Source organism: Cannabis sativa, chromosome X (genome assembly GCF_029168945.1).
Source record: "Cannabis sativa cultivar Pink pepper isolate KNU-18-1 chromosome X, ASM2916894v1, whole genome shotgun sequence".
Lineage (NCBI taxonomy): Eukaryota > Viridiplantae > Streptophyta > Magnoliopsida > Rosales > Cannabaceae > Cannabis > Cannabis sativa.
In genome coordinates, this window is record NC_083610.1 from 70,177,593 (window position 1) to 70,248,794 (window position 71,202).

At 33.0% G+C, this 71,202-nt stretch overlaps 7 protein-coding genes, 1 long non-coding RNA gene and 1 other non-coding gene across 15 annotated transcripts; 7 read left to right on the top strand and 2 right to left on the bottom strand.

Annotated features, from left to right (window-relative positions):
• Positions 1–4,678: 4,678 nt before the first annotated feature.
• Positions 4,679–8,790, top strand: LOC115725735 (uncharacterized). The gene is made up of 4 exons (XR_004013447.2): positions 4,679–5,564; positions 5,657–5,739; positions 7,340–7,432; positions 7,523–8,790. It is a non-coding gene; the product is annotated as an uncharacterized LOC115725735 (long non-coding RNA).
• A 1,603-nt stretch (positions 8,791–10,393) lies between these two features.
• LOC133032335 (uncharacterized) lies at positions 10,394–13,984 on the top strand. Its single transcript, XM_061106248.1, has 6 exons — positions 10,394–11,387; positions 11,472–11,851; positions 11,934–12,359; positions 12,440–13,312; positions 13,396–13,452; positions 13,811–13,984. Exons 1-6 carry the CDS (start codon positions 11,366–11,368, stop codon positions 13,982–13,984), a joined length of 1,932 nt encoding a protein of 643 aa, XP_060962231.1. The 5' UTR covers positions 10,394–11,365.
• Positions 13,801–15,177, top strand: LOC115722839 (uncharacterized). The gene is made up of 3 exons (XM_061105312.1): positions 13,801–14,168; positions 14,585–14,756; positions 14,933–15,177. The coding sequence occupies exons 1-3, from the start codon at positions 14,062–14,064 to the stop codon at positions 15,032–15,034; spliced, it is 381 nt and encodes a 126-aa protein (XP_060961295.1). The 5' UTR covers positions 13,801–14,061; the 3' UTR covers positions 15,035–15,177.
• A 220-nt stretch (positions 15,178–15,397) lies between these two features.
• Positions 15,398–15,533, top strand: LOC115703425 (small nucleolar RNA ACA64). The gene has a single exon (XR_004009190.1). It is a non-coding gene; the product is annotated as a small nucleolar RNA ACA64 (small nucleolar RNA).
• Positions 15,534–16,813: 1,280 nt separating this feature from the next.
• On the top strand, positions 16,814–21,479 carry LOC115722818 (calcium-dependent protein kinase 29). The gene is made up of 8 exons (XM_030652152.2): positions 16,814–17,558; positions 18,132–18,275; positions 19,193–19,345; positions 19,545–19,660; positions 20,480–20,647; positions 20,808–20,935; positions 21,030–21,129; positions 21,240–21,479. Exons 1-8 carry the CDS (start codon positions 16,910–16,912, stop codon positions 21,291–21,293), a joined length of 1,512 nt encoding a protein of 503 aa, XP_030508012.1. The 5' UTR covers positions 16,814–16,909; the 3' UTR covers positions 21,294–21,479.
• A 15,503-nt stretch (positions 21,480–36,982) lies between these two features.
• LOC115722758 (RNA pseudouridine synthase 2, chloroplastic) lies at positions 36,983–47,718 on the top strand. 7 transcript variants are annotated; one of them, XR_004012848.2, is made up of 9 exons: positions 36,987–37,482; positions 37,561–37,704; positions 38,225–38,449; positions 38,558–38,760; positions 39,008–39,086; positions 45,247–45,422; positions 45,529–45,631; positions 45,770–45,837; positions 46,446–46,974. XR_004012848.2 is itself a non-coding variant. In XM_030652070.2 (8 exons), the coding sequence occupies exons 1-8, from the start codon at positions 37,111–37,113 to the stop codon at positions 45,779–45,781; spliced, it is 1,314 nt and encodes a 437-aa protein (XP_030507930.1). In that variant the 5' UTR covers positions 36,988–37,110; the 3' UTR covers positions 45,782–46,009. The 7 variants fall into 7 exon arrangements, 4 of the variants coding, with proteins under 4 accessions (XP_030507940.1, XP_030507946.1, XP_060963181.1 ...); XR_004012844.2 differs by lacking the exon at positions 46,446–46,974 and adding an exon at positions 47,224–47,718 and having other exon boundaries at positions 36,988–37,482; XM_030652070.2 differs by lacking the exon at positions 46,446–46,974 and having other exon boundaries at positions 36,988–37,482; positions 45,770–46,009.
• On the bottom strand, positions 44,319–44,723 carry LOC133032776 (NAC domain-containing protein 17-like). The gene is made up of 2 exons (XM_061107200.1): positions 44,594–44,723; positions 44,319–44,501 (listed from the first exon to the last, which is right to left on the bottom strand). Exons 1-2 carry the CDS (start codon positions 44,645–44,647, stop codon positions 44,319–44,321), a joined length of 237 nt encoding a protein of 78 aa, XP_060963183.1. The 5' UTR covers positions 44,648–44,723.
• LOC115722782 (probable prolyl 4-hydroxylase 3) lies at positions 47,339–51,543 on the bottom strand. Its single transcript, XM_030652100.2, has 8 exons — positions 51,063–51,543; positions 50,870–50,954; positions 50,085–50,182; positions 49,886–49,983; positions 48,870–48,999; positions 48,582–48,769; positions 48,381–48,478; positions 47,339–47,594 (listed from the first exon to the last, which is right to left on the bottom strand). The coding sequence occupies exons 1-7, from the start codon at positions 51,251–51,253 to the stop codon at positions 48,405–48,407; spliced, it is 864 nt and encodes a 287-aa protein (XP_030507960.1). The 5' UTR covers positions 51,254–51,543; the 3' UTR covers positions 47,339–47,594; positions 48,381–48,404.
• A 14,338-nt stretch (positions 51,544–65,881) lies between these two features.
• Positions 65,882–67,017, top strand: LOC115722736 (uncharacterized protein At1g76070). Its single transcript, XM_030652030.2, has one exon. The coding sequence runs from the start codon at positions 66,041–66,043 to the stop codon at positions 66,848–66,850; it is 810 nt and encodes a 269-aa protein (XP_030507890.1). The 5' UTR covers positions 65,882–66,040; the 3' UTR covers positions 66,851–67,017.
• Positions 67,018–71,202: the final 4,185 nt, after the last annotated feature.

A 71,202-nucleotide genomic window follows, 5' to 3' on the forward strand; every position in this document is an offset into this window, starting at 1 on the left:
CAGAATCCATGGCAAACAGGTGTGCATCAAAGAGCAAAAAATAATGTAAATGATGGCCAACCAGAACTTTAAAGATCAACACGAGCGCGAAAGTCAAATCCTAAATATGCCAATGCAGCTGTAGCCAAAGAAGAGAAGTTTAGAGAGTCGAAGTCATATGAAGAGGCATACTAGAACTCGAAGTGGCTAGAAGCTATGAAAGAAGAAATAAGCGCGCTAGAAAAGAATCAGACTTAGGAGTTGGTTCCAAAGCCGAAGGAAGTGAAACCCATTTTGTGAAAATAGGTCTACAAGGTAAAAACTCATCCTGACGGTTCAATTGAGAGATACAAGGCTCGATTAGTAGCTTGAGGATTCTCTCAACAGTATGGACGAGATTATGACGAGGCATTTAGCCCAGTCATTAAGATTACAATAGTACGGGTTTTGTTAGCACTTGCAACTCAGTAAAGACTGAAGGCTATGGAAGATGGATGTGAAGAACGCATTTCTACATGGAGAACTAGATTGATAGATATACATGGTACAACCAAGAGGATTTGAGGATAGAGCTCATCCAAACTATATTTATAAACTGAAAAAGACACTCTATGATTTGAAGCAGGCTCCGAGAGCATGGTACGGTAAGATTGCTGAGTTCTTAGTAGACAGTGGTTACGTCATGACACACGCAGATTCAAGTTTATTCCTCAAAGTAATGGAAGAAAAGATTGTAGTTGTTCTAGTATATGTCGATGACCTAATCATTACTGGCGATGATGAAGCAGAGATTCGTCAAACAAATGAGAACTTATCAGTTTGCTTCCAAATGAAAGAGCTTGGAGAATTAAACACTTACTTGAATTAGAAGTTGATCGAGCTGAGGAAGGTTTATTTCTCTGCTAGCAAAAGTACGCTAAAGATTTGGAATGCTCGAGTGCAAACCCACATCAACACCTATGGAAGCTAATGCTAAGCTATGTGCTCATGTTGGGCAAGACTTGCAAGATGGAGCAATGTATCGACAACTAGTAGGTAGTTTAATCTACCTTACATTAACAAGATGAAGCATCTCCTAAGTCGATATATGCAGCAACCAAAAAAATCGCATTTAGAAGTAGTAAGATGAATATTGAGGTACGTGAAAGATACCATTAACTATGGTCTCTTTTGTAAGAAAAGTGATGAGGTTAAGATCATTGGCTACTGCGATGTTGATTATGCTAGAAATCATGACACACGACGATCAACAACTAGATATGTCTTCATGCTTGGATCTGAAATAGTATTTTGGTGTAGTAAAAGGCAACCAAAAGTATCATTATCAACCACAAAAGTCGAATATAGAGTAGTAGCAATAGTAACTCAAGAAAGTACGTTGTTGATGGAGTTGATGAAGGATCTGTTGGGTTATGTGCCCTAAATAAAACCTCTTTCAATATAATCAGATTTACTTATTAATAAAGATCAGAAATAACATTTTATGTTGCATGGTTCACATGATTTATTTCATGATTATATACATATAATGTATGGATTCTATTTAAGTCCAGAACATATGAATTTGTTAATGATTATAGTGTTGTCAGCACAATGGAATATAATCTTAATAATATGTTCGAAAGTTTATTCCCTGATTTGTCAGAACACTGGATTTAGACTGACATGGTATAATCAGCGATAGGTATTCTTACACCTTGGAAAAGTGTTAAGTCCTTTCCAGGACATTGGCAAAGTTTACCAGTATCGGATGTATGGAGTATACATCGGAAGGGACCGATATTGAACTTTGATTAGATATGTTAGAATTTACCGTAATAGCTATTCAATATCACATGTTGATCCTAGATCAAATGATCTTAATCCTGATATGATTAGGTTCAATCTCAAGAATGTTATTCGTGTTCTTTGATTTGTTAGTTAAGCCTACTTTTGGGTCAGGGTGATACGTACATTTTGGGAACACGGTAGTGCAATTGAGTGGGAGCGCTAACATAAATATGGAATCTATAGCTTCTATCTGGCGAATAGAAAGTAAAGGATGATTTCCTTCGAGCTTAACCAAACGAAAATAAATGGTGGAGTACTCATTTCACTTAGTTGAAATATCATTTATATAGGGTTAAGTGTTTTAAGGATAAAATACATTGTAGGGTGTTACGGTAATTTAATCCCTTTACAGTGTAAATCATCTATATAGAGGATCATTGATCACATTAGGATTATAACAATGGATAACTAATGACGTATCTATATCGTGGAACATATAGAGCATTCTATATGACTGAGAGTACAATTCCAAGTTCTAAGTGTGGATTCAACAAGAAATTAATAAGTTAGGGAATTTACTTGGTAAATTCAGTTCGACTTATTGGAAGCTCGGTTATATAGACCCATGGTCCCCATACTAGTTGAGACCATACTGCTTGTAAGACTCATTAAATTGATTTTAATTAATCAATTATAATTCTCAAATTAGACTATGTCAAGGGTATATTTATTAATTGGGAAACTTTGATTAGTTTTTATTAATAAATAAAATAAATGACAATATATTATTTAATAATTAATTATAGTTATTAAATAATTAGATTTGACATTTATGTGGTTGAATGAGAAAATTGGCAATTTTGGAGAATGGGAAACTAGGAATGATAAAATAGGAAAGTTGCAAAAGTGAGAGGCTTGTTTCCATTTTTCTATGGCCTGCCACTTTGCTTCCCTTTTATCATTTTATTTTTTATTTTTAAATGCCAAGTAATTCAACCTTAACCCTATGAGGTATTCTATAAATAGAAGGTAAAGGCTTCAGGTTTGACAGAGAATTGCATCTCATTCTTTTTTGAGTGAATTCCTGAGCCACCACTTTCCTCTCTCTTTCTTCTCTGTTTTTGAAAATCCCTTGAGTGAATGAGTAGTGCCCACACACATCAAGTGGTACCTCAATCATAGTATGTAAGACTATGGAAAATCAGCATCAAAGAAGGAGAGAAAGAGATCCAGATTCAGATCCTGATTATGCTCTGCTACAGAAAGGAATCAAGGGCTAGAGATCTGAATGGAAGGAGTCATAATATTCCGTTGCACCCACTGTAAGGTTTCTTAAACTCTTATGTGTTTATTTCATTGTTTTAGAATTCATATTAGGATGTTAATAAAACATACTTGGTAGTAAATCTAGATCCTGGTAAAATATTTCCAACAGGATCTACACCAGCCTACAGATTATGCAGTGTCGCTTTATTGTGATAATTAGTCTACTATTCGTCTAGCTAAAAATCTAATCTTTCATGCATGAACAAAGCATGTGGAGATACATTAATTATCACTTTATTAGAGAGAAAGTACTCCGAGAAGAGCTAGTGATGCACCAAATAAAGAGCAAAGACCAAGTAGAAGACATATTCACTAAAGGACTCAACACTGTAAGATTTCAGTTTCTCAGAGAACAACTCAGTATGATGAGCCGATGTTGAGGAGGAATGTTAAAAGTTCAACACCTCTCCTCTACAATAAGTATCCAGAATTTTCTATCATTTTAGTAATATTATAAAATCATCTAGAATCATAGAAGTTATAAGAAGTTTTAAGAAAGTTTTAGGCTATAAAATAATGACAATTTGCTAGAATATTCTAGCATAAATAATGCACCATCACTACTACAAAAGGCCAAATTCGCGACGGTCCCAAAAACGCTTTTTTTGGGGATCCGTCGCTAAAAAAATTATCTGAGTGTTTAAAACCGTCGCCTATATTGTACTATAGGCGACAGTTTTGAACACTCGTAAACAATAGGCGACAGTTAATAAATGTAGAGAAAAAATTAAAAAAAAAAAATTGATGCACTATTCGCCACGGTTTAGAACCGTCGGGGAAAGTATTCGCCACAGTTTTAAAACGTGGCTTATTCTTTGCCCGACGGTTCAAAACCGTCGGGTATAAGGTTAAAAGTAAAAATTTTCCCCCCATTTTGCCTTATTATTCCCTCCATTTATTTCCATCTCTCACCCACTCACTCACTCCATCTCACTCTCTCGATCTCACTCACTCTATCTCCCTCTCTTGATCTCACGCACTCTATCTCCCTCTCTTGATCTCACTCACTGTATCTCCCTCTCTCGATAATCTCCCTCTCTCGATCTCACTCATCTATCTCCCTCTCTCTCTCTCTAACGGTGACGGAAATCACACCACCGGCGACGCAGCTCCGCCACCCCTCCACTGCCGAGAGCCCCTCCTTCAACCTCAGATCCGGTCATCGATTAGCCGGCTCTTGATACTGCGGTATGCTCTCTCTCTCTCTCTCTCTCTCTCTCTCTCTCTCTCTCTCTCTCTCTCTCTCTCTCTCTCTCTCTCTCTCTCTCTCTCTCTCTCTCTCTCTCTCTCTCTCTCTTTCCTTTTTCAAATTTTTACAGAATTAGTTTTCTATTTTTTGGCTAAGTTTTCTATTCATGGTTCTTTAAACTAATGACTTCATTGTTCTTGTATGTTTGGTGATTTAAAAATAGAAATTTATTATATGTGGAAATATAATAATCTGAACTTACATTAGGTACTAGAAAATGTATATATGTTGTTTTCTATTTTCTTCTCTACTATGATTCTAGATGTACTGGTGCCAAGAAATCTACTCATAATACCCCCATATGATATCGAATTGATTCGTACATTAATTTTTCCTTTGTCTTTTTTTTTTTTTTTTTTTTTTTTTTTGTTGTTGGGAGTAATTTTCTGATGCCTAACACGATAGTGTATGTTGTAGAGAACATGAGTTTCCAATATTTTTGCCTTTAATTGACTATATAATGTGCTATTTATTAAAATAGTTTGGCCATAATAAAATCAAAGTTAATACCTTCTTCTTAATGACTATTTAAAAGAGAAATATAATTTTTTTTTTTTTGCAGCAGAAAGAGGAATTATTTTAAATTTACTTACAACTTTTAACTTTTACCATAAAATTACTTCATAAGCAAATCTATTTGTTTATCATACAAAAATTGAAACACCAGTAAGTAATGGAGAAAATAATTAATTACAAAAACCAAAATCTGGTTTGCGAACCAAGATTTATCTATATTCTATTACAACACCATGACTTGGGGATGGGCTTTCAGATGACTAAAGTCTTAAAAAATTAACTGAAAAAAAAAGTTCTACACTAAATAGTATCATAGAAATGCAAGTTAAAATTATAATATTTATAGAACCATCTCATTCATTGAAAAAAGTTGTATTGATTGGATAATGTTGAACACATTTTCAAAACAATTTTAACATAAAAAGAAAAAAAAAATTCAACAACCAAAAGAAGCAACTCACAATAAGTTGCTAAAGTGAAAACAAAAAATGTTCCAGAATAAGAAAAATACAAACCATATAACTTAAAGTGGAATGAGAATGGTAATGATTAATCTATTATCTTTTTTTTAATATATAAGTGCCAATTAACATTTGACTGCTATATAAACTTATCTTCTTGTTCTTCAGGTACAAAGGATACTATGAATATGCCAAATCAAAAGGTATAAAAGTTGATGAGCCAGTCGGGCTTGATATTCTGGTCGACGGAACTGTTCCCACAGGTGCTTTCAAAATGAATTTTATGTCCTGTAGTTGGTTTTTGTGTAGGGGATAAAAACAAATTCTTAATATTATGAGTTTATGTTTCATATAGGATCTGGGTTATCAAGCTCTGCAGCATTTGTTTGCTCTTCCACTATTGCTATTATGGCTGCTTTTGATGTGAACTTTCCAAAGGTATGGTCTTTCCACTATTTTTTCTATGGGTAGATACTGATTTCTCATTCTTCTTACAGAAGTCTTTTAAGCTGAATCACATTTACTTGAGTCTTTTCATGACTGGTTCTATTGCTAACATAATTTCATTATTAAAAAAAATCTGTAACTTGTGTATCATTCAAATTCACTTAGACAGTAATTTATCAATTTATTGATTCTTCCTTCAGAACATCTTGTTGTATAATTGATGGAAACTTTCATGAAAAAATAGCTGATTCTTTTTTTCTTTTCCCACAATTTAATGACAAATTCTATCTTCATTCTTAGTCACTCTGTATCTCTCATTACACATCCTGCTTGATAGTTTCCAAGACAAAGAAGAACGAAGAAACTCAGGCCTTCATAATTTTAGTGCTCTCAACTTTCATTCTCGTCCTCTTCATTTAGTCATGTTAATTATATAGTCATTGACATTATGATTTGGGTATCTGTTTTCTTACTCTAAGGACAATTAGAAGTTCACGTGGGTGTTTTGTGCTGTGAGCTTGTGGGTAAAATTCTGTTATAGGAATTAGATTATGCTTTAGAATTGCTGAGTATTTTTAGTGAGTGAGAATGTGTGAGCTGAGTATGAGAATTACTTTGTAATTGCACCTAGCTTTTTGTGCTGAGAACCAAGCCTCATTTCCTCACAGTTATAAAGAATTCTCAGCCCAGATTTGTACCTCTTATCAATTTGATACATGTTTGATTCCTGTATACTCGTACTATCATCTGCTTACTACTGTTGTCTTACTATTGTCTTTTTTTCCTGTATACATGTTTGTAATTGGTCTTGTTTTTTTCTTTTTTGTAATATTCCAATGTAAAAATACTAACATATATATATTACTATGGAATTGGTTTTAGTAAGAAGTTTGACAAAAGGTGAAGCTGATGAGCTGCTATATATTTAAATATATAAATTTGTTATAAATGTGTGCTGTCACATTTTTTTGAAGGGTACTTTTCTTTTATTTGTTCCATTTATTAGTTTTGTTTTTGTCTTCCTAAATTATTGTTTTTATGGGAGATTGGTCAACTTAAGACCAATGCTAACTGACCCATTTCAATAAAAGAATTAATCAAAAGTCAACCACTAAACAATCGATTAAAATAAAATTATTTTGGTACCTTTTGAATACTTTCAATGAGTTAGCTTCATTAATTAATAACAAAAATCTTTTTAGGCAGTTGAAGCTAGCCTTTCATTATTGGATGATAAGCATAGTAATATATGAGTCACAATTTGGTAGGTTAGGAAAATCAAAAATGATATCTTGTATTACTATTTCACATTAATACAAGAAAGATAATGATATCTTGTCTACGTTTTCCCCCAGAATTTGTACTCTTTTTTTAAAAATATTTTTATTTTTTATTTTTCAATTTTGAACAGGTGATGTGAGTTGAGGCAAAATGTTTGATCTGTTGTTTAGTAGAATACAAAATCAATGCTTGTTTCAATTGTGGCTAAAGTTCTTGAAATTTTAATGGATGAATGACTTATTATTATTATTATTATTATTAATTTTTATTGGCAACAAAGATAAATCAAAATTACATTGTGTTGTAGCAGAACCTCCATCAGAAGGATTAAGATGAGCAACACGATCAACTAAGATTCTTTCTGCTTCTACTGTATATGAAAGAGGTCCAACAAAAAAAAAGTGTAAGTAACTCTGATCAATAATAGCTAAAAGAGTTAATAGCCCATGAAAAAGTAAATATTATTGATGCATATTTTAAATTTAATTTTTAGGTATCGAGTGGTTTGTATTGATTGAAGAGTACACAAGTAGCTAACTTTATCGGAGAAAGGTATAATCACTAAAACTTTAAATTCTTAATTTAGTGGAGTTTGAATATCTTAGATATTCATCCGTAGTGAAGTAGGTTCTGTGAATATACATGTACTGCGGTCGGATGGGTGGATAGTTTTAATATTGTTTTGTATTATTTTGTGTGTTTGTTTTTTGTTTTTTGCATGTTTAAAATTTTTGGGAACGTCCAATTACAGTTGTTATGCTGTCGAAATTTCGGTCGAATTAGGATAAATTTCATTAAAAATACATAAATTTTAGATAAAAAATGTAAGAACTTAGTGAAAATTTATATGTGTGGTGATTAATAAATACACATTCAAACAAATAATTTAATAAAGTTTTTTTTTTCTTTTTTAGAAGTTGCAAAATGGATAGAAATTGGATGAGTGCGAATAGATTATCAGCAGAGTATAAGGAAGGTGTTGACTTTTTTTGGATTTTTGTCATAAGCACGCAAAAAATCCAAAGTTGATTCTTTGTCCTTGTCTTAAATGTGGTAACATGGAGCGTATGAATACTAGTAAAATAAAGGAGCATTTATTTAGGAACGGAATAGACAAGAGTTATAAGGTTTGGTGTTACCACGGGGAAAATATTAGAGTTCATGGCGAGGAAACATCTAAGTCTAAGAAGGTTAAGAATGTTAACTTGGATTATCAGGATGATCACATTCCAGAAATGATAGGAGATGCACAATTTCAATCAAATGTCGATCCATTGGAATTTCAAAATTTTGTAGAGGATGCTGAGAAACCTATTTACCCTAATTGTAATAGGTTTACTAAATTGTCTACGCTTGTTAGATTATACAATATAAAAGCGAAACATGGGTGGAGTGATAAAAGTTTTACGGATTTACTAGCTTTTCTAGTAGAGTTATTACCTGAAGGTAATGAGATGCCTTTGTCTTTCTACGAGGCAAAGAAGACACTGTCTTCCTTAGGTATGCAATATGAAAAGATACATGCATGTCCTAATGATTGCATTCTATATCGTAAGAGTTTTGTGGATGCAATATCGTGTCCCACGTGCGGTGAGTCTAGGTGGCAAAAGAAAAAGAATTCTGATGAGGTAAAGATTGGTGTCCCTGCAAAGGTATTATGGTACTTACCCCCAATACCTCGTTTGGTTCGATTCTTTCGAAATGTCAATCATGCAAAAAATTTGACCTGGCATGCCACCGATAGAAAACTAGATGGTAAGATGAGACATCCAGTCGACTCCCCGCTTGGAAAACAATCGATGCTAGGTGGCTTTGAATTTGCAAATGAACCTAGGAATATCTGTCTTGGTCTTTCTGCAGATGGAATTAATCCACATACCACCCTTAGTAGTAAGTATAGTTGTTGGCCAGTTTTGCTTGTGATGTATAATTTACCGCCTTGGTTGGTAATGAAGAGAAAGTTCACTATGCTCACATTGTTGATATCTGGCCCTTCACGGCTCGGTAATAACATTGATGTGTATTTAGCTCCTCTAGTTGATGATTTGAGTCAATTATGGTATGAGGGTGTTCCTGCATACGATGCCCTTAGGAATGAAGACTTTAATCTTAAGGCTATATTACTGTGGACCATAAATGATTTTCCAGCGTTTGGAAATCTTTCTGGATACAGTGTGAAAGGGTACAATGCATGCCCGATTTGTGAGGAGAGAACATGTTCTATGTGGTTAAAACACTCGAAGAAAATGAGTTATATGGGACACCGAAAGTTTTTGCCTACAGGACATGTATTTAGGACTTGGAAAAAAGCATTCGATGGTAAGCAAGAATTAGAAATGCCGCCGTCACCTTTGCAAGGAGAAGAATTGTTAGAAAAGTTGAATAAAGTTCAATTCCACCTTGGAAAGCGAAAATTGACTTCGAAGAAAAGAAAAGGTCAGCGTGAGAAAAGTGACGTTGCTGCAAGTGAACATCAGGGGCCATGGAAAAAGAAGTCAATATTTTTTGAGCTCGAATATTGGAAGCATTTGGCGTTGCGTCATAATCTAGACGTGATGCATATTGAGAAGAATGTGTCAGACAGCTTGCTTAATACCTTGTTCAATATTCCCGGGCGGAGTAAAGATGGAATTAAATCTCGCCTAGATTTGAAAGAATTAGGAATACGGGCCAATTTACACCCACAAGTTGTTGGTGGACGTACATTTTTACCACCGGCTTGTCATGCTCGACTAAAGTAGAAAAACAATCTTTGTGTAGTTCTATCTCCAATGTGAAGGTACCGAAGGGTACTCCTCAAATGTCTCTGACTGGGTAGATATGAGTAAGTTAATTTTGAGTGGTCTGAAATCTCATGATCATCATATATTAATTCAACACATTCTACCAGTGAGTATCCGTTCTGTGTTGCCTAAAAAAGTTCGATATGCAATCACAAGGTTGTGTTTGTTCTTCAAATCTCTTTGTTGTAAAGTGATTGATGTCACAAAGTTAGAGAACCTCGGGTTAGAAATCGTAGAAGTGTTGTGTTATTTGGAGCAATTTTTTCCGCCTTCTTTTTTTGACATAATGGTTCACCTAACAGTGCATTTGGTGAGAGAGGTAAAGTTGTGTGGACCAGTGTACATGAGGTGGATGTACCCATTTGAACGATACATGAAAATCTTAAAGGGTTATGTGAGAAATAGAAGTAGGCCCGAGGGTTGTATTGTTGAATCATACATTGTTGAAGAGACGATTGAATTCTGTTCAGACTACTTGTCGAGAGGTTACAACTATTGGCGCTTGTCCTACTCGGGTCAATAGTGAAATAAGTAAAGGGAGTAGGGGTGTTTACTTGTTTGCGGTGTAAGTCGAGCTGATCGTGAAGAAGCGCATCGTCTCGTCTTGCAAAATATTGACGAGGTCCAACCATACATTGAGTAAGATTAAATCAACTATTCATACTTAAAACAAATTAATAATATTCAATTGAAACTAAAATCAATCGAATGCTTTATTATGTTGAAGGGAACATTTTAATTGGATTAAGAGTAATAATCCGACTAAGGCAAGGAATCAAAAATGGGTACAAGATGAACATTATCGAAATTTCAGTACATGGTTAAAAAAAAAGGTATTATATATTAACATTATTGTTTTGTTTCATATCTTATATATACACATGTGCTCACTATTTCATTGGTGCATATTAGGTATATGCTGAAAATTGTGAATCCCCAAGCAATGTATCCAACACATCGCTTTGCATATCACGAGGTCCTTCGTGTGATGTACTCAAGTACCAATCGTACTATATAAATAGTACTAAATTTTGTACCAAAGATCGTGATAAATCTAGAAAAACACAAAATAGCGGTGTCATGATAGTTGCTAGAGCTTTCCAAATATCTAGTTCAAAAGATAAAAACCCAATTGAATGTAATATGTCTTTTTACGGTGTAATTCAAGAAATTTGGGAATTAGATTACAGTAGTTTTCAAATTCCTGTTTTTCTTTGTGATTGGGTTAGGAGTGATAATGGGGTTAAAGACGATGAACTTGGATTCAAATTAGTGGACTTGAATCGAATAGGCCACAAGTCTGATAGGTTTGTAATGGCGTCTCAAGCCACTCAGGTGTTTTACATGAGTGACCCATTAGATGCACGCTGGTCAGTTGTCATGACAACGCAAGCAAAAGACTATGCTAACCAAGAGCATAATGGCGATGATCTTATGATAAGTGAGAAAATTCATCAAATCACTCCACCACCTATTGATGTCACCGTTGGGGACGATGTCGTATCATCTCGTGATGATGGGGAGGGGTTATGGGTGAATGAAACTATCAAGCCATGAGTTTTTCAACATGTGTTGGTATTCTTTTTAACATGTATTCTTTTGTGGCTATCAATTTGTATATTATTGTATATTCTAATGTAGATTTTTAAATTTGTGTAGGACTATTTATTATGGAACCAGCACCAAATGACGATGATGAGTGGGCTCAATATGAAGAATCATTCATGCCTGAAGAACATAATAATGAAGTTGAAGAACCTAATATTGAAGTTGAAGAACCTAATATTGAAGTTGAAGAACCCCCACCAAAGCAGAAAAATACTAGGGGTAGAACCAAAAGACTAGATATAACGAGGCTGGCAAGCGAGGGCAAAAAATTAGAAATTGAGTACAACAACCTCGGACAACAATGGGGAAAAGCAGCAACTGATTTAGTTTCCCGGATTGGGGTGTGGGTTCGAATTAACATACCACTTGTGAATAAAAAGTGGCCACAAATTGATAAGGAGCTAAAGAACAGATTATGGAATGATGTTAAGGTAATACTTATACTACTATTCTTGTTTTTTTTTACTATTGATTATGATTTGTATCTATAACTATAATTTCCAAATTTTGCAGGGTAAGTTCGAGCTGAAAGAGGAGGCAAAGAGACGAACAATTCAAAAAGCTGGGGAGAGATGGCGGGATTGGAAAAACACCTTAACAAAAGGTATTTACAAGGTTAAAGATGTGGCTCCACAACTTCTTGAGAAGCCACCGAGATTGTACGAAGACATAATCGATGAGACCGAGTGGACAGAGTTTGTGGCTTCAAGATTAACTAAAGAATGGGGGGTGACGAGAAAGAATGCCCAAGCTAGCAGGGCAAAAAATATTTACCCCCACCGCTCTGGACGAGGTGGTGCGAGGATGGTGGAGTTACAGATGGAGAAAGAGTTAGGCCACCAATTGGTCAAAATTGATAGAGCCGATTTATGGAAGAGACTTCGCACAAACAGTAAAGGCGAGTTGGAAGGCCCAGCTGTGGAAGTTGCCCAACGCATTGTAAGTTTAAAGTCTAATTGCATTTATATTTTTATGTTTCATAATTTAATTCTAACTCTATTTATTTATTATGTTTGTAGGATGACTTGCGAAAGCAACTCGAAGAGGGAACAATAAGTGTGGAAGGGAAGAATGACATCTTGACCATGGCCCTTGGGACAGATGAACATGGTGGTCGAGTCCGGGGCTTGGGTTATGGTGTCACTCAAACCCAATTTTTCCACACTCCACGCCCTACAAAGAGGAAGAATAAAGATGAGGATAATGAAGCATTGTCAGATATGGATAAGCGACTCCGTGAGACAGAGGAGAGTAATAGACAGCTTAAAGAACAAATGGCTGAACTCCTGCGTATAGTTCGTTCCCAGCATAGTGGTGTTGCGGGTACATCACATGCGTCTGGTTCGGGTGTTGGAGGAGAATCAAACAAACTAGCCCGTGATGATGACATTGTTTCTGCTCCTGAAGCACAACCACAAAGTCCTGTCCATGTCTCTGCTCCACGACAACCGAGTACACTGCATGCTGAGAAGGTAACCGCTCCACCAGCTCCACCGCCACATACCGATGGCATTTCAGAAAAGGTAATCTCAATATTACTTTTTAATTTGTATTGTCAATTTACAAATTGTATTGATTCCTTTTTTTTTAATTTTGAAATACAGAAATATCCATGTTGGATGCATGTTCGGTTGGAGCCTAGTGGATTGTCATTGAAAGTTGCTAAGGGATTCATGGTGAAGGAGCAATATTTGAAGAATGGCAAGTTCTCAGTCCAGGGTTCTGATTTCCTCTACAAGGATTATCGTCGGGTTTTCATCGATGAAGTCTATGTAGAAAATGCCCGTCTTCCATGTCCCGTCGTTCAAAATGGATACACCACTGTAGGTCATGCTGTAGGACTTTATGTAGCATGGCTAAAGGACTACATTACGCCAGTTGGAGTAGAGTTGGTATGTTTTAATTAATTCCCTTAACTTAATATGTATATTGATTAGTTAAAAACTCTAACTTAATTGTTTTGTCTTCCATATAGACGCAACGCCCCAATAACCAAATGCAGAAGAAGCCACCTGTGAGTGGAAAAGGACAAGTATCCGAAGAATTACTTGGTCCTCGAACACGGCCTCAAAAATACCAGAGAGGCCAAGTAAAAAGGGTCGCTACGTTGCACCAAAAAGGACTTCAATAATCAACAACTTTTTTAAGTTACTCAACATGTGGCCAAAAACAACAACAATCCACTTTGAGGCCAGCAAGGATTTATTTGGGGTTGAAAACGACTCGATATGGCTTCCAACAATTGACATCAAGGAATTGTGCCAAATGGGATTTTTAGGAGCCCAACCTATTGCAATCTGGTGCAAGTATGATATCCAATTCTTATTAAACTTGAAAATTTGTTTTGAGAGCTTGTTATTAATTGTGTGTTTTTAACGGAGTTTTTGAAGGAACGGTTGCTAGATGTTAATGGATTAAGCAGACTATATGCATTTTTAAATCCTGGGGCCATTGCCTCTGATGCTGGGGATTATAATGCCCGTTCTCGAGCACTGCGCAAACGTATTCTTGAAATTGATAATCCGGCTAAATGGATTATTGCCCCTATAACAATTAGTAAGTAAATTTAAAATTTATAGTTTCATAATTTATAACTCTACATAATTTATGGTTAATCTAACATGTTTGTTTGTGTAGTAATATGTATCATTGGATGGTTGTACTTATCCAACCAAGTACACATACGATAGCGTACTTGGATTCCAACAATGGATATGTACCAGAAGATTTAAAATACATTGTTAACACGTAAGTTCTATACATGCCTAAAATCTTAAGCAATCTGCTAACTTTATCCTTTTCTTTTGTTGTTGATTAGGACATAGTAACTGCATGTAGACATAGTAAATTTATCAACCAAGTGTTAAGAACCAATGCATATTTATTGTACTTAATATATGTGAAGATTGAATATGAAAAGTTTTGGAAAGAGAGAGTAAGAATGTTTGATTTCTTTTGTGGATGTTTAATTATATATTGATTCCTCTAGTTATGAATGTGAGACTCATACAATACTCTATTTTTAAATTTGTAAGTAAAGACACATTAAATACCACCAAATTTGTTTTTTTTTCTTTCTTTTCCTTATATACATATTAAATACAATTATAGGTGTTACGAATAAGTGTGTGATATTTTATATGCTAATTTCACTTTTTGTGTAGGTCGCTCAACATAGTTAATAAAAGCTTAACTAACCGCAATGATCGTCCCATTGAGTGGATAACTCCGATATGTCCACAACAACCAGACGGGAAGCAATGTGGATATTATGTCATGAAATTTATTGAGAGTTTCATGAACGAAGAAGATCCAATACGCCGAGTGAGAGAAATGGTAAAATTTATCTTCTCGTAGTCATTATATATTACACAATAATACGTAAACATAGTAATTATAGTCTATTGTAAGCTTCTCTTTCACTAATTTCGTGGTAGTTAGCTAGGACTTAGTATAATGTATAAGGTCTTTTACTAATTAATATGTAATTTCTTTCATTTTTTTTTTTGCAGGGTAAGAGCGATCCGTACTCAAATGACGAGATGAATATTTTGCGTGATCAGTGGATTGAATATGTTCGAGCACAAGCAGTGCGACAAGGGCTTTTACAATGATCAATTTCTATTTTTGTTTATACTTTATCCTAACTAATTAGTGACAATATACAGTAAAAATTAATTAATGTAGGGAAAATTTTACTATGTAAAACAGGATCTGTTTAACTTTCACTAATGACAATATATATACTTTATCCTAATTATTTTTTTATTTTTTTTTTACAATCCAATGACTGGCAAAACCCGTCGTTGAAAAATACGAAATTTATAATAGATTGAAAACATTATATGCCACGGTTTAAATCTGTGCTTAAAACATTATATGCCATGGTTAAAAACAGTGGCCTATAGTATAGGCTATGATTTAAAACTGTGGCTTATACTAAAGGCCACGGTTTTTACCTGTGCCTACAACATTATAGACCACGGTTTTAAACTGTGGCCTATACTATAGGCCACGGTTAAAAACCGTGGCCTATAGTATAGGCCACAGCTTAAAACCGTCGCCTATAGTGTTTACTATAGGCGACGGTTTTAAACCGTGGCCCATACTATTTTCCCGACAGTTTTCAACCGTCGTTAATTTTACTCAGTTTTCGCGACGCTCGTATAGGCGACGGTTTTATGAACTGTCGGGAATTCTTTGGCCGACAGTGTAAAACCGACGGGAATTTGGGATTTTTTAGTAGTGCATCCTTTGAGTAGTATAAATAGGGAAGTTGGTCCTTTGGTGGTGCATGGTGATGAGTTGAGTGATAACTTGAGTGTACAAGTAAAGTGTGTCTTAGTATCAACTAAGTCCCAACTAGGGGTGTGCAGAAAGTCATCCAATCCAATCCCAACCGACCGATCCAATCCCAACCGATCCAATAGAATCGGATATCCAATCATAATTGGATCGGATCGGATGCAAATTTTAAAAATCCAATTGGATCCGATCGGATGTTGAGACATCCGATCCAATCCAATATCATCCAATGTCCATCCAATCATATTTAATATTTATAATTTTATATATTTAATTATTTTATTTAATATTATATATATTATTTTATTATCTATGTTAGATTATTAGGTTTTAAATTATATTTTTTCATATATATTTTTTTTAATGAAATTAGCCTAAATAGTGGCTAAAATGGATTGGATTCATCCATGAGATCTATTGGATGGATCCAATCCAATCCAATAAAAAACCAGTTAAAGCATCCAATGGATGGAACCGATCCAATCTAATACATCCATTGGATCGGATCGGATTGGATGACTCAATTCAATTGAATTGAATCGGATGGAAAAATCCAATATCCAACAAATAATTGGATTGGATTGTGATCCAATTAACACCCCTAGTCCCAACAACACTCTAAAAGAGTGTCCCATCAAATAGTGTGCAAGTAAACTTTTAAGTATGAGTGTCTAGTAAATAAAAAGAGTAAGTGTTTGGTGTGTATTGTGATCAAGATAAAGTGTTCAAGTCTTGGTGTAATTATTCTTACAATAATAAATTAATTACGTTTTTAGTGTTGTGAGGTTTTACATGTTTAACAGGATTGCTGTAGTAGAAATTTCGACAGTCAAAAGACTGGTCACTATTATTTTGAGTGAGAGTTGAATCTGAAGTTTTAATATTCCATGTTGATACTTACGTGACAAAAACCACGTACGGCCTCCTACCCTTTTTCCATTTGTAGAAGCTTCACAGATAAAAAAGAGAGAAGGAATGGTATGCTCAAACCATTTAATAGGGAAATGCCATGACCAAGTAAAGTATTATCTTTTTCACAAGTTATTATAATCATATATATTTATATATATATATATATATATATATATACAAATTCTTCGTAGAGTCCAAAAGCCACCTGAAAAACTGATACACTTACTTCCTTTCTTTCTCTTCACCTTTTATTTTTCTTCCTTGGATACCAAATGGGCAATTGCTTATTTCGGTGGTTTAAACGTATAGTTAGTTGCTTCTACCGACGTCCTATAACCTATGGTAATACTAATAACCCCCATAACTCGTCATCATCATCATCATCACCAACACCTCCTTCTTCTCCTCAAAAAGGAACCATTTTAGAAAGACCTTATGATGACATAAAATCGATTTACAAGCTCAAAAAGGAGCTTGGAAGGGGTCAGTTTGGGGTGACCTATCTTTGCAAGGAGAAATCCACTGGGAGAAAGTACGCTTGTAAGTCAATTTCTAGGGGAAAACTTATCAATGAAAAGGAGATCCAAGATGTTAGAAGGGAAGTCAACATTTTGTTGCATCTTAATGGTCAACCAAATATTGTTGAATTTAAAGGAGTTTACGAAGACAGGGAAAATCTTTATTTGGTTATGGAGTTGTGCTCCGGGGGAGAGCTTTTCGATCGGATGATATCCAAAGGGAGCTATTCTGAGCGTGAAGCAGCCAAAATTTTCAAGCAAATTGTGAATGTTGTTCATGTTTGTCATTTCATGGGAGTAATGCATAGGGACTTGAAGCCTGAGAATTTCTTACTTGCCAGTAAAGATGACAACGCACCTATTAAGGCCACTGATTTCGGACTCTCTGTCTTTATCGAACAAGGTTACTCTCCTTTTACAAATGACTTGTTTTTTTTTTTTTAATTATTATTATTATTATTATTTGTTTGAAATTCTTGGTTTTACAACTTTTGCATAAAAATAATAACAACAATTTTTTTAATTGAACAAAAATTCTTAAAATGGTTTTGTTTTGTTTCAATTTTTAGTTTCAAGATAGTATTATTTTATTAAAAAAAATTATGAATTTGTTAGATCTTGACAAAACATAATATAAGTAGTCAAATTTAATTGATGTGTATCTACTATCTACGAGTCAATAAGATCACTCAAGAAGAGCACCTAGTTAGTCAACAACAAAAATGACTAGTTAATCAACCAACTCATTGATTATTATTATGACGGCTGGAGCTTTAGATGTTTTAGTTAACATTAGAATTATCATTGTGAAACCAATGTTCATTTATTTATAAATGATCTTATTATAAGTACGCATATATATTAATAATGGGTTGATTAAGAAACTGGGAACGAGGAATCGAGGTAGGCATAAGGACACACACAAAGTTATTTATTGTGAAACTCAATTTCAAATTCAATTGTGTGTTGTGGCCAGAAAAAGTGTACACGGACATTGTGGGAAGTGCCTTCTACTTGGCCCCAGAAGTATTACAACAGAATTATGGAAAGGAGATAGATGTGTGGAGTGCTGGAGTCATTTTATACATTCTTCTAAGTGGGTTTCCACCATTCGGGGGAGGTACCTTTCTTTTTTCCATTTTATTTCCCCTCTTTGTTAGTTTCAATTTTTTATAATATATATTTTGAAAATTTTAAAAGGTTTCACCGATAAACCCTATATCTACTTCGATATTTGAGAGAATTTTCAGTCCATTTTTTTAACACTCATTTACATTGTAATTGTTTAGGACATCTTACAAAATTTTGAGAAATTTATACAAATAGTTCAAATATAGTTTATTTCACACGCGTATAAAAGAGTCTCGCGTATAACAGATTGTTTGAACCCTATTTTGGGTATGTTAAATTTTTCCGAATTACTCAAAATTTTGTAGGATGTTTTACATAACCATAACGTAAATGACTATAAAAAAATTCAATTAAAAATTCTTTTAAATGCCGAAATAAATAAAAAATGCATCAATAAACTTTTAAAAAAAAAAAATTGTAAAAGCACCTTAAAATTTTTACCTTCCAAATTGCCAATTTATAATTATCCTCTCAATTTTTTTGAATGGTTAGAATTCTTCTTAAACTATTACTAGTACTAAATCTTATTTTTTTGTGCAAAAGAGATGAATACTAAAGAATTGACACGTAAAATTGTTACTCTTAAATTATTATGACCTAGAGTTATGTACCCTAAGTTATTGTTGAATTATAGAATTGCACTTCTAAACCCATAGCGTTACTACAACCATGTAATGTATAATTAATTTTGTTAGAGACGGATAAAGCAACTCTAGTGAACTAGTTAATTACTCTTCTTTGGAGTAGGTTAAATATTTAGCATGAACTAATTACTCTTGCCAAATTTTTTCCCTTTACATTTCGTTGCATTCTTTCCCTATATAACTTGTTTTTTTAGCATTAGATTTCTTAAAATATTGCAAGGTGATGATATATAATATATATATGTACAATTAATTTTGTTAGAGACGGAGAAAGCAATTTGTGACTCAATTTTAGAAGGAAATCTTGATTTGCAAAGCTCGCCATGGCCTACCATATCTGCTTCAGCAAAGGATCTTATAGCTAAAATGTTGGAGAGGGATCCTACAAAAAGAATTACAGCTGCTGAAGCAATTGGTAAGTGTATATAGTATATATAGTTTCTGTTACAAACTTTATTAACTTTTTTTTTTTTTTTGGTTAGATTGTCCTTTGTTCCTACCAGTTCTTGTAAAGTATATCATATTCATGAATTCATAGTACTGTTAAATTTATAATTTTTCTTTATCTAGTCGACTGTTAATTTGTTTATGCATTATGTATTTTTCTTAACCAGAACATTCATGGTTGAAGGAAGATGGTGAAACATCTGATAAACCCATTGACAGTGCTGTTCTAGTTAGGATGAAGCAGTTCAGGGCAATGAACAAAATGAAGAAACTTGCTCTCAAGGCACCTTTTTAATCATTATGCTTCGCCGCTCATTTTATTAACTAATCTCTCTCTAACTTACAATATAGAAAATGTATACCATACCATTAGATTCCAGATGCACCCACATAAAGCAAATGGAACCACATGCATCTTACAATTCTAACATAGTATCAGAGCAAAACAAATAAAAAAATTTCTAACAACTATCCGACCCAAAAAAAAAAAGCCGATCAAAGTAGAGCCAGAAAAAAGAGCCGCCAAATCTAAAGAAAAAACTGATAAAAAAAGTAGAGCCAAAGTCAAAAAAGTCACTTGTGATTCGAGGATAGTGAGCCAAAAAAGCCACCAAAAAATCCAAAAATTGATTCAAAAAGTAGAGCCAAAAGAGCCACTTGTGATTCAGGAATAGTGGACCAAAAACAAAAGAGTCACCAAAAATTCAAAAATATCGATCCAAAAAGTAGAGCAAAAAGAACCACTTGTGATCAGGGATAATGAGCAAAAATAGAGTTATATCGACTTATCCATGATGATGAGTAAATAAAATAGCTACCATCGCATTTTAGTTATAATAAAAGATGATATTTGTAGACATGGTATTAGCTTTAGTGTAATAGTTAAGATAGATTGCATATAGCATAGAGATAAAGGTTCAAATCATTTTTTTTCATTTTAAGTTTACTTTCGCCTCAGTCTTAAAAAAAATAAATTACGCCCTCTTAATTTAAATCTTGAATCTATCACTGATTAAATTGCTCAACAATATACTTCTTCCTCTATTTTTTTCATTTTTCGTTTAGTCCAACATGAAGTAGTAAAATTTGAAGAATTTGTTAGGTAATAGCGGAGAACCTTTCAGAAGAAGAAATCCATGGGTTGAAACAAATGTTCAACAACATGGACACAGATGGAAGTGGCACAATCACAATAGAAGAATTGAAAACTGGATTGTCCAGGCTAGGATCCAAACTTTCTGAAGCCGAAATACAACAGTTGATGGAAGCTGTGAGTACTAAAATAAATCTACAAACATCCTTCCAATTTTACTTTCTTGATCATATTTGTCCATAAAAAAGAAATTGGATCTCATCCTTCTTCATTTCCTTTTTTTTACACATTAATGTCTTTCTTGGTCATGAAACTAAATCAATTGTTGTTTTAACAGGCTGATGTTGATCGAAATGGGACTGTCGAATATGACGAATTCATTACTGCTACCATGCATCGCCATAGACTTGAGAGAGATGAAAACTTGTACAAGGCTTTCCAATTCTTCGACAAGGATGGCAATGGGTTAGTATGGTTTAAAAAAAAGTTATAATTTGACACCAGACAGGTAACTAAATCATTTTTCAACTGTAATGATTTACATTATTTTTCTTACCAGGTATATCACTAGAGAAGAGCTAAAGCAAGCTATGACTCAATATGATATGGGTGATGAAGCTACAATTGATGAAATCCTTGACGATGTTGATACTAACAAAGTAATTCTTTCTTCTAATTCTTTTTTTTCACACAATTGTTTTTGTTCACCACTCTTTGGTAATAATAATAATAATGATGATGATGATGATTTTGGTGCTTTTTTATGTAGGACGGAAAGATCACCTTTGAGGAGTTTGCTGATATGATGAGAAAAGGAACATAGATTAGAGAAACAAATAAGATGAATAAGCATTAAGTAGTGACATGTGCATCTTGCCTTTAATATATTTTTTTTCTTTTTATCTTTTCCAAAATTTGGGGACTCTGTAGATTTGATATTACTTTGTAATAAGTTTCTCTTAACAAAGCAAAATAAAAGCTTATAAAAATGGTATTTTTACATGTTTAATCGTATTTCTTAATTTAATTCCAAACATAACTTGCGGATCTTTTAATTAACGAAAAATTGCGGTATACGTTCCCAAAAATTTTAACTTGATACAGATAAGTTCTAATCTGTTAGAATTTGGGATAAGGTGAATGGACTTCCATCTCAAAACTAATTGGCAATGTACTATTACAAAAACATCCTTTAAAGGCGGTTTTTAAGGCCTTTCAGCATCGATTTTAATGAACTTCACTACCGACGCTGATTCAAATGACGTTGTAGGTAGGGCTGTACAGAAATTTTTGTAAACCGCCCAACCCGAATAACCCGACCAAACCAAACCGACAAAACCGAAAAAAAATACAAACCGACATAACTTGACAAAATTCTAAACCGCCCAATCTGTAAATTGGGCGGGTTGAATTTTGACCCAAACCGCCCAATGAACCCGCCCAAACCGATTTAACCCGATTTTCAGTTTTTTTTTTTTATATATATTATATAATATATAATATATATTAAAAAAAACCCAAACCCTAAATTGAATTTAGATTTGGAATATTATGTATTTAATGTTATTAATTTTTATTTTAGTTGAATCTGAAAAAAAAAAAAAAAAAAAAAAAACATCCTAATTCGGTTTGGGCGGGTTAACCCGCCCAACCCGTCGGTCGGGTACAGAATTTTTTTTTTTAAATTGGGCAGTTTGCATGCAGAATTTTATAACCCGATCTTTATATTGGGTTGGAAAATATATAGTATAAACCGACTAAACCGACCGATGTACAGCCCTAGTTGTAGGGTCTAAAATAATCGACACCATATGCACCCTATAACGTCAGTTATTTGCTATGAACCAACGCCATATGTGCCCTATGGCGTCAGTTCATTGCAAATAATCAACGCCATATACACCCATAACCGACGTCATTTACCCCTAACAACCAACACCAAATCCACAATGATTATTTTTTTTCAGTTTATTTAATTTAATTTAATTTATTTAAATTATATATTATATTATTTAATTTAAATTTAAATTAAATATTTATTTTTTAAAAGGTAAATTAAATATTATTTAAATTAATTTTATGATTGGCCAATATACCTAATTTCATTTCATAGAAGTAATTAAATAAATTACAATTAAAATTACACAAATATTGTAAAATTAGTCCAAGTATTAACAAGTTAATAAATCTAACTACAAATTAACCTAAAATAAGCTATGGAAGAAAAATTCTTAGGCCTTTCAACATGAATCGTCCAAGTTTTCGTGAATCACCGCCATCAACCGTTCCATCCACTGTCGCTGTATTGGTAATAAATCATTTTTTGGATTGTATTCCTGCTTGTCTCCAAACTGAAAAAAAAAAAAAAAAAAGTAAAAATTTATATTACTTTATACATATTATTATTATTTGTTATTATAATGAATACTATAATCAATAATTAAAACTTACTGCTTTTTGATTTTGTATATAACGGTTAGAGTTTGTACGTGCGACGATGTCAGTCATGTATTTCAAAACATAAAAACTACATTCTTGATTTTTAGGTTGTGTTGGACAAGTTGCTAGTGAAATTCCTGGCCACTGCCCAAGCTACGCATTTGATGTCCCTATATATTCATATGCTCTATTTGAAAAATTATATTAACATTTTAATTCATTAGTTAATTAAATAATTTGTTACATAAATAGTCATTAAATTATTACTTTTTTAACATTTCAGTAATTTGTTCAGGAACTTGGTGGTCACGTATAGGGTCTAAATGGATAACTTTCCTTGGCGCAATGACCTCTAGCATCCAATGCGCACTAAAAAATTATATTGGGTTATAGGTAAGATAGTATAAAAATAATTCCGAGTTATAATATAGAAATAAACAATTAGCACCAAAAAAGTAAATAGTATTTACCCGATATTTCAGGGAATAACGAACATTTGGTGGTTGTTATTCATCAATGATAACCAAGCAGCCAATCGTCTTGCCATATTGTCAAAAGACTGACTCTTCTCTTCATTGTTGATACCATTCACTGCGAGAAGCTTTGGATCGTAAAACTTGAAAAAAATTCTCAAATCTTTTATGCTCTCCCAAATGTGCCTGCATTAAATTGTTAAGTATTAGTGTTTTATAATAATTTCACTAGAATTTGATATATAAGGTTAATTAGATTAAGGAAGAGTATACATCATTCCAAACAGCATTCCCTGGTTGCCGATGAAGTCACACAATGCAACATGCTGCAAATTCTCTCCAGATAACGTGATTTGGGTACGTGGTGTTATGAATCCCTTAGGCATAGGAATTGTGATTATATCACGTTTATATTTGAGTCTCAGAAATTCAATAATCATCCATTTTAGCGATTTAGGGATCAAATCCATGACCTTTCGTGAGAATAATTCATCTTCTTCATCATGATCGCCTTGTGGAGAAGGCATGGGACATTTCCCCTTCGACACATCACATCTTGAAGGCAGTTGAGCGAGTGGACCCTATACAAAATACGCCATAATATATCAAATTTGATCCTAATTGTACCGAAATTTTGGTAGCATAACGGTTGTAATTGAATGCCCCCAAAAATTTTAAACATGCATATATAATGACAAATAACACAGATATAACAGTTGTTTATTCATCCATCCCACCACAGCACATATATTCGCAGAATCTACTTCACTATGGTTGAATATTGAAGATATTCAAACTCCGCTAATATTAATAATTAATTTATAACAAAAGTTACCTTGGGTGTTGTAATAATTGAGCTCCCATATTTCTTCAATAATCCCATAATACGTCATAGTACCTAAAATAGGGTTTCTATCTTTTGCACTTGCAAAATGCATGGTTTCTACGACGATACATATGCCACTATTTTGAACCTTTCGAGCATCATCTCTTGACTTTGTATGGAAACGTTTACCCCTTACAGTGTACACGTCATGCTTTGCTACCGCAAAAGTTGATCCAAGGGCAATACGACTCAACACATCAGATACTCCATGATTTCATTCGTTCAACTTTGCTATAATGGTATTCCTAAACCACTAATAAAAGTTTGACGATGTTGGTCTACAACCCATTTTTATTTATTTTTATGATTTCTTGGAACATTTGATTGTAACAGCTCTATATGGTCACTATAAAACAAGTAAGGTAAATCAAGTTATTGTTCATCGTGACTTAAGAAATGTTAATCAAAGGAAAAGTTACTTATTTTATATATGGCTGAACCTCTGCATTATTCTTCATCACGACTAATTGAGCTTGATCTAGTTCAAGCTTAGACACTGTCACCATTGTCCCTTTCTCCCTAAATCCTCTATCAACCTCATTTGGGTCAGTTCTTAGTTTGCTAATTCCTATTGCCTCAACTCTGGCCATGTACTCTGAACAAATTCCATAGCCTCTTCAGATATGTAGCACTCAACTATAGATGCTTCTGGCCGATAGTGGTTTTGCACGTAACTTTTAAGTACCTTTATATTTCTTTCAAATGGATACATCCATCTCGCTCAAACCGACCCACACAACCTTGCTTCTCTCACTAGATGAACCATTAGGTGTATCATGATGTCAAAAAAAGATGGCGGAAAAAACTTTTCCAGGTTGCACAATATTTTGACTACATGTTCATGTAATGCATCTAACTTATCCAGTTCTAATTCCTTCCCGCACAACTTATTAAAGAAAATGCAAACATGTGTCAAACACTCTCGAACATTTTTCGGCAAGACTGATCTAATGGCAATTAGAAGCAGATGTTGCATTAACGCATGACAATCATGTGATTTCAGACCCATTAGTTTTAATTCAGCCTCATTTACCAAGTTTTTGATGTTAGACGAGTAACCATCAGGTACTTTCATATTTGTAAATGATTTACAAACTATTTGTTTTTCCTTTTTGGACAAAGTGAAACAAGCAGGAGGCAAATATAATCGTTCACCTTTCTTCTCAAGTGCCAGAGATTGTCGTATACCCATTTTAACGAGATCTAAACGACTATTTAGACCATCCTTAGTTTTCCCGGGAATATCAAGTAAGGTACCGATAATACTCTCACACACATTTTTTTCAATATGCATGACATCCAAACAATGTCGAACAAGTAACTTTTCCAATATGGAAGACGAAAAAAGATTGACTTTCTTTGAAAATAACCATTTTTTTTTTATTTTTTTGCGTCTTTCCATACTTAAAATCTACAAGTTCTCTTTGTTGGAGAATTTATTCCCCTGACAGTGGCAAAGGAGCCATATCTCCCTCTTCAGTACCATCGAATGCTTTCTTCTTCCATCTATCAGGATGATTTGTACGCAAGTACCGTCTGTGACCCATATAACACATCTTGTGTCCATTTTCCAAGCGACGAGCCCATGTGTTAATGCAACAACTCTGACAACCTTCGTTTGATAAATTACTGTAAGCTGGAAAATCACTGACAGTCCGCAATAACACTTCTTTAAGATTAAAGAATATTTTTGTAAAAACCATCATAAGCCTGAACACCATTCTCATACAATTCTATTAAATCGTCAATCAATGGTTCCAAATATACATCGATATTATGCCCGAGTTGTTGCGGGCCTAATATCATTAAAAAAAGCATATTAATTTTCCTCTTCATCACTAACTAGGGAGGAAGATTGTACATAACAAGGAAGACAAGCCATGAACTATGACGACTACTTAGAGATCTATGTGAATTTACTTCATCCGCAGACAGACCGAGGCGAATGTGTCTTGGTTCAGATTTGAATTCAGGATTTATGTAGTTTACTTTTTTCCAAGCTTGAAAATTTACAGGATGTCTTAGTTTTCCATTTTTAACTATCTTGGTCTCATGCCAAATCAAATTTTCAGAATGTTTTGCACTACGATATAATCGTTTCAGTCGCGGAATCAAAGGCATGCACCATATCACTTTTTGGGGGATAACTTTCCTATCCTCCTTACTCTTGTTTACTTTATGGCATGATAAACCATAAGTCGGGCAATAATCCATGTCTGCATATTCCTTACGATATAAAATGCAATCGTTCGAACATGCATGAATTTTTTTATACTTCAATCCTATAGAATTTAAAGTTTTTTTCACTTCATATGTAGATTCCGGGAAGCAGTTGTCAAATGGTAAGATATCTTTAAAAGCAGCTAAAAATTGAGTAAAATATTTATCGCTCACTCTATTCTCTGCTTTGATGTTGTAAAACTTTACCATTATTGGTAATCTTAGTTTTTTACAACCATCGAACAGGGGTTTATCAGCATCGCTAAGAAAATTATCGAATTTTTCAGGATCATTAAGAAATTCTGTGTTTGCTTCGTTAAGCAAGTCCAATGGATGACTATCAAAATTATTACCCTCGATATCATCTACCCCCGCTTTCCTAATGGATATGGATCATTAGCTAAATGTTTGCCATGCCAATACCAAGTAGTATAACTTCTATTAAAACCTCGTAAATACACATGGTCCTTAATCATTGTAATATTTCTTTTAGATCCATTACAATAATCTACACACGGACAATGAATACGTTCAGGATTTTTAGAGTTCTTTAAGGCAAACTCTAAAAATGCATTGAACCCTACTTGAAATTGCAGTGTGTTTCTCTCCTCACGCATCCATGATTTATCCATAACAAATATTCTATCTAAAAAAAATTCAGTATTTAGTAACTAATTATAACTCGTTACTACTTATACAATGTAACTAACTAGGTTTCTCACAATTAATTCATATTAATTTATATATTACTAAAATTCTTGTTTTAGTTTGGTTCATGTTATTAAGTTGTATGCTGGTGTTCTAAGGACGTTATCTGGGTTGTTTTGAGGGGTGAGATCCTCCTGTTCATTTGCCATATCTTTGATTGATTATCTTACGAAAAGGTTCTTTTACTGAGAAAAAGAAAAAGGTTCCCACAGACGGCGCCAAACTGTTTTTGGTCGAAAACAGTCAAGATTTCTTTTTGGGGGTCTTTCTTTTTCCAGTTCCTAATCCCCTCTCTTTTACGTGATCTTTTTCTATTTATCCCCTACGTCTTTTTGATTGCATGGGTTATCTATCATCTACCTATTCCCTTATTGACACGTGTTCTCGTTCTTTTATTCTTATTGCCCCCTGCCACGTGTTTGTATTCTAATAAATAACTCCCGTGTTACACGTGTCTGTGCCTTTAGTGGGTTTTAATGCTATTATTCTCCCTAAATCCAACGGTGTCGTGTCCATCGGCATCACATTCTTGAAATTATCAATTTCTTACTTTATGCTCTAGGCCCCCTATTTTTGTCGGGGTTCTCGTCTGAGGGGATCCGAGTTCTCCTCCGTCGGGGGCTTTTATTCCGTCGGTAGTGTTACCTCGGTCCCCCTTTTGTTGTGTTTCAGGTACTTCCTCCGTCGGCAAGGTATCTGGGTGCCTCATCGGGTTTTGGTCTATTATTTCACTTATAGTTGATCTTCGATCCGTCGATTACGTATTCCCTCCCGTTCTTCCTTCTGTTTCTGTCGGCGCTCTCTTTACTTGTTTATTATCGTTTACCGTTTTCCTTCTTTTTGTCCGTAGTGCTCCCTTATGGATTGGCAACTAGGATCAATAGCTTGCTTATACCGAGTTGGGCCTCCCTTTATATTCTTGGGCCTAGATGTATTTATGTTGATGGGCCTTTTAACGTGGGCCTTTTATTTCCAAATTTGATTTTTTCCCCCAAACATTCACTATTTTCGTAAGTCTGTTAATCTTCTTTTTTAACAGATCTGTTTACTAATTAAAAATACAACGTATCGATAAATTATTGTCCTTATGATATTTTTCATTTAAAATAATTTGAAATTATAAAAAACCTAAAATAAATTATTTAAAAATTAAAACAATTTAAAAAATAAATAAAAACTTTAATATTTTTCATCATCTTCTCTCCTTCTCCGCCTCTCACTCATCTGACTTCGAAAATGCTGAGATCGAAATCATTGCGAGGTGATGCTTCGACAATGGGGATGGCTATAGACGAATAAATCTTACGGGGAGAGAGAAAAGTGGCAAATCTGATTAGATCTCGTCGACGACGAGCGGCGGGGCTAACAACAATGACGAGATCTGAACGCAGATCTTTGGGCGACAATGGCACTAAGCTTTGGGCGGACTGGGCATAGCAGGTTCTCAAATAGCTTCTAAGTTTCAATCAAAGGGTGGCGACGAGTTTGGGATCTCGAACGGAGCAAGCATGCCAGTTGTACAGTGGGTGCTTAGGTTCGATGGTAATGATATTTATATAAAAGATGGGGATTTTTGGCAGCTTTCTTCTAGTAATGACTTTAGCAGGTATTTCAAAAAACTTGTCAAATTGAGAAGCAAAATTGATTTGTAGGCTTCATTAGTGGTTGGTAGTTCGGGGAGATTTACAGTTGTAGGAATTTTACTTGGTGAAATCCCAAGTTTACCCTACACCACTCAAGAAACAAGTCAAAACGACAGGGACAAAATTGTCCCAGAAAAAGTCAATTTGAACCTCAGTCAACGACCACGAAACCTTGGTCGTTTAGCCTGCACGACAATGGAAACTTGTCGTTCTTGATCACACGACAAATCGTTTAAACCAAACGATTTGTCGTTCTGGATTGAACAAAAGTGAGTTCAATCAGAGCTAACCCTAGCTCATTTGTTCATTCGAACATTCGAGAATTTCTCAACTCTCTCTCTTTTCTCTCTGCCTTCTCTCTGGTTCTCAAACCCTAGAACCAGAGATCCTTCTCGATCTATTGATCGATCTTACCCAGAAACCTTCCCAAAACACCACACAACACACACATGCAAATATCAAGCATAAATTTGTTAGGTTAGGGTTAGAAAAATAACACCAGAGTTTATAGAGGTTCGCCCTAAACCAGGGGTACGTCCTCTTGAGCTCGCCTTGAAGACGATCTGCAGATCTGCACTATTTTGATGAAGTTTGATACAAAGGTGAGAAATCCAAGTCACAATACTTTGACTGGTATTTCAGATTTGCTCTCTTTTCTTTTCTATGTGTTTATCTCTCTGTATTTTCTGGGTTCTTACTTTCTAACATTTTTCTTTTCTTTGCATGAACATCGACTACTGAGATTTGGAGCTGAAGCCTTCAGATCTTGCAATCTAGGGTTCAAGTTTCTGGTATCTCTTAACTTAGAGATCTGGTATGATCTAGTGTCCCTTTTATACTTGTAGTTTTAGGGTTGATCATAGATCTGGAAGTTAGTTACAACTTCGGTTGTAACTAACAACCAGATCTTGATCCACTAGAGGCGAAGCCACCTAGGATCTGTTTTCTGTTTGTCTTTATTTGTATTTTCACTTCATCTGTAAAACTGTAATAATAAAGGTTACCGTGAGATCTAATTTTTAACAATTTCCACCTTAGATCTCAACTGTAATGTTTATTATCACAGTTCTTCGTCCTCAAGGGTCTTAGCTCATAGTGGTAATGGTCATCTACTATTACCAACCCCTAACAAGTCCAAGCAGTGCTTGAACTTGGTTAAGGGTAGCACTTTAGTACCGATATCAGAAGGATTCTCTTCAGTGGGAACTTTCTCTATCTGTACAACTTTCTGTGTCACTTTATCTCGTATAAAGTGATACTTTATTTCCACATGTTTGGTTCTGTCATGAAAGACAGGATTCTTACACAAGTGGATACAACTTTGGCTGTCTGAATAGATTGTAGGTTCTTCATCTAGGAGTTTAAGTTCATCTAGTAATCCTTTAAGCCAGATGGCTTCTTTAATAGCCTCTGTAACAGCTACATACTCGACTTCGTTGTAGATAATGCTACAACAGTGTCATAGCTTGTACTTTCCAACGATACAATTTCCCCATAGTGTAAAGAAATAGGCAGAGGTAGATTTTCTACTATCTCTGTCACCTGCATAGTCTGCATCACTGTATCCAGTGATCATTCTGTAGTTGTCCCTTCTTTTGTAGTTTAATCCCATTTCTGTAGATCCCAGTAAGTATCTTAGTAACCATTTCATAGCCTCCCTGCATGTTGTTTACAGGGTTAGACATGTACTTACTTAGTACACTAATGGCATAGGCTAAGTCGAAGTGTCCGTGCTTACCATTAGGTACATCAGATCCCACCGCACTAGAATAAGGCACTTCACTCATAGATTCTTTCTCCGATGTAGTTTTAGGACATTCGCTTGCTTAGGTAGTACTGATTAGTCATAGGTTGCTTAGTTTGCTTTGCATTAGTCATAGAGAAATTCTCTAAGACTTTCTTGATGTAGTTTTTCTGATGTAGCCTTAGTGTCCCATGTTCCCCATGTAGAAATGCAGTAGTTACATCCATTTGATCAACTTCTAGGTCAAATTGAGTAGCTATGGTAAGTATAATTCTGATGGTTTTATACTTAGCCACAGGTGAGAATATCTCATTAAAATCTATCCCTTCTTTCTGTGTAAATCCCTTAGCCACTAGTCTTGCCTTAAACTTCTTAGGATCTGTCTCAGTGAGTCCTTCTTTGTGTTTGAAAAGCCACTTGCATGAAACTATGCTCTTCCCTTTAGGTTTCTTCACTAGTATCCAGGTTTTGTTCTTTCTCAGAGATTCCATCTCTGTGTCCATTGCCTTGGACCATTTCTTGGCATCTTTATCAGTCATGGCTTCTTCATAGGACTTAGGTTCTGTCATTTCCACTCCCATAGCACAGAAAAATGCATAGGCTAGCACTTCTTCCCAAGCTGTGAAGCTGAATCTCTGTGTAGGTCTAGGAACCACTTCTAGTTACGTCTCCGGCCGGTTGGTAATCTTGTATTGCCTCATTTTCTTGTCCTTCTTCGTAATAGGTTCCACCCGAATGTTGTCATCTGAACTTGGTCATTTCCTTCCAAGTTTTCATCTCCCCGAGTATTTTCCACCCGTTCGGTTCCACCCGAACAGTATTAGGTGAGTGTTCCTTGTTTGCATGTCCACGGATGTGCTGCGGGGTTAGTGTCTAGAGTAGGACTAGATATTGCATTATTATTAGTAATACAAGGGAATAAATCTTCCTTAAAAACAACATCTCTACTCTGTTTATGGTTTTAAAACCTTCGTTTCTCTCTTACCCATAATCTGTAGCCTTTAGTACCTTCAGATAACCTAGGAACACACATTTTAGAGCTCTAGGCTCTAACTTACCTACACTTTGATGTGCATAGGCTGCACATCCAAATACTCTTAAGTTTGAGAGATCAGGGGGCTTACCTGACCAGATCTCCTCTGGTGTCTTGAATTCAATGGCACTGGATGGGCTTCGTTCACTGTGTAGGCTCGTCGTTAACACAGCCTCTCCCCAAAATCCTTAAGTAAGCCCAGATTGTAATAATAGGCATCCGAACCTTGTTCATCAAGGTCCTATTCATTCTCTCACCTACCCCATTCGTTGAGGAGTAATTCTCACAGCTTCGTGCCTTTGAATTCCAACGAGCCACAATACCCGTTAAATTCATCAACGCAAAACTCTAAGCCATTGTCGATTCTTAGGGTTTTAACCCTTTGATTAGTTAAATTTTCCATTAGGGTTTTCCATTGTATGAATTTAGATAAAGCCTCATTTTTATGTTTAAGTAAAAATACCCAAACTTTTCTAGAATGGTCATCAACAATAGACATAAAATACACATTTCCACCATGTGTTGGAGTTTTCTCTGGTCCCCAAAGATCAGAGTGAACATACTCCAATATGTGCTTAGTTTTGTGAATACCAGTTTTAAACTTTAACCTATGATGCTTACCTAGGACACAGGATTCACAGAAATCCACTTTACTTACTCTGTCCTTACCCAGTAGCCTTTGATCACTCATGATCTGTAGGCCTTTCTCACTGATATGCCCTGTATGCGTGCCATAGGACGACTTTTAGGTCTTCGGATTCTTGTTGCATTGTTGCAGTGAGTCACTGGTTCTCCATCTAAGTAGTATAACCCTTCATGTTTGTGGCCTTTGATTATAGTCATAGCACCCTTACTTAGCTTTATTGAACCTGCTTCAATTTTGCTAACAATACCCATGTCATCTAGAACACTTATAGAAATTAAATTTCTAGCAAGATTAGGTACATACCTTACACCAGTTAGGGTTCTGACAATCCCATCAAACATTTTAAAATTTACACTACCTGAACCTTCTATATTGCATGTGTTGTTATTTCCCAGAATTACTTTGCCACCATTAGAATTTCTGTAATCAGTTAGGATTTCCCTAGAGTTTGTCATGTGAAAGGTACACCCTGAATCCAAAATCCAGTCATCTTTGAAAGATGTAGATGCAACATAGACTTCACCACTATCATAGCCATCTGAGTAGTTTGCTTCTTGTTGCTTGTCATTTTGCTGTCTGTTTTGATCTGATCTTTCTGGAAACTTTCCACCTTTCTTGTTCTTGTATTTGTTGTTATAGAAATAGCAGTCTTTCTTGTAGTGTCCAGGTTTTCCACAATAGAAACACCCTGTAGAATCACCAGAATCTCTTGATGGTGATCTACTCTTCCCTTTGTTTGAGTTTCTATGATGATGTGCACTATTACTTCTACCCCTGTTCTGGTAGGATTTCTTGTGAGATGGCCTTCCCCTGCTTAGGTTCATTTCACCATGTCCAGAATTGGATTTTTCACTCTTCATTTCTAAGTCTTTAGATTTTAGGGCTGATATGACTTCATCAAGTGTGATTGAAGTCCTTCCATACTTGATTGCTGTCTTTACCTCTCTGTATGAATCAGGCAATGAATTCAAAATGATTATTGCCTGATTTTCATCACTTAGAGCTTCATTCTCTCCTGAATTAGCCAATTCAATGTGCATTCTGAGAAACTCATCAAGATTCTGATCTAGGGTTTTAGTGTGACTCATCTTAAACCCAAAGATCCTTTCTTTTAGGTAGATCTTGTTAGTTAGGGATTTTTGTTGAAACTGCTCTTCAAGTTTCTTCCAAATTTTAGCTGGTGTTTCTTCTTTATCAACCAATCTGATAATGGCATCAGAAAGGTTGAAAATTATGATTCCAGTGTCGTTTCCAACAAGCTCTTCTTGTTGAATCTTTGAAGTGTTTTCTGGCCATTCAATAGGGTCTTCAAGAACCCTAAGTAGTTTCTGTTGAGCCAGCAGGGATCTGATCTTTCTCCTCCAGATCCTGTAATCACCAGATCCATCAAAACGATCAATGTCAACTTTGATATTGCTCATGTTAGAAAAATCAAAATTAAATTGAGTTGAGTTTAGAAAGATTTGTTTATTATCAGTTTGTGGAATTTCCACAGGTTTCCCACTGTCCACAACTTCTTGTTGTGTTTCTTCTTCTTCTCCCAGTCTTGATCACTTTCTTGATTCTTTCTTGAGTTGATTTAAGCTTGGACCAAAGCTCTGATACCACTGTAGGAATTTTACTTGGTGAAATCCCAAGTTTACCCTACACCACTCAAGAAACAAGTCAAAACGACAGGGACAAAATTGTCCCAGAAAAAGTCAATTTGAACCTCAGTCAACGACCACGAAACCTTGGTCGTTTAGCCTGCACGACAATGGAAACTTGTCGTTCTTGATCACACGACAAATCGTTTAAACCAAACGATTTGTCGTTCTGGATTGAACAAAAGTGAGTTCAATCAGAGCTAACCCTAGCTCATTTGTTCATTCGAACATTCGAGAATTTCACAACTCTCTCTCTTTTCTCTCTGCCTTCTCTCTGGTTCTCAAACCCTAGAACCAGAGATCCTTCTCGATCTGTTGATCGATCTTACCCAGAAACCTTCCCAAAACACCACACAACACACACATGCAAATATCAAGCATAAATTTGTTAGGTTAGGGTTAGAAAAATAACACCAGAGTTTATAGAGGTTCGCCCTAAACCAGGGGTACGTCCTCTTGAGCTCGCTCGCACGATACGCGGATCTGCACTATTTTGATGAAGTTTGATACAAAGGTGAGAAATCCAAGTCACAATACTTTGACTGGTATTTCAGATTTGCTCTCTTTTCTTTTCTATGTGTTTATCTCTCTGTATTTTCTGGGTTCTTACTTTCTAACATTTTTCTTTTCTTTGCATGAACATCGACTACTGAGATTTGGAGCTGAAGCCTTCAGATCTTGCAATCTAGGGTTCAAGTTTCTGGTATCTCTTAACTTAGAGATCTGGTATGATCTAGTGTCCCTTTTATACTTGTAGTTTTAGGGTTGATCATAGATCTGGAAGTTAGTTACAACTTCGGTTGTAACTAACAACCAGATCTTGATCCACTAGAGGCGAAGCCAACTAGGATCTGTTTTCTGTTTGTCTTTATTTGTATTTTCACTTCATCTGTAAAACTGTAATAATAAAGGTTACCGTGAGATCTAATTTTTAACAACAGTGAAAGGTTTTTATTTGTCCCTCATTCTCGAGGCTAAGGTGAGCTACTATAGATTGATTTGGCATTTCTTAAATATTGTTTTATTTTATGGAAAGCTATAAATAGCTATCTCTTAACCTATGATAAGTTTGCTAAGTTTTTGAGTTTGGATTCATATCTCTGCCTGGTTTGTAATTTGATATACGAACTCATTCTCACATTTTTTTTATTGTACTTTCATGAGGAAGTTATTACAAGAGGTTCACAATTGGTTTGGTAGTTGTGATTGGCCTGAGAGCTTCCTCAACTAATTATCAATGTTCCTCGATTGGGTATACCCATTTTTTTAATTTTCGTGTTTTAATAATAATCGTCGCCTATTGTTGTAGCTAATGTTCAAAACTGTCGGGAATACTTATTTTTCCCAATGGTTTTAAGCAGTTGCATAATTTTTTTAGCAACGGTCCCAAAAAAAAATCGTTTTCAAGACCGTCGCGAATTCGAATATTTGTAGTATTAGTTAGTTAAGATGCCCAAAGGAATTGTTCCAACGATTTATATAATGGTGCCGGTTGTTGTTGTGTATTGTGTTTGGCTTAATTAAAATCGTTCTGTTTTTGAAAGTTTTTGTTGTTCTGTTACTAGTTCAAGTAGGCAAATTAAAATAATTGTTAAAGTTAGAATTTCATTTTGTAATACTTCAAGCTAACTAAAAAAAAGAGAATGATATACTAATTGCTGTGCAGTGTGTATTGTTCAGTGGTTGTTTTGAATGAAAAGTTTTTCTTTATTTTATTTTTTTAAAAAAAAACCATTAAAACAGCATATAATAACAAAAAGACAACAAGATTATATAGTTAAAATAAAATAACTTAAAAACATCAATAGTTTGTATATTTTGTAAATAAAAAACTATAAAAATATTTAAAATAATTCCGTCTAATCGTATTTTGATTAAATTTTGAAGAATTTGTTGAGGCGAACATGTTAATTGGCAAAATATGATAGTGCTATACTATTGGAGAGAAATGAATGTCATTCTAAAAATTTGTATTAATGTCATACAATACAATGACATTGATACTATCTGTTTCTTAATAAAAAATTATAGTAAATAAAATTATAATTCTTGAAATGTGCTATATCATTAGAGTATTTTTAGAAGTAAAAAAGTGGGCTTGAACATAAACTTTTATAAACTGTTCAATTAGAATAACCCACCCAAACTAAATCGAGATAACCCGACGAAAAATATAATCGAAAAATCGACGAAATATAACCTGCCCAATCTTTATATTGGGTATGTTAAAAATAATACCAACTAACTCGATTAAGAGGGTTTAATATATATATTTATATGTTTTTATTGTATATAAAATTTAAACTAATATATTTTTTTTTATAGTGGTTGATTTGAACTTTGAATTCAATCTATATTGTCTCACTATTATAATTAACTAAAATATAACAATTGAATGTAAAAATTAAAAAAAATTTAAAAAAATATTAGTGGTCGGTTTGGATAGGTTAACCCGACCAAACCGACCAATTATATTGGACAAGTTATTATTTTTTTTAATTGAGCGGGTTGCACTTAGATTTTTTATAACCCAATCTTTTACATTGGATTGAATGAAATATATCATAAATCGACAAAACTGACTGATGTACACCCCTATAAAAAGGTGCCAAAAGAGTATTTTGCTGCTAAATCCTCTCAATTATCACTGTACTTAAACTCAAATCTTGACGGTAAAACTCTCCAAACTATTAAACTGTTAGCAAATTTAAAGTATTATTTATTTTTTACAGTTAACTACCAATATAGACTGCTTATGCGTTTACTTTTTTACATACGTCACATTTATATTAGTATACCTAATATTATTATTTAAAAAATATAAAATTATTTTAAAATTTATAATATTTTTTATTTTTATTATTTTATTTAATTTTCAAATGAATTTTGAAAATAATTTTAAAATAATAATATTAAGTGTACTAATATAAACGTGTTATGTGTATAATAGTGTACACATAAATCAATCGTTTAAGGTGAGTTAATGGGATGATATTTTAAATTTAATAGTTTACATGTGCAAAAATTTGAGCTAATGTAGAAAAGTGATCAAATGAAATATTATATTTTTAAATTTTAACATTTTAAAGAATGGTATGAGAAGATGGATGAGGCTTTACACAAGCAGTGATCTTCCTTCGAATATAAAAGAGAGAATGATTTGTTGATAAATAACTTCCCTCTTTAAATTAAATCTGTTAAAATGCAGTGGCTCACTGCTTTTACTTCTTCTGCAAAACCTTTTCTCATTTCTCCTTCTCTCCTTTCTATCTTCCCTACTCCTAAACCCACATTCCCTTCTTCTTCTTCTCTCTCTGCTTCTAGGTTTCCGATCACCCTCAGGCTCCTTTCCAGCTTTTCCGCTCCTTCACTATCCCACGCCAGCGACGACGCTTTTGCCGGAGTTCTCTCTAATTTCTCCGGTGTGCGATTGGAGGAGACGGTGCCGATCGATTCTGTTAAAGTTAGGCTCGATTCCTGGATCTCTTCACGCGTTAGCGGAATAAGTAGAGCTCGTGTCCAGTCTAGTATCCGGTTGGGGCTTGTTAGGGTTAATGGACAGGTCGTCGATAAGGTAACTCCGCTCTTTTGTTGAGATTCACTTCTTTTTTGTTTTCTCTCGCTTATTCTTTGTTCGCCGGAGTAATTTTAGGTTTCTTACAATGTGAAAGCTGGCGACGAAATCAATTGCGAAATTTCTGAGTTACGACCTCTGAAGGCCGAAGCTGAAGACATTCCTCTGGATATTGTTTATGAAGACGATAGTGTACTAGTTGTTAACAAACCTCCACACATGGTATGGTCTGCCAGTATTCAGTTTTCAGTCATTCTAATATACGCATTTCCCTTTATATATATATAATTTGATATGTATATATGTGTGTGTGTATTTACGTATATACTACTAAATATGGCAATATATTTGGATTTAAAAATAAATGATGGTAGAAGTTTGTTCAGTCTCATCCAATGTTTAGATCATATAGTAATTCCTAGGTTTGTGTGATTGGAGGGAAAAAAAATGCCAAGAATTTTTGCGGGTTAAAATTTATTTTGAAGTTCGACTATATTTTCCTTTTCTTAATCTCGGAGACAGAAGTTTTAAATTCTGTTATGATATAGCTCTATATAATATATCATTTGAGAATTAAAAAAATGTACCCAAAAACTGAATTTTGGTTTGCTTCAATTAGCTAAAATAATCAAATGATTTTGTCATAACCTACATTTTTCTAACAAATTTGATTAAATTTCGTAAACTCATATACTTTTAGGTGAATAAAAGTTTTGAATAACGTTTCTGCATTATGGTTTAGGTTGTTCATCCAGCACCGGGCAATCCTACAGGCACACTAGTGAATGGAATTCTTCATCATTGCTCGCTTCCAATAGTTGAATATTCAAACCAGGAATTTCTATCTGATGATGATGATGAGCTTAAAAACACCTCTGGGGATCACGCCACATCTGAAGCATCGGTCCGTCCTGGAATTGTGCATAGATTGGACAAAGGCACTAGTGGTTTGCTTGTAGTTGCAAAGGTGATGATTCAGCAAACCAAGTCATGGATGCCTATTGTTTTAAGTGAAACCTGCCATGAACTTTTGCGGTTGTGACTTACTTTTTATTCTTTATGCTTTGTATGGCAGGACGAACACTCTCATGCGCATTTATCTGATCAATTCAAGCTACACACTATCCAGAGAGTATACATTAGTCTTACATCTGGAGTTCCCTCCCAACTTTCTGGACGCATTGAGGTTCCAATTGGTCGTGATTCAAATAACAGAATTCGAATGGCTGCAATACCAGGAGCAAGTAATAGTAAACAGGCTCGGCATGCTGCTAGTAGGTGATTTATGTTCTCCATCATTCTATTATTTTCTTGGTGTATTATAAAGTGTTTGTTTATCCTGGGTAGTGGGTATTGTATGTATTAAATGAATGTATTTTCATTCAGGAATTCATTTAACAATTTCAGAAGATTTTATGTTATCCACATACTTCATTAAAAAAAGTGTGCTACTCAGATGTCATTTGTGGATGTCAAATATTTTCAGGTTATGTTACATTTTTCAGAGCTGATTGAACATTTGCAGGTATAAAGTAATTGAAATACTAGCTGGTGGTGGCTCTGCATTGGTTGAGTGGAGATTAGAAACTGGTCGCACTCATCAGGTACCCATAGAACTTAGCTGTATACATTTAGTTTATAATGATACCTGCTCATTCATTGTCAACTGAAACCTTGTACCTAGACACTTGTCGCTAACTGATATATCAGATTTCTGTAGTAGCATATGGAATTTCTGTTCTGTACCCAAATTGTAAAAGAATGACTGTTTACAATGGCGCAGTAGGCATAGCTTCTTCATCACGTGGTTGTCTTTCACTAGATGGAAATTAACTTTGTATGCTTCGTCAAATGGTGGTTCTATTGGCACAATTGTTTTTCCTCTTTTCAGTCACTTCTAATTAATTGTTTATTTCCATATATATTATTGGCATACACACTCTCACACATAATAATAAACATTATATCTTAACTCTCCTCATTCATTTAGAAATAATACTATATAAAATTAAGGTATCTATTTAAAAAAATTAAATTCGTACAAAATAAACTATGATTGTGTTTCTCAATGTGTGTTATCATTGTGTTTGTTGAAGATATATAATAATTTGTCAAAAGTATAAGTTTGAGAAATGATTTTTTTTCTTCAATTTTTTTAAGAAATTTTTACATAATTGATTAAAAATTTGAAAAAAAAAATTACACAAATACGTTTATACAAAAAAAATTTCATGTTTACGCTCTGAACTTTTTATTTACAAAATTGCGTACTTTAGTAAAAATAATAAATTATTTTTTTGGTTGTTTTATTGTTTATTTATAGTTGTATTATAACTGTCATGAGATTAATTTTTTTTTGTTGTTTTATAGTTGATTTATATTTGTGGCGAGATTGATTTTTTATTGTTTTTCAGTTGTTTTCTTTCTTTTTGTTGAGTTAGTGTATTTTTGTAAATAAAAACTGATGTTGTAATATTGTAAATAAAACTGAAAAATGTGTTTCTAAAAATTCCCTTTTTTTTAATTAATGAGAAATTTAGTGCTTAATTAAAATAAAAAAAGTGTGTAAAGAAATTTGACAAGGGGTTTATTAAATAAGACTCTAGTCTTTTACAAAGGACATGCACCTCAAGCCTTGAGGCTCAAGGTGAGCGCACGGACTGGGATATGCACGAATATACCTTGGGCGAGGAGGAGCTTAAAAGGTGCCAGAATTTACAGGTATTAATTTGATTGATTTATTTAGTCCTTTGTTTTTGTATTTCATACATTTTGTAATGAGTATTCACTTGTTTTGTTTTTTGGTGATGCATGACTACTATGCACTTTGCAAAGTGTTTAAAAAAAGTGGTCTTGGGCCTAAAAATGGTGAGCAATATGGGGCACCTTTCACGGAAGAAGAATGGAATGTTGATTGTCTAGATTTTAACATGTCTGCCATTGTAGAAACTCCAGTGGAAAGAGTTGATGGGGCTCTGTCAAATTTTGAGAGTCAGGAGACAATAGTTGACAGTCAAAAATCTCTCTCTAATGAAATTGAAGAGCTTTTGCAACAAATGACTGATGAGCCTTTGCTTGACCTGCCAGATGTCATAGATTATGCTAACAACACTCCACCACAATCTCAAGTTTGTTATTGAGCTGACTTCCACTAATGCTATCCCTTATGTATTTTTCTTCTACTTAAATGATAAAATAACAAGCCAAGGTTGTAGATAAAGAAAATTTTGAACTGGAATACTGACACAAGAACTTAATTTATTGAAATGTAACTTACTATTCCACTATTGAGGTTTAATAAATTGAACTAGTTAATTACTTTGAGCACAAGAAGTTGTAGTCTGTTAGCTTTTCATATATTCAGACACTGATAAATTTTATTTTATTTTGCAAGTTCTGAGCAACAATGATATGCAGAGTAATTTGGTGGACTCACTCAGCAAAGTTGGCCTGCATATTTCTCCCAGTATTCATGAACAAGAGGTTTACGTACTATTTGTGGAAGACTTTATTGAGATGGATGACCTTTTCGGTCCGGAACCTACTACAACAGATGCGGAGAAACCACTGGAGAACTTTTAGTTGAGGAGGTAAATGGGTTATCTGAGTTGGACCTGTTTCATGATGCCACCATGTTTTTGAATGATATGGGAGTTGATGATGATCGGCCAAGGAGTTCACATCAATACATTCATTCCCTAGAGCAAAATGTGGTAAACTCGTATCAGTATCAAAGAAATTCTGAACAAGTTGGCGAAGACGAGGCTGTTAGTCAGCTACATTTTGAAGTTGCAGACCAAAATAGTAATCTTTATTATTTACAAGGCTCAAACCAACATACAAGTCTGTTGCATTTAGAAGGCGCTGACCAAGTAAATAAACATATGTATTTAGAAGGTACAGACCCAATGAATAATCTGCTGCATCAAGATATTGCAAATCAGATGAACCATCAGTATCAGTTCCTGCCAGATAATCAAGAGAGAAGTGCCTTTACTTCTGCAGAGTTTGATGCTGGCTCTTACCCTAATTCGTCTTCAGGTATAATGTTTGCAGATATTTTCTTTGCACAGCTTAAAATAACTTAACACGTTAACTGAGCTGTGTATTCGGTTGTTGAACACTGGTGGCACAAAATCTATGTGGAAATGGGATTTCGGGCCAGCTTTAAAAAAGCCCTCTTCTAAAACAACTTCCCTTCTCTCACGTATCATTGGTATCAATAATTGGAATCTTTTAAGAAAAAAAACATGGTATCCAAGAAAATTTTTGTTAGCTACATGATATTTACATTGTTTAATTTTGTTAATTTTTGGTTTATTCTTTGGTGTAGTTTGTGATACTTCTACATTTTTATTGCAACCGACTCAAAACCAAAGTGGCAATGAAAATATTGGTAACAATAGTTGGTTCTCTTCTACTTTATGGTCATTTGTGGAGTCCATACCTACTACTCCTGCCCCTGCTGCCGAAAATGCATTGGTGAATCGAGCTTTTGAACGAATGTCCAGCTTTAGCAGGTTGAGAATCAATGCTGTTGTGAATGCAACAACCGTTCCCGTAGATAGTGATTCTGAAACCGTAAAGAGTTCACCCTGAAATAGAGTATTCATCTTGTTTCCTATTCTTGTGGTACTAATTGCCATTTTATGGGTTGTGCTTGGAGCTGTGACACTATGGGGAAGTAGTAGTAGCAATATTAGTAGTATTGCTTCATGAAAATGTGTATATGGGGGGTGGGCAATTTTGGCTGATATTGATCTTAAAATTAATGGAAAAAAGGTCAAAGAATAAGAGAGAGAGATGGGGGGTCACAGATTTATAGATGAATTTTGGCTCTAAGGGTCAACACGTTCATATTCTTATATATCAAACATATATAACCCCTATTCACGATACGAACGTGTTGACCCTTACAGTCAAAATTCATATATAAATCTGTGGCCTCTCTCTCTTATCCTTTGACATTTTCCCATTAATTTTAAGATCAATATCAGCCAAAATTGTCCCCCCCCCCCCCCCCCATATAAACATTTTCATGAAGCAATACTACTAATATTGCTACTACTACTTCCCCATAGTATCACAGTTTCAAGCACAACCCATGAAATGGCAATTAGTACCACAAGAATAGGAAACAAGATGAATACTCTATTTCAGGGTGAACTCTTTACGGTTTCAGAATCACTATCTACGGGAACGGTTGTTGCATTCACAACAGCATTGATTCTCAACCTGCTAAAGCTGGACATTCGTTCAAAAGCTCGATTCACCAATGCATTTTCGGCAGCAGGGCAGGAGTAGTAGGTATGGATTCCACAAATGACCATAAAGTAGAAGAGAATCAATTATTGTTACCAATATTTTCATTGCCACTTTGGTTTTGAGTCGATTGCAATGAAAATGTGGAAGTATTACAAAGAATAAACCAAAAATTAACAAAATTAAGCAATGCAAATATCATATAGCTAACAAAAGTTCTCTTAGATACTATGTTTTTTTTCCTTAAAAGGTTCCATTCAATGATACATGTGAAAAGGGAAGTTGTTTTAGAAGAGGGCTTTTTTAAAGTTGGCCCAAAATCCCAATTCCACATAGATTTTGTGCCACAGGAATGGTGTTCAACAACCAAATACACAATTCAGTTAACGTGTTAAGTCATTTGAAGTTGTGCAAAGAAAATATCTGCAAACATTATACCTGAAGACGAATTAGGGTAACAGCCAGCATCAAACTCTGCAGAAGTATAGGCACTTCTCTCTTGATTATCTGGCAGGAACTGATACTGATGGTTCATCTGGTTTGCAATATCTTGATACTATAGATTATTCATTGGGCTGCACCTTCTAAATACATATGATTATTTACTTGGCCTGCGCGTTCTAAATGCAACAGACTTGTATGTTGGTCTGAGCCTTGTAAATAATAAAGATTACTATTTTGATCTGCAACTTCAAAATGTAGCTGACTAACAGCCTCGTCTTCGCAACCTTGTTCAGAATTTCTTCAATACTGATATGAGTTTACCACATTTTGCTATAGGGAATGAACGTATTGATGTGAAATCCTTGATCAATCATCATCAACTCCCATATCATTCAAAAACATGGTGGCATCATGAAACAGGTCCAACTCAGATAATCCATCTACCTCCTCAACTGAAAGTTCTCCAGTGGTTTCTCCGCATCTGTTGTAGTAGTTTCAAGATGGAAAAGGTCATCCATCTCAATAAAGTCTTCCACAGGTAGCACGTAAACCTCCTGTTCATGAATACTGGGAGAAATGTGCAGGCCAACTTTGCTGAGTGAGTCCACCAAATTACTCTGCATATCATTGTTGCTCAGAACCTGCAAAATAAAATAAAATTTATCAGTGTCTGAATATATAAAAAGCTAACAGACTACAACTTCTTGTGCTCAAAGTAATTAACTAGTTCAATTTATTAAACCAATAGTGGAATAGTAAGTTACATTTCAATAAATTAAGTTCTTGTGTCAGTATTCCTGTTCAAAATTTTCTTTATCTACAACCTTGGCTTGTGCTAATTTTCCTTGTTAACAAATCCTTATCCTTTGTTTTGTTGCTCTTATTATAATATCAATAAAAGTTAAATAGCCAATAATTCAGAACAAACAATTATTTTATCATTTAAGTAGAAGAAAAATAAATAAGGGATAGCATTAGTGGAAGTCAGCTCAATAACAAACCTGAGATTATGGTGGGGTGTTGTTAGCATAATCTATGACATCTGGAAGTCAAGCAAAGGCTCATCAGTCATTTGTTGCGAAAGTTCTTCAATTTCATCAGAGAGATTTTTGACTGTCAACTATTGTCTCCTAACTCTCAACATTTGACAGAGCCCCATCAACTCTTTCCACTGGAGTTTCCACAATGGCAGACTTGTTAAAATCTGGACAATCAACATTCCATTCTTCTTCCCTGAAAGGTGCCCCATATTGCTCACCATTTTTAGGCCCAAGACCACTTTTTTTAAACACTTTGTAAAGTGCATAGTAGTCCTGCATTACCAAAAAACAAAACAAGTGAATACTCATTACAAAATGTATGAAATACAAAAACAAAGGACTAAATAAATCAATCAAATTAATACCTGTAAATTCTGACACCTTTTAAGCTCCTCCTCGTCCAAGGTATATTCGTGCATAACCCAGTCCGTGCTCACCTTGAGCCTAAAGGCTTGAGGTGCATGTCCTTTGTTAAAGACTAGAGTTTTTTTCCAAATAAACTTTATTTGGAGAAAGTGAAAAAGTAATGGGTGTCAATAGAATAACCCTTTATCCACTTGCTAAGTTATCTTTTACTATGCACATTGCTCATTTTTGGTATGGAGGTCTCTATTCTTTTGGTATTTTTGCTGACATTGCTCATTTTAAATATTTTTTGCTATTTCTTTTGAGAACTGTCCTAGGAATGCTCATAATTTAGCTTTCACTATGCACAATACTCTGTATTTACTCTTAATGGTCTTTGTTGTTTATCTGGGTTCTGGCCTATTAATGAAGTTTGGTTATCTTTCAATAATAATACAACACCCTTTATCAAATTCTACTGTTCTGTATGCATACTTATGTTTATAACTAATAGGCATATTTTATGTTGTGTTGGGAAGTTTTGCATCAACTAATTTTTTGTTTTACATAATAGAATAGTTGCTTGCCTCCAGTTAAAAATAAGAATAAACATGAATGCAAGTCTTTGTTGTTGCATTATATTCTCAATTTCATCCTCCATTTATTGTAGTAGATCCGTGCACATGCAAAGTACTTGGGAATTCCTTTGTTAGGTGATGAAGTGTATGGAGGGACCAAGAGCATGGCTTTGTCACTGCTTCGGCCTAGAACTCCCTCTGACATTCATGGTCAACTCTTAAAGCTAGTCTCGCGATTCGAAAGGCCCTGTCTCCATGCTCTGGCTCTTGGGTAAAATGATATACATGTGTTTGCATCATGGTTTTCCATTTTGATACCGATTGATAAAAGTGGTACTCAACTCAGTGGCAATAATGCTTATGATTTTGTTTTGCAGGTTTAAGCATCCATATACAGGGAAAATTATACATTTCACATGCCAGCCTCCTCCGGACTTTGCCAAGATATTGAGCCAACTTCGTAAAATTAGCACAGTTAAGGTATTTCTTCATTGGAACTGCCACTGATATTGCTAGCCGTGCCTTGTACATGAAAATGTTGTCAAATGAAGTTCTTGGAAATATAAATGAGTGTTTCACATGTGCGCTTTTTTTAACATGCTGGTGTTTGATCTGCAGCCTTCTGCTTAGGAATGGTTTGGTCTATTAATGAATTGAAATCTCATTCATAACAGAAAAAGAATCAGGTAATTAATTTTCCTTTAGCAATTATTTGTCAGATATTATTTATACATGATCATTCAATGGATAACATGCTGTTCTCGAGCTAATCTTTACAAAAACCATTAGATCTCTGATTCTTGAATGTAATTTGCAGTTAGATCTACGATTAAAAGTAATTTTTTTTTGAGAGTTTAATATTTTTCATTATATTTATTTCATGAATATTTGGATTTTTTTATCTCATTTTGGTCCAAATTAATATTTTTTTTCATACAAATATCTATATGATCTTCGTATATAATTTAGTTCGTATAAATGAATTTTAATCATAAAATCTTATTCTAAAGAATGTAAGCAAATATGATGTATTACCGCGAAGTAATTTTAAAATTGGTAAAAACTTTTTGGATAATTTTATAGTATAACCCTTGTAGGGTCGTTTTAATACGTTTCTTTCTGTTTCAACAACCAAAGAATTTTTTGTCCTATTTTTTTTTTCTTATTACACTATGTCTTATTTATTTAGGATTATTTGTAAATTTTTTAAAATTTTAAATAATTTATAATGCTGAAAATAAAAATTAAATATTTTGTTGAACGTGCGATTATTTTTCTTTTATGTGCGTGGTAGGAATTGTTTGAACTATACTTTTCGCATTGAAATCACTCACAAGTATATACCGAAATGGATGGTTTGAACTTTACTTTTGGCAGTGAATCACTCACTAAGTTCTCAAAAACTTTGTATGCAAAAAACGTTTGAATATTTATATATATTGGATGGTTTACTAAGTTTGCCACATCATTATGTGTATTTTGATTGTAATTGGTCAAATACCGTTTGATTATTATTATTATTATTATTTTTTGAAAAGATATACCCACAAACATCTAATTAATTATTACATAATTATATTTGATAAAAATAAATTGTTTGAACATTAGTTTTATCACTGAAATCACTCAGAAATATATGTTGAGACAAATAGGTGGTGTATAGATTTTTCCAAAACTTTCTATGCAAAAAAAGCGTGAATATATTTCTTCTTTGGATGGTTTGGTTATAACTGGTCAATTACCAACATTTAATTCAATGTTTTTTTTGGAAAGATCTAACGGCAAACACCTAATTAAATTATTACATTTGAAGAAAAAAAAAAGATTATTTATGAAATACCCAAAAACAATCAAAATTTAGAGTGTTGTTTTTAGGTTGTTCTTTAAAAGATGTTTACACGTTTTTATGTTGCGTTAATATAGTATAATATTGCGACAATATGAAAACAATTTTGTTTTCCTTTTTAAAAAGCGTAAGTCCATAAAAAAGTTTAAAAAAAGTACAATTTTACGTACTTAGTGTAAATTTTCTAAAAAAAAATTTTATTTTTAATTCTGTATTCGATCTGCAGGAGGTATACCTGGATCTCATTCTCAGTTCAGTTCAGCCAAGTTGTAGTTTTAAGTCATTGATAATAACATTAGAGCCACCTCATTCTCATGGTTTTAGAAAAAAAAGACTGAATAGAAGAATAACATTTTAGACATATGATTGAGTATTTAATAAGAGGATGAATATATGTATTTATGTATAGAAGAATAAGAACGAGGGAGAAATTCTTTTCACACTAAAAAAGAGTAAAGAAGAACTGTGCACACTATGGTGAGACGGTTTTTTTTTTTTTTTTTTTTTTTTTTTTTTTGTATGGAATTTGTACAAAAACCAGCATCTTATCGACCAAGCATGAATGTTACTGGTACAGGCTCCTCAAAAAAGAATGTCCTGCATGTAATAATTTTATGTGAAGCAAATATTAGATAATTTATCATTGAGGAAAAAATCCCTGATGAAATCAACATCAAATTTGTAATCATTAAATAAATTGTTTATTGATTTTTGTACATAATTTTTTGAGGTCAAAATATTGATATCCTGATGATGCTTCTTCCATGATGACAAAACAATGCACATGCGTGTTAATTTTTTTTCTTTTTTTTGAATTAAATTTTCTAAAGACAAGTTATAGCGTGTTGTGTTTGGGAAATAAATTAAATTTTGTTATGACATTAAACCATGGGAGCATCATTTTAATAATATTATTTTTTGCGAATGTTTTTTGATATAAAAATGAAGTTTCCATGGGAACATCAAATCTTGTACGTACTGTCTTAAGTAAATATTTTCTTAAGTTCAAGTTTTGAATTTGATTTTTCAATCACCGAAAAAATAAGTGTTACAATTTTATTAAAGATGGATTAGATTGCTTTCGGGAAAAAAGAAAGATGCATTAGATTTGCTTCAAATTTGTAAGGATGCCTATGAAACAAAAATGTTTAGAGAAAGAGAGGAATGCATAATCATATAGGGTCAAACTACACGAATAACTTCATCTAAAAAACTTGTGCCAACGTGAAATTCAATCAATTAAATTGATCAAGCTAAAAAAAAAAACCTTAGTAATAAAGAATAATGGTGGAACTGGAAAGGGAAATTTGATGATAATTGATTAATAACCCATAACCATATGAAATGACGTGTTTGCATGTTGAATAAGGTATAAAGAAGTACCTCTCTACTTTGCTATGCTACTTTTTATATTTTGTACTCTTCAAGATGCAGCCACTTAGTAGAAGACCACTTGTTTCCATTAATCACTGGGCATCCCCCTGTCAACAAACATGGTTAAAAGAAAAACGATTAGAAATATTGTAAAAAAAACACCTCTAGACAAATAAATAAATAAAATAGTTCTGAAAGTTAGTTGCTAACCATGCAAACTTGAAGGATCTAAAGTTGCATCAGGTCTCATACTCCAAAATAGTAACGCGTCGCCCATTCTCGGTTTCACTGAAAGTCCTGTTTTTGCACATTCAGATAAGTCATTCCAATTTGGTTGAGAACTGAAGTTTCCCTGGGCAGCAGGAAATACTGTCTCGCCACCTTCTTCAACATCTGACCTGCGTTTGTTTGCAGCAGAGAAAACATTAGAAAAACAAGACAAGTTTAAATGCTTTAGCAGATTCATTAAACATGAGAAAAGATTAATTAGCATCTTACAGATACATCAAAACAGTTGCAACCCTTTGGCCACCATTTTTTGTGTTAAACTCATCAAGGAAATAATCATAATGTGCGTCATACTTTTGCCCGACTTCATAGTGGAGAACTTGAAGTCCTTCGCCATGCTCTGAAAAATCAAATGTTAGCATACATATGATATGTTTATGCTTAAGAGACTACTGTGCAAAAGACAGATAATTACACTATTAATCAAAAAGAATAGTGAAAAATCGTAACGAAAGACACATAGAAAAACGTCGTTAAGATTTATAGAAAATAAAAATGACAAAACGAATATAAAGATGCAAGGATCATATTGAAGAAAATAAAATTACTGCTTCAACCACACTTTAAATAACACATTTTCTTTTAGGAGAGGGAGAAAAAAAAAAGTTAAACCAGTATGATGACTTAACGTGTATGTAATCACAATGCATTGTTTTTCTTCAATCTATCCTTTATTTTGTGTGATGATGTTTTCTATACTTTGACTGCATTGATTATGTTACACGAAAGAATTGCCTGATATGAAACTAGATTGCCTTGAACACATATCTACCACAACAAGGAGGATCAGAAAAAAATGATGGAAAATATAAATAACAGAACAAGGAAGAAATATGTGACGTGCATAAGAACTCCAATACTACACAGAAAAATCAGTTAGAAGATGCGAATTTAGAATTCTAGTGGAACTAATAATCTGCATCACAAACCTATAACAGCGACATTATACCTCAAAAACTGCTCTAGTACCAGCTACCAACGACATTTTACCAAGTTTAAGAGACCATAAAAGTTTTAAAAGAAGAAAAACAATTGAAGTAGATTATGCAAACGTGTGAGCACTTCTATAGCCACACAAATCGACGATCTACCATAAACTTTCACCTAATTGTTAAGTAAGCTAAGCATAAAAATTAAAATTAAAAATAAAATAGAAAGAAGAACTGGGATTTTGTGCATATGGACACCCATAAATGTGGAAATTAAGTGGTTTTTCTTTTTCCTACCTACTGGAATGAATGTAAAGTCAGCTATTCTTTTTTCTATATCTCTGACTATCTTATCTCGCCCTCTCTTGAGAAACATTCCTGAACTGGTGCGGACCCTGCATAGTGTATTAATGCATACAGAACAACAACTATGTCACCTAGGTCTTCATCCATCTAATTCATATCTAAGTTGAAATATAAAGATGTAAACACAAACCTGCTATCTTTGCTCCTTCCAGTTTTACTATCAACCACTGTCGACTTTACCATATGTGGCTTAGCAATACTAATCAAGTATTCGCATTCCTCCTTCGACTGTTTCGAAATCATTTCAAGAACTAACATTATTGAGCAAAAAAAATATCCGTTTAATGCACAACCAGTAAAATAAAAACACATACTAGTTTAAAACTGAGGTCACCAAATAAGACAATGAAGGGTATAAATTCACAACTAATTGGAAAGAGATAATTTCAACAAGATGAGATAAAACAGACATAATTTTGGTTGATATGAGAGGTTCTTTATTGCCTACCATGTCTTAATGTTTTAAAAGGATGAATAACTTTCCAAATTCAGTTGCTGTTGACGTGCTGTTACTTGAATTCTACTTATATTATAGAATAGATTCGATTCACTACTGTTTTGGCTAAAATTATTTGAATTTTATATGAAATAATTAAGGAAGAAGTGTATTCACTCCTAATAGCAAGGGCGATGGATCGGAACGCAATGAGTGGAAAATTTCATTTAAGATAAAATCAATACAGAAGAGAGTAGTTATGCACAATCGAGTAGTTCAATAAAACAAAAATCAATAGATCAATGCCAATTCCTTTCGATAATAACAAATCCTAATTTCAGAAAACCACACCAGATCAGATTAAGAAGACGAGGAAATCGCCAGGATTGCATTCAAACATGTAACTGAAACTATATTCGGTAGAAGAAGAGCAAGCTCCTGATTCAACGAAATAAACAAATAAATATTGAGAAATTTACCAAAAAATTATGATATAAGAAAGCTCTTGGCTCCCAAGAAAGAACTTCAGTCCACTGCTCTCGTCTCTTCCCCAGACCACCAGCTCTGATAAATTCAATCAAAATGTCGATCAATTACAATCTAATCTAGTCCGCATTAACAACAGAAAAAGGTCAACTACTATACTAATCGAACATGAAAATACTTATGAACCTCTCAACAATTCTGCGCCTAAAAGAGCTGAGATCGTTAGGCGGAGAATCATCGGAGCTGACCGGAAGCGATACTATTCCAAGAGCCAAAAGCATCAGAAGCAGAAGCGATAACATGAACAAAACTGAGAAGAGGAGCGTGAACTTGGACCATTTTCTAGCGTTGAATCGATTATAACGCCCCTTGGCCATTGTTGAAGGAGCTCCAATCCAAGGCAGTAAAGCTCGATTGGAAAATAAGTAAGAAACCCAATTGAAATTGTATAAATCTCAGCACCGAATTGACAGAGTCCCAACTCCCGACAGATATATTTTCTTGGGTCGTTGGGAGGGCGGAATCAAATATTTATAAGTTGGGCAAAGGAGCTAATTACCAAGTTTGCTCCTCAAATCAGTTCGTTAATTATGGGCCTTTTCGTAAATTAAAGGGCTCCTGGTTTAGTGGTATTGTGTGCTGCACCATGTTTACAACCAAACTGGAAACTCCTATTGTTGACTATTAATATTTCTTAAAATACAGTCACTTATTCTTAAAATCTTTTAGTTAAGACTAATTAGTAATTTTTCTTCTTGAAGTTTGATATTTACTAAATCGTGTCTCCTGAATTTTTTTGACTGTTAAAAATTCTCCCGAACTATTAAGATTGTTAAATTTAAGGACTTTTGTCTAATTTTAGTAAAAAAATTCTAATATGGATGAAAGTTCAAAGGACATGATTTAGTACATATCAAAGTTTGAGGGGCATGATTTGGTAGATATCAAAGTCTGGGGAGCATGGTTTAGTACATAAACAATCACTGTAACAGTAAAATTGAAAGAAAATAGACAAAAGTCCTTAAATTTAACAATCTCAATAGTTCGGAGAGAATTTCTAATGGCCAAAAAAGTTCAGAGGGCACGATTTAGTACATGTCAAAATTCGAGAGAAAAATTACTAATTAGCCTTTAATTAATTTCGGTATCAAAAAATACATGGCAGAATATTTTTTTTATAGCAGTGTTTGTTATACTTATAAAATTATTAAATAATTTATAGTACCAAAAATAAATTTGAAGTTTTTGAACACAATATTAAGAATTATAAATTATTCGAAAATTTTAAAAAAAATTTAAAAAATAATATTGTAACTCTAACGAATGCTGTTATAAAAAATTGAAAAAAAAAATATTACGATATATGATTTTGAAAGTAGAGATTGACTGAAAAAAATTATACTAGAAAGTTGTAATTATCACTTCCTAAAGTATTTTTCTTTAATTTTTAAATTTATTCAGAATAATTTTTAAATATGGTTTAACACTTTCACTTGTATATTTTAGACGCCCATAAATCAAAGCTTGCACAAACTTAAAAAATATTAATATATTTTACAAAAGACTAATAAATATATTTATATAATAATATGTATAATATCATACATTTGTTCACAAAAAATGGATAATCATATATATGTAATTTTTTTTGTCGGACATACACATATAAATTATATATATAATATGTAATAAAATTATATAATATGTATGAAATTATAAATTTTCGATTTTAGACACCACTAACTAATTAAAAGTAACAATGTTCAAAAGCTGTGGTGATAGGCTTAGCCTAATGATTCAATACTTCTTCTCATAGAAAGGAGATCTTAAATTCAAATCCCCCTCCCCATTATTAAAAAAAAAAAAAGCAATGCTCAAAAGCTAATATTAACCAAATTAAAATTTAAGGATAAAATATATATAATGAAGAAATTTTAGTTCTTATTCAATTAGATCATTTATAGAGGAAATTCATTCAACCATCAATTGGCTCTCTTCTTCTTGTCTTGCATATTTTGAAATAGCCTCCTTCATAGGAGAGATTTCAAAATTTCTCCTCTCTTCCTCAAAGATTTTAATCATCATCTTATTTTTAGAAATTGCTCACACTAATCATGTATGGTACCCATGACCATGTGGAAGACTGTAATAAAATTTAATTACATATTCAGATAAAAGAAGATCTGTATTCATCATTTGATAATACTTTACTAAAAAAAGAATCAAATGTTTAAGTGGTTGAATGAAAAGAGTAATTATTCTGCTGTGTCGTTGTAAGTATACTAAGATATTTATATTCCAATTTAGAAAAATATGGTCTAGATTATTAATTAATAATCAATATATATACATACTAATAAATAAAATCCTAGTAAAATAAGTTCCAACAATTATTCCCTAGCTGTCAGAGTCTCGTGTTTAGTGAATAGAAAGATTGAGTAAGTTGTGTAATTTAACATCAACAGAAGGAAATTAAAATCTTTATTTAATGTATGATTTTGGATACATGAGGGATGGCGTAATCGAAAAATGCCAAAATCTACGCTTGGTTTTGAATTGATCAATACGGGCTCGTTTGGAACGCCGTATTAGGTCGTATTGTATTGTATTGTATTGTATTATATTGAATTGTATTTTATGCAATATTTTTATGTAAAACTATATGTGGTAATAACTTTTATGGACACCTAAATATATAATATTTTAGTATAAATTAAAGTTTAACATAGTATTATATAAAAATATGATATATAATCCAATTCAATATAATACAATATAATACAATACGACTTAATACGGCGTTCCAAACGAGCCCTACATGGGAAACGATATAGGTTGTCCATCCTTTCACCTCCATATTCCAAGTGGGGTCCTAAATGATACAGTGAGTTTTGAAAAATGAGAAAGAACGCTGAACAGATTTTGTAAAAGAACTCACATATAAAAGATTGAAGTGAAAGAGTAAGGGTGGAAGACAAAATTACAGACCCTATTCAAAAGACAGATGCAGAGTGTTCATTAAGAAGGGTAACAAAAGATAGAAATTGATTAGGAAAGGTTTGAGAAAACATAGAAATATCATGGCACACATGGTGTGTGTGGCTCCAGGATCAATTCTCCACTACTTAGAAAGATCAAGAGAATTCATACCAGGGGTCGATCAGGTTGTTCTGGTGCAATAGAATTCTCTTGAATGGACATGTAGTCATATCTGAAGGTGGGATCTTGATGGTTTCAGACTTGTCTTTAGAGACTCTAACATGGCGAGCAACAAACTTCTGAGTGGTTGAAAAAGGTCTTCCCCTTCCATGAAACTTATGACACTTTGAGAACTTACTTCCAGCAAAGTGACTTGGTGAACTAGATGTAATTTCCATGGACACAGATGCCTTTCCTCTTGAATGAGAGTGGAGTAAACCTTGTTGATGCTGGGAATTCGGTCTTGCATAAGGATTTTAGCTTCGGGCATTCGAATCTGATGGAGAAGAGCAATTTTCACCATTGGCATCTCGTGAGGGTTGAGCTTCAAGATCAGAGCTTCGTGTTCGAACCATGGTGATGAGAAAAGACTTGCGGTACTAAATTACCAGATTTACGGGCCGTATTGGGCCTACCCTATAAAATTATTACACAACACAACGCCATCTATATTTATGGCACGACTCGGCTTATATTTTTTATGGCACGCCACGACTCACATTTTTTATGACACTGTACGATACATATTTTTTTTTATTAACTAGCACAATACGATTTATATTTAAAAAAATACGAAAAATAAGTCGAGGTAACACGGCTGAACGCACGTATTTACAACTATGTGTCGGCAAGGATTTTGGTTTTAATCATAATGTGACTGACTCTTGTAGATAAATATGGAATTGAACTTGAAGGCAAACTATTATAGTATTATTAATTTATTATGAAGTGAGAAGAAGCTAAACATGAATTTTATTAATGGTAGATAAGTATAGATAGGTATTGAATTGATTAATTGTATTTGTGGACAATGATAATATTTACAAGAAAAGTTTCAATATGTAACATTTGACAACCCACCCACTTTTGTTGTGTGCGGCTATTTGTTCTGTGTGGAACCTGCCTCGTTTAAAATTTGAAATGATCTAATATCTATGTCTGATCGATCATTTTTTAACATCTCAAACAAATAGTATAGAACAATTCAAAATGGGTATACAATTCCTAATCAGGATTCTTGTATTATTTTTTAGATGAGTGCTAATTATAAGTTTTTAGTAGTTAATAATTTTTATGTTGGAATATTTTTTTTTTTAATTTTTTTTCATAACATATCATTCTTAATAATTTTTAAAAAACTTTCAAATAATTTACAGCATCGAAAACAAAATTCATGATATTTCAGTTTAGGCTAATTAGTAATTTTTCCCCCTGAACTTTGACATGTACTAAATTGTGCCTCCTGAACTTTTTTAGCCGTTAAAAATTCCCCTCAAACTATTGAGATTGTTAAATTTAAGGACTTTTGTCTAATTTCATTCAATTTTACTATTTCAGTAATTGTTTATGTACTAAACTATGCTCCCTAGACTTTGATATCTACCAAATTATGCCCCTCAAACTTTAAAATGTACTAAATCATACCCCTTGAACTTTAATCCATGTTAGAATTTTTTACTAAAATTAGACAAAAGTCCTTAAATTTAACAATCTCAATAGTTCGAGGGGAATTTTTAACGGCAAAAAAAGTTCAGCGGGCACGATTTAGTACATGTCAAAATCCAAGGGGAAAAATTACTAATTAGCCTTCAGTTTATCATACGTATTCAAAAAACTTCAAACCTATTTTCGACACTGTAAATTATTCGAAATTTTTTAAAAATTTATAGAGATTGTGTTGTAACTATAACGAATACTGTCATAAAAAAAATTTAAAAAAAAAATTTCAACATGTGTTTTTAAGTATGGAGATTGACTAAAAATTGTAATAAGAAGTTAAAAAGTAACACTGTTCTAATTTTCAAAGTAAAAAAAAGTGAGTTTACTTTTACCAATGAGGGATGGGAGGGGATAGATTTTTTTGAGGATCAATTATATGGGTTTGTGTTATATTATTGGGATAATTTTAAAAAACACAAAAATAACAAAAAAGATACAAAAATACGGTCAGTTCGGAATTTTAATATTTTTACGATTTTTTAAATTTTATTTACACAAAATATAGTCTTTTGGTATATTTTCCGTTGTACTCTAGTTATTTTGTTATTGATTTTTTTTATTTATTTCTATATTATTTTTTTATGTTGTTTTGTTATTGTTTTGATATTGTTTCTTGTATTTTTATAGAATACTGTAAAAATATATAAAAAAAAATTGAACGTAAAAATCTTACAAAAATTAGTGTTTTATGTAATTATTCTTATATTATTTATTTGTTAAGTAATATACTATATAGATTAAATATAAAATGTAACAAAACAATTAAGTATAAATATTTGTAATATAAGAGGTGAAGTTAATTACATTTTGTGTTGGGCCTCGTTCTTCCACTTTATCGGGTTGCTACCTCACCTTGACTCTCACATTAGTATCCATAAGGTCTCATACTAATGGAGTAGTATCCATCCTTATATACCCATGTTATTTTTCATTTCTAGCCAATGTGGGACTTTGTTTGATACCCCAACAATCCTTCCCTCAAACTAAGGACCACATACTTGTGGCCTCCCCTCTAACGAAACCACCTTATGTCAGCGTTATCACCAACGAAACTCGTCGCCCGACCATCACCTTTGTTAAGAAGACTTTCGACACAGGTCCTAACACCGATCTCCATCTTGTACCGTCGTAATCATCAATAGGACACGCCACATGACTACCTCAATATCAGGTAGACTTTCGATACAAGACACCATATAGATCTTCAATCGCGAGGTCATCACATTGAGGGCTTCTCCCACACATCGCAAACGCAGCCCACTATCTTAGTGCTCCTAAACCTTTGGCTCTAATACCACTTGTTTTCCTTTTTTTTTTCTTTTAATTGGTTCAAACAAAATGGGCCTTAAGCCCTTAAATGGTCCAAGCCCACAACAAAAGGGGCAGACCTAATATTTTGTAACCTCTATATTCACCAATTAAGTGTGTAAAGAGAGATTACATAGCTTAATTATTTAAAATTAAAAGTTAAAATAAAAATATATAGTTGTTGGGGATTTATTTCTTATCATTTATAATGTGTGTAAGTGATATAAAATTAAGTGGAAATGGTTTGTAATGCTTTGGAGATGTATTTACAAAAATTAAAAATTTTGGTAACTAGTAAATAATTACTGTTTTTTTTTTTTAGCTTTATTACTTGAACTTTTTTTTTACAATGAGGATGCTTCCTAACAACTCCCATAACTTTTAAATCACTATTTTAATCTCATTTACGCCCAATTAAGATATAGTAATAGTTAGTCATGGGATTTAGGGTGTTGAATTTTAAAGTGTGTGATCTTAACTACTATAAATAAACATCTAATGTGTTCGTATGATGAAATTTTCTATTCACAAGTACTTGCTAAAAAACACAATGCTTTATAAAATAATTGAGATATTTTTACCATATACTAACTTTCCTCTAAAATTTATATTTATACTTTGATAAGATAATTTTTATATTTATACTTTCTTTACCTATTTATTTATTTATTGATAATCAGAAATAAAGATTTGAACTTGAGACATCCTCTTGTCTATTTATTAATGCTTCTATAAATTTTTTTTTCTTTCTTATTTCTTTTTGTATTTTTTTTATTAACTATTTTTTTTTTACTGACTTTTTTTTTTCTCTTTCTTGTTTTTTTTATGTAAATTTGGCTGATCCTTTTTTTTCCTTTCTCCTCCCTCTCTAATATTATTTTTTTTCCAACTCTCTCTCTCTCAATTTTTTTTTTACTTTTTCATTTATACTTTTATTATATATATATAAACTATAAAAATATATATAATAAGTGTACATCTTTATATCTTTTTTTTTTCTAATACTTTTTCATTCTCTCACAAAATTTTATTTTATTATATATATTTTTTTTAAAAAAAATAAAAACACTTATTATATTTTTTTTTTCTCTTTTTTTACATTTTTTTTACTATTCACACTCAAACTATTTTATACTATTTTTCTTTGTTCACATTTTATAAAAAGAAAATCTTAATTAATTTCTTTTAACTTTTACTAACATATGATTCTTTTACTTTCACACTTTTTTCCCATATTTTTTTAACACACTTTCTCTATCTTAGAAAAAAAATTAAGAGCACTCTTCCTATATCTTTCTCTCTTTTACATGATTAATTAAAGTAATATTTTTTTTAGATGTTTTGTAGTTTATTCAGAATTGATTTGTAATGACTGCTTAGATCTTGATTGAGAGTGATGGTATTTACCCTTCGAACTTGCTTTCTTAAGTGATCTTTCTCTTTCCAAATACACTTCTTCTATCTTATATTCTTTCTCCAACTGTAATTCGAAATCTTTCGACTTAAGTGCGGCAAGAACATCTTCTAATGTAATTACGTCTTTGCCATACTTGATGGCTGCCTTGATTTCTTGATATGTGATTGGAAGTGATCTCAAAAGAATGATGGCCTAACTTTTGTCATGCATCAACCTTGTGATTTATATTAGCCAAACCTACAATAATCTCATTAAATCAATCAATACTTTCATCTAAAGAAAGGGAAGGAATCATTCTAAAATCGTATAACCTTTCTAGCAAATTAATCTTGCTATCAATTGATGGCTTTAAGTACAATTCTTCTAATTTATCCCAAACTCCTTTCAGCATCTTCTCTGCAATTAGTTTTCTTCGAACACTGTTTGATAGATACATGATGATCGTGTAGTATGTCATCTCCTCCATTTCTATTTTTCAGCATCTTCTCTGCAATTAGTTTTCTTCGAACACTGTTTGATAGATACATGATGATCGTGTAGTATGTCATCTCCTCCATTTCTATTTTTCCTCTAGTTTCTTTTCTACCAACAACTTTTCATCTCTAAGAACCTTAGAAACTTTCTGGTGCACAAGGATCCCTCTCAGACCTTCTCTCCATAGAACAAAGTCCCAAGTTTCATCAAATTTCTCTACTTCGAATCTCACCATTGATGACATTCAAAGTTTCTTCAAGATTACAGTGGAAAGAATCTTAATTCTGCATTTTTAATCGATTACCAAGCTCTGATTTGTGGGAAAATTACGACTAAATGTGCAGAATCAAAATAACTAAACTTTAAACTAGGGGTGTTCATTGGATCACATCCAATGGATTTGGACCCATCCAATGCAATCCAATTATTTATTGGATATTGGATTTTTCCATCCGATCCAATCCAATTGATTGAGTCGTCCAATCCGATCCGATCCAATGGATGTATTGGATTGGATCGGCTCCATCCATTGGATGCTTTAACTGGTTTTTTATTAGATTGGATTGGATCCATCCAATAGATCTCATGGATGAATCCAATCTATTTTAGCCACTAATTAGGCTAATTTTATTAAAAATATATATATGAAAAAACATAATTTAAAACCTAATAATCTAACATAGATAATAAAATAATATATAAAATATTAAATAAAATAATTAAATATATAAAATTATAAATATTAAATATGATTGGATGGACATTGGATGATATTGGATTGGATCGGTTCGGCTATCCATTGGATCGGATGTCTCATCCACCATCCGATCCGATCCAATTGGATTTTTAAAATTTGCATCCGATCCGATCCAATTATGATTGGATATCCGATTCTATTGGATCGGTTGTGATTGGATCGGTCAGTTGGGATTGGATTGGATGACTTTCTGCACACCCCTACTTTAAACAATCAAACAATTAGTTATGACAAGATTATCAAACCAAGAACAATAATCGACAGAAAAATAGGGGCAAATAGAGTATTAAAACCAAAAACAATAAATGCAGAAAATAAAGAAATCAACACCAAGATATATACTAGTTCAAGTATGATAGATCGATGTGATCTATGGCTCTACTCCAGTTCTGGAACACCACCGTAATCCTTCTTTATTGATTGAGCAAGAATAGATACAATATAGTCGAGACGAGATTCTCTGTTGAGTTCTCACAAAGTGTTTCAACTCTTCACACTTACACCCAAAAATCTCTTCATTCACAGAAGATTCTTCTTATAAAACCTAAACCCAATCTCTCTCATTTCTCTGCACCTCTCTCTTTATCTCTCAATATTTTCTCTCTCAAATTCTCAATCTCATTTTAACAGAGTTCTCAAACTCATTTATTCCATCTATCTTCAAAATGATAAGTGAAGGTGGTTTTATAGGCTTAGGATCAAGATCCCAAAGTCGGTGGCTGCAAGAAACGAGGTTGTTAAGTTAGTTAGAAATAACTAACTTAACTAATTCCTCTTTAGCTAAGTCTCCACGTCAGCTTAAGTACCAGGGCTCCCGGGAACATAAACGAGCTTCTAGACTGGAGGACCACGCTGAAGATGCTTCCGGATAGGATAAAGTCTACTGGAGTCGACTATCCGGATCTACCATTCGAGGAGTGACAACTAGTTAGCGCGCTGGAACTCCTTTCTAGGGAATGGCTAGTCAACTGTCTAGGAACAAGGTTCGGGAGACACTTAGGTGGTGTTTGCTTTGATGTAATGTAATGTAATGAGAATGGTAATGGTAATTATAATATGATGGTAATGTAATGAAATAAGAATTGTAATAGAAATGGTATTATGATGTTTGGTTCAACTCTGTAATGAACATTGTAATCAAATAAATAAGTTGTATATTGACAAAAATACCCTTAATTTTATTATTTTTAATATTTATTTTTTTTTTAAAAAAAAAGTAATAAAAAATGGCAAAAGAGATATTTTCTAACAATGTAATCATCATTACATTTTATGATGTAATGAGGATTACAATACATAGTGTAATGACCATTACAATGTAAAGCCATTACAAAGGTTTAAAATATTAAAACAAACAATGTAATGGTAATAATGATTCTATTACAATTCTCATTAGACTAAACTAAACGTCCCAAACTTTCCAGAAATAATATTAGAAACATTTTCATTTGGAGGAGTTATATCACACACACAAATGAGAAGATGATGTCATTAATTAGATATTATTTCCCAATATTTCTAGTATTTTCTGTGACAATTTTTGCCATAAGTTAAGTACTGAGAAAACGCATTAATTTGATAATAGCATTAGAATTTAGAAGGTAGAAAACGTAATTAGAAGTCATATTAAATTCTTATGGCAAATGACGGCCTTCTCTTTATTGCAGGCTGAGGCAAACAACTAGTGCCACTCTTTTGATACCAGAAGTCTATGCATGACTATATCATAACCCCATAAATTTATATATATAAATCAAAGGCTAAGTTTGCTTTTTGACTTTTTTGAAAAATCAAATTTGAGCAGCCAAGCAAGTAGCAACTAGTAAGACAAATACAACTCTTGCCTATAATTAAAAATGTTCGTGGCATAATTCAACTTAGTGGACCACTTTCGAAAGTCCAAATCCCTCTTGTTTATGCTAATTAAACAATAGTTGATGAAATGATCTTGTCAAAGGTATAGTATGGATATTATTTTAAGGGAAACACCATTTCAGATATATGTTAATTTCAGTCAAACATGTGCCCCAATGAACAAGAGGGTAGTTCTATATTCAACTCGAGTGGGTTTTATTTACAATTCACGTGTAGTCAATTTTATCGAATGTATACTATCGCTAAAATACGTAACAAATACTAGTATGAATTAGTCAATTTGGGTTCTCTAGTATTTATAGTTATAACTTATACATTAGCCTTTTTTTCTATGTTTTTTTTTTTATTAAAAAAGACTCATAAATGATAGACCACATCATAATTAATCTAGTAGTACTCTCTACTTACAAAGAGAGATACCGACTTCAATTTTCCTTCCTCAAAGTAATTAGGTAACTATTTTTTTTTTTTTCAAAAAATAACCTAAGAAAAAACCACCAAAGAGCAAAGAACTTAAAGAGGTTGAAGACTACAATGTGAATATCCAGACTACCAGACTTTATTTACAGTTACTGATAAAGCGAACTTAGAAAGTGTATTGACAACAGTATTTACAGTTCTAGCGCAAAAAATAAAATTCACAATAAAAAAAGATTATAAAAGGCTTTAATATCATAAAAGACTAACCCCATTGAAGAATCTAAATTGGAAGAAATGTTATTAAGCTTGTCAACGAGATCTTTGCAATCATATTCAAACGAATGTTGTGAAAACTAAAAAGATTACATTGAGTTACTGCATGTAGCAAAGCAAGAGCTTCTACTATTTTGGGTTGAAAATTTCCTTCTAGCTTCCAAATAACGGTAGCCAAAACCACACCATGGAAGTCACGAGCCACCATGCCTAAACCACAAGTCATTTGCGAGATCAATGGAAACATTGATATTGACTTTATATGATTCCCTCACTAGGACGTTTCCATCGCAGTGATTGAGCGGTCGAGACGGCAGAGACAGAATGGGAATCAAATACCTCGTATTGCTTCGACATTTAGACTAGTAAGAAGCAAAAATACCTAAAGCCCACGATCCTATCAACTCCGGTGAAATAATGGTATTTTCATGGATTTGTTTGTTTCGATAGATACAAATACACCACTAAGTACTAAGGATGAACTCGAAATCAATGATAGGAAGAGGTTGAATGATATTGCAGATGAACCCAAAGACATCACTAACAATACCACTCGAATTTTCAAGCTTAAACTTGTAAAGTTTCCTCACATGATCAAGATTGCGGCATTCCCAGAGAGCATGATAAGTGGTCTCCAAGTCAATAGAACAAATAGGACAAATGTTGTCATTGAGAAGCCCATGTTTTGGAAGATTGATTATGTAGAATTCCAAATTGAAGAAAACCTCCAAACAAAACTCTTGACATTCGAACGAAGATTTGTTAGATTATTTAGATATGAAAAGAAGCATATATGATCGATATGAAAAAATAGAATAAACTATAAACATATTAAAATTGTATATGCGATGAAAGGACCGAAATATCTCCAGTCAATGATATTTGAGCTTCAATCCCCAGTGATAGCTTCAGATTGGGAAATCAGATTTCCAAGCTCTCTCAACTCTCTTTAGATGAAATTTGTTGTTTTCACAGAATGAGTATTAAGCTCGGGAACTAAGACCATATATTTATATTGGTGAGACCTTTCATCAAAGTCTCTCCCACAATTAATTGTCAGAATATTTTGACAATTAATTGAAGAAATTAAATCGAAAAAACCAAATATTTGGTAAATTGTAATCTGACCATATATAGAACATCAACCAATTAATTTTAATTCAATGAATATAAAATAGGCTAATTAGCAATTTTTTCCCCCGAACTTTGACATGTACTTAATCGTGCCCCCTGAACTTTTTGGTCATTAAAAATTCCCCCTAAACTATTAAGATTGTTAGATTTAAGGACTTTTATCTAATTTTAGTAAAAAAATTCTAACATAGATGAAAGTTTAGGAGGCATGATTTAGTACATATCAAAGTTTGATGGGCATGATTTGGTAGATATCAAAGTATGGAGAGCATGGTTTAGTACATAAACAATCACTGAAACAGTAAAATTGAATGAAATTAGACAAAAGTCCTTAAATCTAACAATCTCAATAGTTCAGGGGAATTTTTAACAGCTAAAAAAGTTCAGGGGGCATGATTTGGTATATATCAAAGTTTGGGGAGAAAATTGCTAATTAGCCTATAAAATATTCATTGCATTATATACACGTATATAATTATTTAAATTTATCTCTTAAACCCAACGTTCCTCATTACATAATAACCATATGAATCGTAGCAATAGGTCCTCGTTATATGTCGAGTATTATCTTCTATGTATTATGATATGTTTATTATATAACCATGTACTTTGTATGGCAATGTACTTAAGCGAATAAGCCTTAAACCTTATGTTTATTATGATCCTCTTACGATAATTTTCTCAAATAAAATTAAGGTGCACGTAAATGTGAGAAAATATTCAAATTAGAGTTTTATTGAATAATTTTAGTTGTACAACCAAAAATTACATAGGGATAACTGAATATTTTATCATTACTTGCAAGTAATATATTATTTATATATAAAATAAATATTACTCTTACTGAATTTCTGGTATATAATTATTTCCATAATGCTCTTTTCAAACTTAAAGAAAAGATAACGTAATAAAAATATCATTTGTAAGATGTTTATTTTAATCTATAGGTATACTTCTTAAGCTTGCATATATGTTCACCACTATTTGCAAAAGATATTTATATTGTCTGTATATCTTCTCTTTTAGTTCATTGTTTGAAAATTATAAATGCGCCCTGCTAGCTTGGCAAGCAAAGCTTGATTAAAAAGATGAAGGTTATGAAACCCCATTCCTCTCTCATTTTTATGTTTACAAAGATGAACCTAAGTGCACCAATGTATCTTCTAACATCAGAACCACCCCACCAAAAAATAGCGCACGTCCTATAGATATCATTGATGAAATTCTTTTTTTAATAGAAAATTATCATTTTATTAACCACCAAACTCAACTACCAAACTGAGTAACAAATCAATTGGAACAAACTCGAATTTAAAAATACAATCAGGATAAAATAAGGAAGCTCTAGCAAAATTATGAGTCACCTTATTAGCTGATCGTTTAATAGAAAAGACCGAAATATTTCTTAATTTTCAATAAAGCCGTACAAACATTAACCATTTGACCAAACATAGAAATTATAACAACTGAACTATGCAAGGCATGTATGACAAATAAACAATCGGTTTCAAGGATATCATGGTGTGGCTGATTCTTCTGGATCCAACTCAAAGTTTTCCTGACCTCCAATGCTTCAACAAATTCAGGTGTAACAGAACCATTAAAAAGTTTGGTACCACCTTCTAAAAGCATACCTTGTGCATTTCGAACCACAAAACCTACCCCATATTGATGAAATTCTTAGATAACTATGTCTAAATGTAAAGAATTTTTTGGTCAATTTAGTTTTCAAAATATTATTAATTTATTTTATATATTTAATGAAAATTATATATTAATTTTCTTGTGTGTAAATGCTTTTTATGGCTGTTGTGTATTCTTAGGAGCTGTGTTTCTTAAGAGAGAAGAAATTCTCTTAAATAGAAGATTTGAATAAATAGTATTTATATAGTTTAATTGATTCTGATTAATATTTTCAGTATTATTATGTATATAGCAAATTTCGTGATCCTTTCATGATAGGAAATAAAATTAAATTTATGAACTTGATTTTATATGGAAAGTTTGGAAGAACTTGTCGGTGTTGTCACTGCAGATTGTACTTATGTCGTTGCAAATTATGGTTTAAAATGAAATTCAAAATCCTATTTATACCATACAATTTTGGAAAGTACAATGTTTATTTAATCATTTAAGAAAATATTAATTTAATCAGTAACTTTTATAAAATTAAAGATTTAAAATAATATTAATTATTATTACTATGTAATTGGAAGAGGGTTGGTTGTCAGTATAAATGAGACTATTTCCTTTACGAGACCTATTAAGTTTTTTCTTAATGAAAAATTATATATATGTAATGTGTAACACACTAATGTAATGTTCATATACACTAATTTTATTTTATATTATACACGTGTAATTTGTAATGATTAGATCAAGTGATGTCTGGTACAGATTACAGAGTCATATAAATATACTGACAAAATAGCCAAATAAAGGAAAAGGGTGTGTAGGTGAGGTGAGGTGTAACCATGCAAGTCAATAAAATTATATTAATTAATTATTAATTATTCATATTCTTAAGCCCGCGGATTAATACGTTGGACCAGAAAAACAAAATTAATCGCGTGCAGAAAGTGGAAGGAAACTTGTCTCAACCGCAAGCTGTATTATTAAATACTCATATACTAACTCCTATAAAGTTTTGACCAAAACACACAACACAACCCTATCTATACCTCTCTTTCTTCCTCTCATCCTCTCTCATTTCCAAATTTGAAATCATCACCTCATCATATACATATACATATATATAGGGGTTAATATTTGAGAGACCAAACAAACAAAAAAAAGATTTTGTGTAAGATGGAGAAACAAGCAAAATACCAAGACAAGATATTGAAGTTCTTGCCCAGAGCAGCTTCTGTGATCACTTTTCAGAACCCACCGTTTAGTCCAAACAGAGATAATAGGATGATGAGATCTGAGAACGCAAGTAAGCAGCTAAAGCTGGCTCATGGAAGAGGATTTTCAGGCCCAATAATCTCCATGATTCATGACGAGGCTCGAAGAAAGCCCAAGAATGGTGATGAGACCCAAGATCAAGACCCAACTTCGCCCAAAATCTCGTGTATGGGTCAAATCAAGCAGAGCAGTAAGAAGAAGAAGAAGAACAAGTGTGAAAAGGTTAATAATAATGTTGTTATGAACAACAACAAACGAGTTTCGTCGGTGGTTCATCAGGAAGCTAAACCGGTCACGCGGTCACCACGTGAGGTGAAGAAGCAGGCGTCGGCCATTAAGAGGATCTTTATGAGTAGTAGTAGTAGTAGAAAATCTAATAATGCTTCTGTTGATGATAAATCAACGCTTCCTGATAGAGCTCCTTCTTTGAGTCAAATGAAGCGATTCGCTAGTGGGCGAAGTGATCCTTTTTCGAATTTTGATTGGGCGGCGGCTCAGGTTACACCACTGGACTCGGATCACCGGAATATTTGCTATTCCGATCACGAAGGAGGTAGTGATCAAGACGATGAAGATGAAGAGATAAGGATTCCGTTCTCGGCCCCTATGGTGGTTGGTGAAGGAGTGGCTTTACAGCCAAGGAAGGAAATTAATCTATGGAAAAGAAGAACCATGGCTCCTCCTAGGCCTCTTGAGATCAGAGCAAATTAATTAATTAATAAATTCATTTTCTTTTTCTTCTCATTTTGGAAGTCTACTTTTGTCTATATCATGAATTTGTTATGAAAATGTAATAATAGGATTTGTTGGCATGTAATAATGCTTACTTAATTATATACATTTTATATAATATATAATATTATTTTTTTTTTGATAAATTTAAAATAATTTATAATATAGAAAATAGAGTTTAAATAATTTATTTGAAAGATATATTAAATAAAACAAATACAATTTGAATATTACTTTCTACACAAATTAAAAAAAAAAAAATTAAGCCACGAGGCTTTCCTCTATGCTAGGATTTTGCCTCATTCTCTCTTAGTTTCTTTTAGGGTTTCTCATACTCCTATGGGTGCCATTGGCCAAATCGGGATTCGTGGTGCCTGGGTGCCTTGCCTCATTTCGTTCTTGTGCAAAGTCGAAGGTCTCAGTAGACGGGGGATCATGGTTGGAAGGTGAGTGTTGGTGTCGAGTCTCGCTCCTTGGAGCCAATTTTGTCATCCTTAGCTTTTCAGGCGAGTGGCTGTCGTTCTCGGTGGTTGAGCGTCTCTGGTGAGATGTCTATCATCCTTGGCCAGACCGACCATTTGAGCCGCGAGACAGCGACAATGGTGGACTTTTGGCGGCCCTCTTTCTCTCGTTTTTGGGATTGGCATTTTGCGAAGGTCTTTTTTCAGGTGTGTGCTTCGGGTGTGGTGGGGTGCTGCTCTTTCTTTTATTTAGTTCTTGAAATACTTTCTTGGGTTACTTTTCAAGCGTCTTTGCCCCAGCACACAATGGCTCGTAATGAGCTTTCAGAGTTTTGTAGATGTAGAAGGGGGATTGGGGTTTACCCAAAGGGATGTGAATTCCTTATCCCATCACCTTCACCATTTGAAACCATTATAGGAGGCCAAGCATGGATGTTTCTTGTCAGAAGATGGCAATGCTCTGGTGCTTGTGGTTTGCCTGTCTCGCGTTTGCGTTTTTCCTCCTGTGTGTTAGGGGGATGGTTGTTGAAACTGTTCTATCTTTATTGTTGTTTGTATATTTTGAGTTTTTTAGTTAGTTTGAGTTGTTTCAATGTTAGGCACCTTTTATCCGTACTGGGCCTTTTTTAGAGTGTTTGTCCCTTTTTATGCTCTAGTGTGAGCCTTGAGCTTAATGCTCCTTTCGAATAGTTGGCCGACAGTTGTTATCTTTTAGTGACATTGTGGTTTATCCGTTGGACTTGTAGGACTTTTACCCTTTGATCAATCTTAAATGAAGCTTCCATTTCAAGAAAATTAAAAATTTACATTCTTAAATTTCTATAATTTGTGCTATCATATATTTATATAAGAAAATTTTCAGTTAGGATCCCAAAAAAATCCCCCACGTATAAGACCTTTTCTTTGGCAAATCTTAAATTGTGACACCAACTTTCTTAAATAGGCGCGAAGCACCTGATTGTTAAAATTCAGAATGAAAGTGGCTAAGATGAATCTCAAAATCAATTGGTTATGAGAAGAGTAGCTCATTCATCTTATATATGACAATTTATTTGTACACATTAGCAATGTGTGACTAACTCTAATAAACCCTCTTCACATTTGGGCCTGAAAAGTGTGGGTATAACGAACGACCTTTAAGAAACCACATGGTCAAACGTGACATTTAAAAGAATCTCATAAGGCCAAATATCGTAAATTTGTGGGTGTACACATCGGGAAATTTGTGGATTTTGAAATAGGTCAAAGATCCCAACACTGAAAATAGACACATATTGGCCGAAAGGTCCTAAATGAAAGTTAAAGGGGAGACAGCGGAAATTTTTATGTTTGGCTCGTCTTTTTTGGATGGGGATCACAAATGGCTTTTTATGACTCACCTTTTTGGACCGGCGGTACTTTGAGCTCATAACAAATCACAAGAGGCTTTAATATCATATTAGAATTTGGGATAAGGTGAATGATGTTCTATCTCAAAACTAATTGATAACGAGAGGAGTAGCTCATTCATCTTATATATGACAATTTATTAACACACATTGGTAATGTAAGACTAACTCTAATAGGTTACACCACCCACAAAAACCGTCACACATAAGCCCCTTTTATTTGTTTTAATTCCGTTCTTTTTTTACTAATTTAGGCCAAACAAGAGAAAATATTAAATCTGAACAGTTAATTTTTGTTGTTATTGTATAAGGAATTTCAAGAGAAGCACCAAATGATTTGACATTTGAATTGAGATAATCTTCTTGAACTCTCATTGTAGTAGTAGCAGACCTAGAATTAAAGTTGAGGGGATGGGTTTATGAGGTTGCTTAAGTTTTCCAAGCTCGGTGTGAAGCTCTGAACCACACAATTGAAAATGATACGATCGTATATAAATATGTATGTTAAAAATTAAATGCAGATTATTAAATGTAAAAAGTGTGTATAAATTTTGTATCTCTATAACTCATAATAACTATTATGTTGATGTCGTGGTTTTGGGAGAGCCAAATCTTCTGTTCCAATTTTTTCATGTCTCTCTATCCCAATCCAATTAAAATGTTCCACTTCAATTAAATTGTATATTTCCTAACAGAGTGAATATATTTTTCTTTCCAAAATAAAGAGAGTTAATATATTTAAGGACTATTTTATTTTATTGTTAATAATAATTTATTGTCATGTCACTATTTTAAAAAAAATAATAAAGACACTTGAATAAATTAGATTTTACCCTAATATATTATTAATATTAACGTAAATTGTAATACTAATACATTTAAAAAATAATATATTATTAATATTAATATTTAAAAAATATTAAAAATAACACAGTTTAATTTATTTAAGAAAAAAAAGAAGATTCTTAATAAAAAAAAATCTGAAATAAAAGAAATAGGTCTATTTTTTTTATATAAAATTATATTATTTTTTAACTAAAATGTTATTTTATTCAAGTTTCTTTATTGTATATATTTTTTTTTGAATAAAAAAAGTATGAAAAGAACATTTAACCAAAAAAAAAGTTCCATGAGAAGAAATTAATGGTAAAATAAAATAGTCTTTAAATATATTAACTCTATTGAAAAAGGGGATATACATTTTAAATTAATTGAGGTAGCATTTTAATTGGATTGGCTCGGCTTGGCTACTTTATTGTCACCACATATCATCTCAAACTTAAATGAGCACAAAATAATAATTTATGGGTATTCTACGTTTTTTTCCGCAGTGAAAGTATGTAGGAATAGTAAATTAGTGTCTTTTGGTCGGAGGTAATGAAATGGAATAAAAAGGAAAGAAAACAATTTTTATTTCATTTCTTTGTTTGGTTGCATATTAAAGTGTTGGAATAGCCTTTTCACCATTTTGGTATAAAGACAATTCTATTTTGAAATGGAAAGAAAGATCATTCCATTGAGAAAAAAATTTATAATTTTTTTATCAATTTTTTTATGCATTTTAAATTTTATTCCATTCCATTTTTATTCTTATTTTCATTATTACATTTTTATTCTTCCAAACTAAATGCCAAATGTTTTTAACTTTTTACTTTTGTTTGAAGACAGATTTGGAGTGGTAAGCCTAGCCTAGGTAGCTGCCAGAACTGAATGAAAGTTGCGAGGTTAATTGGTAGTTTCCACGTCAAATCAATATAGTTGGTAAGTTAATTTTTGCTACAACATTTGGCATTAAGTTACTTATTATACTTCTTTACCAAAAATGAAGTCTCTAGTCTTTTGATTAAATGTACTAGTGATTACAAAGTATTAGTCTAAATTAGAAATATTTATGGGAGATGTTAGAGTAAATTACAACAAAAATACTAGTTTTATTCCAAGTAAGTGTCTAAGTCTTATTTTTTATGATAAAAATATTTTCTGTTACTAGTGTGAAACTTTCTTGGTATCTCTCTGCTTTCTACCTTATAATGTGTCTGATGGCGTGTCATGTCATTAAAATAAATGTCACACCACTATCACCATTTAAAATTAACTCCTGCCACATCATCTATTCTAAAACTTAAAATTAAATAAACCCCTTTTAAAACAAAAATAAAAACTTTTAAATTAACAACCATAATAACAATTCAAATTATATATAAAAAAATAACTCTTAATTAAATTTTATAAAAATATAAAGTAGACTTACAATAAATAAAACAATTAAAATTAATATAACTTTACAAAAATAAATTAAAAATAATAATAACCCATAAACAACTCAATAATTAAAATCTAGGAATTCTCTTCCATTTCTTCATGCTTTCTTAAAGTTGTAGTAGATAGTTTAATAAAAACATTAAAGGACTAATTTATAACAGCTTATCATATATGATTACCAAAACCAAAACACACCATTATTTTGCAGTACATGAACAAT

Bases quoted from the DNA above. Each gene is read 5' to 3' on its own strand.
- LOC133032335 (XM_061106248.1), top strand. From the start codon at position 11,366: ATGAGTTTTTCAACATGTGTTG. The intron at 11,852-11,933 runs GTAATACTTATA...CAAATTTTGCAG, and splicing joins GATTATGGAATGATGTTAAG to GGTAAGTTCGAGCTGAAAGA. The intron at 13,313-13,395 runs GTATGTTTTAAT...TCTTCCATATAG, and splicing joins CGCCAGTTGGAGTAGAGTTG to ACGCAACGCCCCAATAACCA.
- LOC115722839 (XM_061105312.1), top strand. From the start codon at position 14,062: ATGTATCATTGGATGGTTGTACTTATCCAACCAAGTACACATACGATA. The intron at 14,169-14,584 runs GTAAGTTCTATA...CTTTTTGTGTAG, and splicing joins TTAAAATACATTGTTAACAC to GTCGCTCAACATAGTTAATA. The intron at 14,757-14,932 runs GTAAAATTTATC...TTTTTTTTGCAG, and splicing joins TACGCCGAGTGAGAGAAATG to GGTAAGAGCGATCCGTACTC.
- LOC115722818 (XM_030652152.2), top strand. From the start codon at position 16,910: ATGGGCAATTGCTTATTTCGGTGGTTTAAACGTATAGTTAGTTGCTTC. The intron at 17,559-18,131 runs GTTACTCTCCTT...TGTTGTGGCCAG, and splicing joins CTCTGTCTTTATCGAACAAG to AAAAAGTGTACACGGACATT. The intron at 20,648-20,807 runs GTGAGTACTAAA...TTGTTTTAACAG, and splicing joins TACAACAGTTGATGGAAGCT to GCTGATGTTGATCGAAATGG.
- LOC115722758 (XM_030652070.2), top strand. From the start codon at position 37,111: ATGCAGTGGCTCACTGCTTTTACTTCTTCTGCAAAACCTTTTCTCATT. The intron at 37,705-38,224 runs GTATGGTCTGCC...ATTATGGTTTAG, and splicing joins TTAACAAACCTCCACACATG to GTTGTTCATCCAGCACCGGG. The intron at 38,450-38,557 runs GTGATGATTCAG...TTTGTATGGCAG, and splicing joins GTTTGCTTGTAGTTGCAAAG to GACGAACACTCTCATGCGCA.
- LOC133032776 (XM_061107200.1), bottom strand. From the start codon at position 44,647: ATGCACGAATATACCTTGGACGAGGAGGAGCTTAAAAGGTGTCAGAAT. The intron at 44,502-44,593 runs GTATTAATTTGA...TTGGTAATGCAG, and splicing joins AAAGGTGTCAGAATTTACAG to GACTACTATGCACTTTACAA.
- LOC115722782 (XM_030652100.2), bottom strand. From the start codon at position 51,253: ATGGCCAAGGGGCGTTATAATCGATTCAACGCTAGAAAATGGTCCAAG. The intron at 50,183-50,869 runs GTAAATTTCTCA...ATTTCGAAACAG, and splicing joins TCTTATATCATAATTTTTTG to TCGAAGGAGGAATGCGAATA. The intron at 49,984-50,084 runs GTTTGTGTTTAC...TACACTATGCAG, and splicing joins GGAAGGAGCAAAGATAGCAG to GGTCCGCACCAGTTCAGGAA.
- LOC115722736 (XM_030652030.2), top strand. From the start codon at position 66,041: ATGGAGAAACAAGCAAAATACCAAGACAAGATATTGAAGTTCTTGCCC.